Source organism: Carya illinoinensis, chromosome 11, assembly GCF_018687715.1.
Source record: "Carya illinoinensis cultivar Pawnee chromosome 11, C.illinoinensisPawnee_v1, whole genome shotgun sequence".
In the NCBI taxonomy this organism is placed as follows: Eukaryota; Viridiplantae; Streptophyta; class Magnoliopsida; order Fagales; family Juglandaceae; genus Carya; species Carya illinoinensis.
In genome coordinates this window covers 32,977,638-33,041,820 of record NC_056762.1, presented here as the reverse complement: position 1 = coordinate 33,041,820, position 64,183 = coordinate 32,977,638, and the positions used below count along the sequence as shown (strand labels likewise).

Genomic DNA, 64,183 nt, shown 5'->3' with positions numbered 1-64,183 from the left:
TCAATAAGGGGAAGAAGGCATCAATGTCTTTAGATTTCGGTATCTAGACTCCTATAGAGACAGCAGTATCGCAAAGGTCTTAAACAACAACTGGATACCGCGACACAGCCGAATCACTTCCAACTTCTTTTTAATTGGCTTTAATTAATAGTTGTTTCTCAGTGCTCATGAAGACCCAGGAAAAAAAAACGCCCAATGCCCATGAACTAACGGGATTACACTGTTGGATTTCAATTGATCAGTTAATTTGGTACAGAAGACAGACGGGGTTTTGAAGGCCGATCGATCGATCGAGGTTTTTTGAAGAATTATCTACCCAGCATAAGCAAGAAGCCATTGGGGATAGAGAATCTACTATATTCAATTGTCTTCTTTTTATGAACTTTGTGTAAAAATATTTATGATACATAAAATTATATAATATAGAAAAATATTATATATTGGATGGAGACGTGGATCATCATCATTGCCCAAGATTTCCTCATGTTTTTTCTTTTGTAGGGCCTGGTTTCCAAGTATGTACCCTAGCCATCGCATGCCATGGCGTTTACCGCTGAATTAGTTCCAAATTACCTGTCTTTCTATTCTCTTTGGTTACCATTAGTTACACGTCTCTCTCTCTCTCTCTCTCTCTCTCTCATGCTCTCCTTAGAGTTGTTGGTCTTTAAGCTTAACAACTTTTCCTGGCAGCCGATCAAGCAATTGTACATGTGTATTATACCTTGTTAGGTTATTGCTCTTGTGGCTGCTTCGTTGGGCACGCTCCGCAGGTTTTGCAGAAAAAATTGCCGAGTCTTAAAAAGGTAGCATAACTATCTTCAGTACTCTTTATTTTATCTTTCTGCGATATCTATGTTACTTCTTTTTTTGTTGTTTGGGAAGAGGCCGGGGGGTAGTATAATATCAATAGATGTTATTTCATGCCTGCTTGTTTTGATTGATCTTTTGCTATAATTTATTTATTTAAAGTTGACTCTCTCACCGACCTCTTGCATGCATGCCCCCTTTTTAAATCACTGTGCTCTTCCAGGAAAAGAATTCCTTACTGTAGGCCCTCTCTCATTAATCAATTACTTCTCCTTTTCGTTTGAGCTGTAATTTGATGTCAGGCTAGAACAACAGTACTAGCTAGCACTACTGTTAAGGAAATTCACTTGCATTAGTAGCACAGTACTGTCGACAATCTCACTGCATGATTAAGATCATAACTTCAAGAGGCACCCGGCCGGCTCGTATAAGCCTCCATATTTACGACTCTTATCAGTAATCTCTTTAATTTGCTTCGTTTGTCAAGATCATGATCATTATAGTTGTCTTTGTTGTAGTTAATATTCATATCTATGTCCTTGCTAGTTGGGTTATCCTTGTTCGTTCAAGTACTGGTCAATTAAACAGCTAGCTGAGCAGAAAATTAAAATTTCCTCTGATTTTTTCAAGTGCTATTATAATGCTTGTCAATACCTTAAGCCATCGAGATGAGAGTACTAAATGGTACTGATGCTTAAACCTCTAGCCACGTTAAACTAGTTACAGCTTCGTTCACATGCTCATTTCTGTTCCATACCAAGTTTACTTTTTACAGTGTATAAAGGTTTTGGTCATAAATATACGTACGTAAATATTAATTGATCATCGATCCCATGCATGCATCATGCTTCGAGCTGTAAGACCAAATTAGTCTGCACTGCTGTAGGAGCCTTTGCAGTAGAGTACTACTGATCAGATCATAGTATATCATGTACCAGTACGACTCGCGATTATTTTTAACTTTTAACCAGTAGTACTGAAGCAAGTGGTTCGTGTCTCTTTAAGAATCAACCTCCCCATTTGATCTTGTTCTGATAAAACTTCATTTTAGGGGTTTATCTCACACCTTTCTTACCACATTGCAAAACTCATATTTTGTCGATCGATCGAGGAGTACCTTACCTTACAAATTCGAACCATATGCTTTACTTTGATGTCACAAATTGTCTCACCAATGTGTAAAACTCAATTATTGTTTCATCTTAAGAAATTAAGTGATCACCTGCTAGAGTTTTGTTTATATATGTATATAGCTGCTTGTGATTTGAATTACATTCAGATGATAAATAAAACATATGCACTTTGTTATGTTGCAATATCATTTTTAGTCATATATATATAACTACCTAATTAACCGATTTCGTATTAAGTTATTGTCTCATGCTGTGACACTGCTTATGCCGATGCACAAAGAATTAATATTTAGAGCAGAATCCTATACAAGGACTCAATGAAAACTAGAAGTTATCAATCTTTTGTTCTGAAAAGTAGAGAAGTGTATTATGAGAAGGGAATTAATATAAATAGGATCGAGGACTAGACTGAACAAAGTAGCTATAATAATTGGCATTCAGTTTTCCAAATGAATCGTGCATCTTGAGATGTCTTCCCTCTGTTTGAGAGACGATCGAGTTTAGTACTAGTACTAGTAAAATTTACTCCTATATATATGTTGTATATATATCCCAGATACGTACTTGAAACTATAGGGGTACTAAAGATGCAATGGGTACAGAACTGACATGAGTATATATATGTGTGTGTGTGTGTGTGTGTGTGTGTGTGTGTGTGTTGCCATAAATATATTTTCTGCGCCCGGCGTAAACTTAGGACATTGATCTGGCTAGCTGACGTTGCACTGTAAAGTTTGGAAGCATTAATATATTTGATGCATACTTTACATTAAACCACAAGATTTGCTTATCTAGTGCTATATATATTCAGATAGCTTGAAACTTGTTTTGAAAATTTCATGGAAATATAGAATTAAATGGCTGGCCTTAAGGTATCCACCACCGCCATCTTTTTGTTCTTTGGCTGGGGGAAGCTAGCTAGGGAATGTTGGAGAGATCAAATGATCTGCTTATGATTTTCAGGCCACTAACTGATTAGATCTGCATGCTCAAGATTTAATCATATTGATAAATAAGACCCAACTTCATGAAGAAATTGATCACTCAGAGTACTCTACATGTTTTATTGAGTTGAACTAATTAATGATATATAGCTAGTTTACCAAATTGGAAACTTCCGTCCGCGTATACGCAACTTTTCTTTCCTAGCTAGGACAAAGATGGAATCCTATATTCATTGGAGTAAAATTCTGGCCCTGATGAATCTAGTCCTGAGGGCTTATTGATAGATCGAGATAGGTCCTATATATTCAAGAGAGATTGCGAAAATTGTACACTAACAAGCTAGCTAGGCTCCCTAAGTGCATATATAATTAATAGGATGCACCGAAATATCTTAATTTGTTCATTAAACAGAATTCATCATGTCCTGATTGATCTGATGATGATATGAGATTACAAATCCAACTACTATATATTAAGTTATAGAGGTTATAAATTGTTGTTTAGATTTGTAATATTGAACTTTCTATGTTCTAAGTACGTCATAGATCAGGTGATAATTTATGTTTTAAGCAGTTGTTCCAAGGTATGTGATCTGATTTAGTCGTGAGGCTATTCTGATCTGCACTAGGCTAGCTAGCTAGGTGCTCGTAAGTGCTGGCCTCAACCAAAATTACCTAATGAACATCTATCTCAGTACCGGTGTCTTAGGAAGAATATTCTAATAATCTCAGAAATATATATGCGATGACTTGAAACTTGATCTTCAGGATTTCTCTCCTAGCTAGCTAGCTAGATTGTCCTTCTATCTGATCCCCACCTCCTTTTTCTGTTTTCTTGTAATTTTTCCTATCCTTTTTCTCATTTTCCTTAAATTTTCAGGTGAAGAAAACATGTTTTCTGTCTTTAATTACATGTCCTGTTGACAGTCATGAAAGAAGAAAAACACCGAATGCATACACACATACATGTATACATATATATATATATATGAATATATTTATATCATGTACACACACATGCACACACTAACAGGCTACATGTTTTCACAAAGCTCTTCTTTTTAATTGTTCTCACCGTACGTGTTTAATTAGAAAAGATCAAATGCATGCAGATTTGTTTTGTTGTTGCGTGTTGTGTGTGTACCAGATCCTTCTTAAATCATGTTTCTTTCCTTTTTTTTCTTTTTAAAATTTGTTAGCTTGCCAGTTATATATAATTGTCCAATTGATGATACATAACCTCATGTCTCAACTATTATATGCTGTAAGTATACAGTACTGTGCTTGAGATAAACTTATATATAACAATAAGATCTTATAACTTTTCCAATATCACCATATATGATCAGTGAGAGAGAGACTCTGCAAATCTATCTACATATATGCCTAGTAAATTTTCAACTTACAAAACCTGGAAATGAATCTATTGTACGTCAATCCCTACCACAATTTCAGTAAAAGGTTAAATAATCGTTTGATCCCTGGACTTTCAAACCACAAAAATGTAGGATAAACCGTGTATATATATATATATATATTCCTAATTAGAATTTATTTATTTTAATGATAACCTGTCTCATTACGATCCCTTGCATGCATGCAGGAAGAGGTCCTCGATCTTCAGAAAAATGATGATCATCCTACATAAATGAATTAAAACCATGGACTTAACTTATAGATGTTGAATTTATATAAAATTAAACTCCATTTTCTTTTTCTTTTTTCCCCATTTTCTTCGTCTTCAACCAACTTTCCCATCTGGTATTATGAATTGGTCAATTGAAATTAACCCATCAGCATAAGTCCATCCCATGCGCGCATGGATATGGTTAATCCTTGATATCTTTGCTTTCAGTCTAATTAGGTAGCTACAAGTTCGTTAATTGGGATTATGGGATGGACTGGCTTTAGGGATTATGATTGATAGCTACAAATCGCATTTTCGAGCTTTGAGGACATGAATTGCGGAATGATCTATGCACGGTATATATATATATATATTTATATATATACATACAGAGAGAGAGAGAGAAGGGAGAGGGGCAAAAGTACATGATATATGTAGTTTAGTCACACAAGTTTTTGAAAACAAGGGAATTATTACGAATCCTTGGCCCTATATATATATGTTTTCCATATGTATATTATTTCGGTGGGGCACTTGTGGAATCGATCATAGTCATGGCTGTTTTTTCAAACGATACCAATGATCTCTAAAATTATATATCTTTGATTAGCAAGAAAACATATATACATTCTGAAGTAATAGACATATGACTGTATATGGGTGTTTTCCTATTCTAGCCATAGAAACGGATTTTAGGTCAACGGATCATCATCATCATTGAACATTAACCTTAATCATCTTCCAGGGCAATTAACTTATTCGCTCTAAATTATTAAAACTTTTGTTGGACAAAAGTGGCAGATTTTGTGGACTACTAGTTAAGATAGCTAGCTGTAGAAAAATGACCAAATTCCATGCATATATGGTCGGTCTTTACACTTTTGAAAGTGTCCTTTCAGTAGTGGAGTAAGCATAATATTGCGACTTTGTCATCCCGCAGCTAGTTAATGCCAATGAGTCACTATATATTCGGTATCTATACATGATACATGTATATGTATATGTAAATTACAGAAGAGGGACCCGCCCTGGCTAGGGTAAGTTCTATTAGATAGGAGTAGTACGTAGCATCTAGCTAGGATCTAGTTATAGCCAGGCAACCACAGATCTAGGCATCGATCATCAGAATCAAGATATATAGGCTAGGGCTGCGTATGGACTATGTCACAGACCAGACAAGAATAACGAGATTTTCCAGGGTAATCTCATATTTTTGAGTTGTAAAGGGGAACTGCTCTGATCCTCATCCAACTGCGTTTTTCCACTTTTGACTATTACATTATCTCTTTTACAAATTTAATCATTACGAGAGAAATGATCTTTACAAATTTTAAATTTGATAAATTATGCAAATCTTTTTCTTTTAAAAAGTATCAAAAAAATCACTTTTTTATAAAAAGCATTTGCTTAATTTATTTATTTAAATCTTGTACTAAAATTACTATTAATATAAGTATACTACTTCACTTTTTAATATATGCGCATGCACGCGACATATATATGTCGATTCAAAATACTCAATTAATTTGTTCGAAAATTAAGTTGGTTAATCACCTAAAATTATAAGTTGTGAATTAGTCAAAATTATATATATATATATATATATATATGCAATTCATGAGACACACACAAAAATGATATATTCTCGCCATTAATGTAATGTTTAATCTGTTTTATTTTTATGAGAAGGGTATAAATTATATGGAGCTATGATGATTAGGATAAGTTTGTAGGTTGTAAGGCATAGTGGTGCATCGAAGGTTTTTGCAATATTAATACGTGTGAATGTAAAATGACTAATTATATATACTTGGGTTCAAACCTATTATATATATATATATATATATATATAAGATTGCCTTAATTGGTTTCTCAACGTATGGTATCATAATCTCGATGAAAATATATCAATGATTTGGTTAAGATCACAAGTACGTAGTGGTTTTACATAATTATATCAGAACAAAAATTTTGTGTTCAAATTCTGATTTTATACTTCGTTTTATTTAATTAAATATTTCATGTATTATACTCATTTATTAATAGAGAGTTTAACCTAAACATAAATGAGAGTGTTAAGATATAATATTTAAAATCCCTTTTTATCAGCTTAGTACTGTTGATCATGACACATTGTTAGATGATGATCAACGTTGGCCGGGGTTCATAATTTCGGCATTGCTGCACATGGAACACGAGTCGGACCTTTTGATTCTAGAGGCAATAATATTAATGGTAGTTCGTGGTTAGTCTAGAGTTGTGCAATTTTTATTGTAAGAGAATGTACAATATGGTTGAGTAGTGTGGATCTCATGTCATATGTACATAATTATGCATAATGACTTATTGAATAATATTTAAGTTAAAAAAAAAAAAAGGCCCTTTTAGCTCATGTTTCTCTTGGATAGCGGTTTGAGTAAAGCTCCCCCAACTCAAAATTCATCAAGTTTACACAATATTATCATCTTGATGAGTAGAAATAAAATCATTATGATAGGGTACGACTGTACGTTAGATAAACAGGCACTTGAGAATTGAGATGCTGAAGAAACTTCATGATCATGATGAATAGGTAAAAATATTCATGACGATGAGTGATTTAGGATCGAAATTTAACTCATGATCATGACTACAAGAACGAGAAATAAACTATTTTGTAGATTAAAAACAAATACATGATCTAAAATTGTGAATTCGATCGAGTCGAGGGCCAGGAAATTAATGGAAATTAGAAGATATATATATTAATTAAGTTAATTAATTAATAATGAAAAATAATAGACATATATACCATGATCACTTCTAAAATCATTTATACAATTACATTTTAAATTATTATAAGGATGATCATTTTTAATTATAAAATAATTTATAAAAATAATTTTTATTTTAAAATATGGTGGCGTAAAAGGATTGGGGTAGTACCATTGGAGGACTGCTGCGTGCAATGTCTGATCTCGAAATCCACTTTTTTTGTAACACAGGAAATCGGAGATCATGAGTAGGGGCGCTACCGTGAATGATACATGTGGTACGCAAATATGAGAGTATCCATCCTTTTCAGGAGGAGTTCTCAATATTTCTATATTTCTGGTGCTGTAAATATGATCAGAAGAGATGGAAAAAGCATCATGAGATGGATGACACGAATCCCAAGAGCTTAGCGCAGTACGTAAAGAAGTCGGTGGCAAACTAAGCTAGCAAATGCAAGCAAACCGTGAAAAATAAAGTAATGGATCAGTAAACAGGATTCTGTACTCCCAAGGTCAAGAAGCCCTCGACTGATCATCGATCGAGACTCCAGTCCCCACCCTATAAAGAGAGACTCTGGCTTAAAGACTTGATAGGCGTAATCAATGACATCAATTAAAAAAGATAAAAAAAAAAAAGGTATAGCAATTTTAATATATATACTGTAAAGGAAAAGTGGGTTTCGCCGTTTAATTTTCTTCTTCTCTCTCTCTCTCTCTCTCTCTCTCTCTCTCGGGAGACTTTGGTTCCGCAGGACGCGTGCATTCTTCTCCCACTCGCTAGACTGCATGGACCACGTTGATATTTCTTTGGTTTTAATGCACCATTCCCGTGATACCCTCTCTCTCTCTCTCTCTCGCTGTGTCCATCTTCCTTTGTCTCTATTCTGGTTGTTTTTTTTTTCGTGGTTAAGAAATGTAAAGTAGAGAAAGAGAGAGAGAGAGAGAGAGAGAGAGAGAGTATGGGGCATGCTTTCTATACTGATGATATCTACCGCTAAATATTCCATGTTCTCAAAAAGTATAAATAGACAGACAAGATATCTATGTGGCTCCTTGTTAATGCGAGTTATTGGAGATGTAAAAGAAGGAGCGGTTTAGATGAACTGGGATTTCACTTTTGATTTCGTTACTTCAGATTCTGCCATGCAGAAAGAAAGCGAAAATAATAATAATAATAAACAAGAATAAATAATAATATATAGAGGAAGCACAGCAGCAGAATAAGAAGAATAATAAAAATAAACAAGAAGAAGAAAAAAGCTGGTGGGGCTGCTGCTCACTGTACAGCTACGGCTTTCATATTTTGTGACAGAGCATTAACAATGACAGTGCAAAGGGTGGCAGCCGATCCCATAAAACAACCGTAATTATGGTGAAATATAAGGGGCCGGACGATAGCTACGGGTCATGGAGTGAACACATTTTTCAACAGCCGTTTATATATATATATATATACACACACACAAATATATTATGTATATAGCAGATACCAACATGATATTGATATGGTACTCGATGGATCTCTTAAATTGATGATCGAGGAAGAAGCAAAAGGAAACAGGAAACAGGAAAATGGGGGACACTGTGTGAGAGTAAGTGGGGCTGATCACTGCAAAATTTTCTGACCCACCTGGATGGAATGAGATGGAAATGGGATCAAGGCATGGGATTGGACTGATCTAATATTTTGTCCTGAACCCAATGCTCTCCGTCATTTATTGCCGGGTACCCAGATTCATGGTAAGGTATCATCAAAAGTTAAAAAAACTGCACCATCCATATGCAAATGCCAGCCCTATATAATAGTTGCCCATTCCCCTATCTTTTCTCTTCCTTCATACCCTTTCCTTTTTCGTCTCCTCTTCCCTATTTTTGTCTTCCTACTTCCTGCTCCTCTCTCTGCTCCATTTCTTTTTCATTATATTACCTACATGCTTTCTTTCTCCTTTCAGAATGCTTTATTCATCATTTATTCTTACAGCACTATATTTTTTGGCTCATGCAATTATGGATGCTAGTGTGGACCATGTGAACCGTATGCAGAGAGAGAGAGAGAGAGAGAGAGAGCTTTGTTTTGGTTAAACTACAAAATGTAATTTACCATATTGGCTATCTCGATATGATATTATAAATTTTAAAACTCGTAACCTGTTGAGTAATGGTAGTGAAAACAAAAGATACCTAGCTGCCAAGTTAAGGGTCCCCCACTTTCCATGACTCGTCACTTTTTGTCCTAGTGGAAGAATGGGCACAGGGGGGTGCCCAGGTACTTCCAAATGGGTTTTCGGCATCTCAGCCCACACTGTTTCATGTGGTACCGCGCATTAAAACGAGAGAGAGAGAGAGAGAGAGAGAGAGGGGTAAAATATTCTGATGACCATGTTCCTAACCCGTCCAACCTCTTGTTCATGGAATTCTTCTCTTTTTTTTCTTTCTTCTTTTGTCGTTTTGAAGAAGAGATCAGGACGACTGGATGAAAAGGCCGGTTGGACTGTTTTGTTTTTCAAGCTATTCATTACTACCGCGGCTTTGTACTATTCATGATATTAAATATTGTACGTTCTATTTTATCCCTATGGCATTATTCTAACCATTGATCTCATCTGATTCAATAAATTAAGTCTATTTCGATCATGTAGTACTGTTGTTAACCTAACTAGCGCGCAGCAGCAGCACCGTCCAAGCACTTAAATCATGAAAATAAATACACACGTACGTACAACCTTTAATGATTTTGTGCCATCATTGGACTTTCTTTCAACAGTGAAGAGGGGAATTGAATTAAAATAAACAGATGATGATATATTATGCTTGCAGCAATGTACATACAGTTATAAAATTATAAATACCGTACAATTTTTTTAAAAAAGAATAAAATTTACGATTAAAAAGTTAATTTTTTTTTATGTAGATTTCATATTAATTCATTTTTTTCAAAACGATTACACGTCACTTATACAACTACAACTGTAAATATCATTTTTCTTGTTCTTATGGATGGGAAAGGAAACCGAGATCCACCCACGAGTTGAAAAAATAAAGAGCCAACCCAAAAAAAAATAGGGTTTAGCTCGCCTAACTAGCACGCCAGTTGCTCCAGTTACATCCAAACCGACTTCGTAAAAAGCATCCGGACTAGGGGAAAAAATATCAAAGAGATGACACCTACTTTCCGTTTTATTAGATGTCTTTGAAAAGACCCACTCCCAAAAGTTACACATCATGCTAGCTAACTCGTGTGGAGCTCTGTGCCCACATTTTCCACGGGGAGAATACACTTTTTCTGCCAAATTTGGTGCGACTGTCCCTTGGTTTGACTTAAATGGTAGAATATTTAGAGACTGGAAAACGATCTGTCTTGCCATTCTGGCCTTAAAATTTGATTAATGATTGAAAAAAACAAAACAAAGAACAAGCAAGGGAAATAAATGGAGAATCCAGTGCCTCAAGTTAAACAAGAGAACTCGTGCAGATGATCAAGTCCTGTCTGCCCTAAGAAAGAATGAGATTTAAGCCAAGGAAAAAGCCACCTGATCATCATGTCTTGTAGGAATAGGCTGTTTTAAGGGGCCTCTCCAGGATATACGTCTTCTTACTCACGTACGTACTAAGCTTGGGCCGACCGAAAAACTTGATTAGATCAATATTTATAATAATACCTAGAAATCGATTACCAAAAAGGAGTTCAACTTGCCCAAATCAGGCAGACGGGCCGGCGGCCGGCACATGACCTGGTTTGATAGAATTGTCATCCATTCATTGCAAAACCAGAATGAGTACTCTCGCATATATACAAGCACAATGGTATCAGAAAAATGTGCCTTTGCAAAGACTATTCATATGGCGGAGTTGATCTGCCTAAAGTTCAAATCACAATTTGAGGTGTCATTTTTGTCACAGAACCTGAGCCACAGTTCATGCCCCCCCATTTCTATTGATAGCTTCAGCCAACCCCAGAACCTGCCAGTCAAAGTATTCCTCACAAAACCATGTTAAACTAGTTGCATCATCATCGCTGAATATTAACTCCAAGCTCAAAGTTTTAACCATCTATAGCATTTATAATTTTCGAAGCAGAAGCTTTACTCTTGTTAATCCACGCTATCCAGTCCTCCATTAATAACAATGAATTAGGTCATTTAAGTTTCAAAGAACTTGAAATATTATATCAATGACAATTAATAATTTGAAGTTTTAAGAACCTGGAACACTTTAGGAAACTCTACGATTAGTAATAGAAGAAAACTACATTTAGAAAACTCTACAATCAAGTTATTACAAAATTGAAAATTAATCATTTTTTAGTGCACGACTAGTTGAACTAAAAACTAATGACACTGCATTCAAGTTCACCACCCATTTCATTTTCCTAATTACAGCCTCCAGTTTTATCATTGGTAAAATCACCGAGTGTTTGTCTGTTGCCTCTCTAAGATCATGACGAATATCAAACTTTTCAAGATTAAGCTTCACCCATATTTGAGTCAGACATATCCCGTACAATCTCTCCATGATACATGCATGCATGACTAATATATATTACACACCATTCCGTAATGTAACCTATGCTATCCTTAAACAAAACACTTGTACGTACCATTCTAATAAATAGGAGAGGAATTTGTAGCTTTGGCCTCGAACAAGAATACCCATGCTTGGCTCAAGTGGAACATCAGACATTCCATCATTCTCTTCTTTCGAATAGAATTCCTGGCACCTTTCTGTTTATGGTTTTTCTTCCTGGATGGCAAACTTTCCTAACCGCTGACGGAGCAGAAAAATGGTCACATTATAAATGGGGAAAACATTCATGACTAAGGTAGTTAACCTAGCTTTTTGATTGATTGGCGTCCATCCATCCCATCAAATTTCATGCTCAAGGCAAAAGTTTTATATTTTAGGCCATACAATGCTGCTTTTCAGTGATTCTATTCTCAATCCATGTATAGAGCATACCATCTACATCATTTAAATGGTAAGATTTGATTTGTAATATTCCAATTTTAAAATTTATCTTCCAAATTAAATTATGTCACGTAAACAGTATGTGGTGTAAAGACCTTAGAATAACAGTACTATTAGCTATAAGCCATAAATTCTTATACACTAAAGCTTGTGGATGATAGTCCTCACTCAGAGACTTCAAAATAACCTGCTTTTTGATATAAAGACTACAAAGCTTTGGTTTCACTGCAAGTTAAACATCAAGTCCACCCACCCAGAGAGAGAGTATGGAGTACCAATTTTATCTATGATCTTATGACAACCAATGATACCTGGACAATGTCATTGCTCTTCTCAACACCTACTTCACTGCATGAAGGTAAAGAATTCAGCCTTTTCTCAGTAAATGCAGTAGAACTGTTTTGCCCATAATGGTGATCCTGATTTTCAGGCTCTCGCAAAACAGCCATAGGCTTTGTCCATGCTACTCTAAATTCCATATTAGAGGACCGAAAAGCACAACATTCAGGTTCTCATAATCCAAAAAAATATGCATGTTTTTGTGCATACATAACTCTTTCCCCATCTTTGTGAAAAATGAAGGTTATTGCCATCAAAAAATAAAACATAGTAATTGTACAAGTAATTCTGAAGAATCATGATAACATATATAGTTCCAGCATGCTTAAACACACATTCAATAAGAATCAATTGACATGCCAGGAAAATTTATATAGAAAGTGGAATGACCCAAGCAAGGCCGAAGCCACATCTAGGCCCATAGTTCAAAAGGATTAGTCAATGTTACAATTGAAGCCCCTTGGAATCATCAATTATAAAGGGCGTAAATTTTCTCTCCCAAGTAATGTGAGAACACATTCAACGCTTTCCTATACCATCAAACAATCTGGGGTATTATAGAATGTGTAAATTCCAATCTCAAACGGAGGGAAGGGTTCATTCTAGTTGTCAAATTGAAGCACAACATTCTTCAGATTGGATGTACAACAATCAATCAAACAAACACGCGAATGCACTAGACCTTGCAGTGTTCTGTTGACTTATATGGACAGCATGGAGTGCCTGTTTGAGTTGATTCAGGCATTGGAGCCCTTTGTCCAACCCTATTTGTGGAAATCACATAAAGCTCATAGGTTATAAGCTGGATTATGTCATGCTCATGCTCATTCAATGAATGTAAACCATTTGAACAGCTTTGTAAAAGCAACTCTGATAGATCATACATACATTGATCACTGTCTGAGCAATGTGAGCATCTATTTTAGGAGGTGCGGACAAAGACTTGAGATACATTCTGATGTATTTCGATAAGACTGGTAAGAAGAACAACTGCAAAAGACGATGCACATAGGACATGTTCCTTTTAGAGGATAGGCACCCCCGTTGATCCCCTATGCACAATATCCTCAATACCCTTCAAAGGGCCTTCAGTGTTTGCCCCAATGACAAGCTTCCCATCAGAGGTGAAGTAATCTTCCACCAGAGATGGTTGAACAAAGTGAGCAGAACCGAGCAAAGAGCTTCTTGAGTTGTTGACCAGGGCATATTCCCTTTTTTATTCATAGATACCAATAGAAGATTGAGTACCAAATCCATAGCTCAACTCAGAGGATGAGATCCCACTTTGGTAGAGCCCTCATGTCTAAGATCTCTTGATGATAAATAAACAGGTGATGAATCACCCTTGTTGAAAGATGAGAAGTCACTTCAATCACATTCATGTTCACGATAGTCTATGCCATATTTAACATTACTAGGAAAAGAATGAGGCACCAGAGGATTCAGACTCTCGTTTCTAGCTCCTTTTCAAGACATTTTGAGCTCAGACTCAGAAATTCCTAATGGAAATCGACAAGAGGCCAAGTTGCCCTTCCAACAGGGTGAATGCACGTCAGAATCATTCTCATTGAGCTTTTTAGAACTTTCAACATAAACACCAGATTTTATCCCATGAGGTTGCAGCTCAGATTTTACAATTTTTAAGGAATCCAAAACACCATTAGAGATAGGCTTGTAACTTTTTCTTTCATTACCTTTTCTATCAAGCTTTTATCTAGATAGATCTCTTTGCCTTTAGCATTTAGCAGGGTATGAGCTTTTTCAGACTAAATGGATTACAACCAGACAGATTATCATTGTTGTTGAGGCATTAAAGCCTGATAAATTTGCCTTCAATGAAAAAATTGGATTAAGGGCTAAATTAGTTGTGCTAGTGCCTGGTGACCCAAATGATGCAGCTGGCAAGGAATTCTTTGTTGGTGAACGAGAAACACTATGTTCAGCTCAGGACAAAACAAGTTCTGAGAAAAATCTCTAGCACAAAGCAAAATTCATCTTGCAACTGTTCCCAGTCACTGCTGGCATGGATGTGACCACTGACGTACAAGCACAGAAATTATGTGCTTGTATATTAACACCTCGTTCGAGAGAAAAAGTGATTACTGTCTATTATAATCAGGCCTTCATCAGTGCACACTGTCTATGATAATATATAATAAATTTAAGAAAGTTAAAAGTCAAGATGAAGGTCGATTGTAATAGACATATTAATCCCAGAGTTGGTTATAGATGTCAAGTACCAGTATTCTTTCAATTCATCTGCTAGTACATGAATCTAATACCACATCATAATTCCTTGGTAACTAGAAGTCCCTCCAATATTACTACTTTGTATTGACAACCCCCCACCCCAATGTTCTCATATTTTATGACAAGTGAAATTTTGCTGCAGTATATCTGATGGATTACTTTGAGAGAACGATGCATGTGCCCCTGATTAGTCCTACATTCGTCGTGTTCTATGTGAAAATGGGATACATAAGAAATTATGGGGAGTTCCAATTATGACTAGCCCTTTTGGGTATGAGGTGCCTGTGACTCACTCTTCTCTAGTCGTAGGCTTGACAACAATGACTGTATTTCTCGTTTCAAATACAAGAGAGATAGAAGCAGAACTGGAAGTTCTCTCCTATAAGCTATTAGCAATCATGTGACACGTGTTGTTCAAGATTAGTGAACAAGAGATGCCTTAAAGTTCCGAAGAAGGGATACAGTGAGAAATATGCCGTTTAAGAATTAAAGTTGTACATTGGCACAAGTAAATACCCCAAAAATATAAAAGAAAAAAATTATTAATCATCTAAAAAAACAGTTTTTTGTACTAAGCTACATAACAGAAAACCTTAGATTCATTGTTTGCATCAATTACATACCAACCAAAAGAGAAAGATTTTCTTGTTTAAGAAACATAACTACAGACATTTACTTCTCAGGACACTACTAAGCTACAGTTACAGAAGCCTGTACATAAAGGTCGAGTCCAGAAACCAGAAAATTCTGAATCAGAACATAATCGACATACAATATTATCGAGTTCAGCTTAAAGATTGAAACCAAAGGTCCAAAGAAAATATGCAAGATTTCCATGGGATTGCCTAAGTAAGAGACAGATACCTTGAGTTTGCAAGCTTCCTAACGCCCCTGAACGAACCTTCCAGAAAAACTCCCTTGATGACCCCTCCTTGTGTCCTGTTCCGCATTACATGTGCCATCACCGCCATCAGCCTTTTGGCCGACATAGCCAAAAACTGACCAGTTCTGGTTGTAATCGAGGGACTTGTTTAATATCATAGCATCTAAGTCCGAGTCATAAGGCACAGTAGTCAGACTAATTCCTCGCAATAATTATAGTGATGGATAATAAGTAGATTGCCCATCAAAATCAGAAGGATTATCATATGGGAAATCCGTGATACCCCTATCAGACTGATGGTCACGATATTTATAAGCCTCCCAAGGCGCATCAAATACCAAATCTCCGTCCAAATTGAGATCAGGAAAGGAACCGGCCAAGGATAAAGAAGGGTTGGAACTCTGGGAATCGTCAAGTGAAGGTGTAAAAGGTTGCTGGCATGAGTTTGTCATCGAATTCAAAGCGGGTTGGGGATTGAAGCCTGAAGGGCCGAGCGAAAGGTGACAAACGGGACGGCAATGTCGAAGACTCTCTTTCTCCACGACCCACCTCCATTTTGTTCCAAAAGCCGAAAAGAAAGCCACCCAAATGATCGAAGCAAAATACGCCCGCAGCAGCAGAACAAAATGGACCTGGAAGAAAAAATTGTGAGAGAAAAGATCAAAAGTGGTTCTTTACAAACAAGTCATTAAGGTAAAAACTACAAAGGGCCTTTCTTGTTTCTTGTCTCATATGCTGCACAACAAGTTCTACTTCCTTGGACACAGAGACACTCGAAAGGTTATATATCAATCAAGCATCACTAAAGCATCATCGAAAATGGCGTAAGAGCCAAGAATTGGCGTTCAGACCACTTATGCATGAGTTCAAAGCGAAAAGAAATTGACAAAAAAAAAAACAGCTTATCTGAATATACCGACTACCGAGCAACGGGCTTTTCGTCTGAGTTTGATGCTTTTTTTTCCAAGGTTGTCGAAGTTTACAAGTTTAGACTGTGTACTGTAGAAACAAGGACGATTTCATAGAAAGTTCAACTCCGCACAGCTCAGACTCGCAGTTAATCCCCTCCTTTAAAGATTGTCGTACAATCTTCTATTATAAAATTCGTTATAAAAAAAAAAGTAAAATAAATTAAATGTATTTTATATCTTAATAAATAAATTATAAATAATCTTTTCAATATTTTTGCCCATTCATACGCAGCTTGGGTTCAAGTTGGTTTTTTTTTCTTTTTCTTTTTTCTTTTTTTTTTTTCAATGTATAATCGTATCATTTTCCTCTCATCCCATTCAATTCTACTTTATTTTTACTCATAAATTGACTTAGCAGTAACCGAACCGGAAACTGGTCTAAACTTTGAGGAAAAGTTGTGTAGTCACCGTATAATGTCCCGAGGATCCCACCGATTTGCTTTTATTTAAAAAAAAAATGATTAAATAAATATTTTTTAATAATTTTATCATTTTAATTATTTTTTAAATGTTTCTTTTTTTTTATATTATGAGATTTGGGAAAGGGGGTCGAACTCAGGACTTTGCTTATGGAGGCTAGATCTCATGCCATCTAAACTACGTACTCTTGATAATTATTTTTTAAATATTTAAAAGGTGTAAAATAATATTTGAAGAAAAAATAAAATAAATAGGGAAAATGCTAATTTGTCCTCCCGTACTATATATTAAAAAAGAAAAATGCTAGTTTGTCCCTGTTTTGCCTGCTGGATTTGATTATTAGTGTATTTTATTTATTTTTTTAATTTTTAAATATTTAAATAAGTTACTATTAGTGTATTTTTATTTTTCTATTTTTAAATATTTAAAAATAAGTTTTACTATTCATCATTCTCACACATCTTACATTTCATTTATTTTTATTTTTTAATATTTTTTTAAAAAATTAAATTTTTATTTTATTCTTTTTTAATTAATTAAATTTTTCTATTCATCATCCATATATTATTCATTTAATAAGAAAAAAATAAAAAATTATATATAATATGCGATGCGAAGATTATAAATAGAATTTTTTAAAAACATATTTAAAAGAAAAAATATATATAATTGTACTAGAGGCACGCCCAACATGTGCCCAGATGCTGGGCGAGAGAATACCAAGTACTTAAAAACTACAGTATGTAACTGTTTTTTAAAAACTAAGTGACACTCAAAAAGAATTTTTTATTTATTTTTAAATGGAGTATCATTATCTGCTCTTAATTTTTTTATTAAAAAAAATGCTTCTGTTTTTTAGTGAAAGAACTCTTAAAGGTTATTTTAATATTTTTGACAAAAAATTATTTTTAAAAAAGAGTATTCTTATATTAAGAAGAGCTAATGCCACTCACAAACATGAACAGAATCTACACAGAATTTACACAGATAAAGATTTTATAAATAGTAAAAATTATTTTGCATTCGTCCGTATAAGCCCCTATTTTAACAAACCGTTTTCTTAAGTTTATTTTATTTTTTTGAAAAGAATTCCCCAATTAAAATTATTAGTGTATTTTTTTTATTTTTTAAAAAATAAGTGATATGTACTATGTAGTGCAGCCATGCAGTGTCAGAACCAGTAATAGTATCGAGAGAGGCCAACTTTTCTACTATATATGTGACACATTTATTAAAAAAAAAATAATGTTAGATATAGTTTTAGAATATACAAGCTCTACGCATTTTATTTGAGAAAAAAATAGATTTTACCGTTAAAAAATAATTTTTTACGTAAGTACTAAATTTTTTTTTCAAAAGAAGTGTGTGAGACTTGCATATACTAGGCTTGCAAACATTAATTTTCTTGTGTAAATAAAAAAGAGATTGAAAAATCATAACTATATAACTACAAACTATTTTTTTATATTAGGATTGCAAACATAATTTCTCTTATGTAAATAAAAAAGAGATTAAAAAATCATAACTATATAACTACAAACTATTCTTCTTATAGATCATCAAACTTAAATAATCTTTCTTGTATTTTCACTTCAGATTCCCTATTAAGAAACTCAATATTGTATAACAAAAAACTTTAAGATCTATATTAATAAGTTTATTATTTATCTCAAACTTAGTTTTAATTTTAATTTTGGAGAAATCACATCCTTAAAATTTTAAAAAATTTTAAAGATCATATGGAGATTATAAAATTTGGGGGGGGCATTTTCTATATTTATAGAATAATGTATAAAATATAGGAGACTAATTTATATTTTCACAAAGTTTTAGGGGGGCATGGCCCCCTCGAAGGATAATGTGGTTCCGCCATTGCCGCCATGTTGAAACTTTTTGATTGGCAATGGTTCCTCAGATAATGCCTTGACTAGTGTTGGGACTACATGACAGATTTTTTTACCAAGGAGATTCGGTAAACGAAATGTTATTTATCGTCTTTACGCTACATAATAATACATGATTTTTTTTTATTGAACACAAGATTTCAAGTTTTGTTTAATTATATATTTACACATAGATTTTAATGATAACAAATGAATTCAAAAAATAAAAAAATCTCAAACTCAAGTTGTTTACACAATGGAGTCAAGCACATCAAGGAAACAAATATGAGCAAGAAGGGAATAAGTTCACATTAAAATTATAGAGTAATGTTGTAAATCTCTTAAAAATTCGAAATTAGGATTAAGGCTCAAAATTAATATTTTATCATAAAGCATTAAAATACATTTTCCATATGTGCATGAATATTTTTGAAAATTAAAATTGAAAAATTTGAAAGATGACTGATTGTCATCTTTCACATGTGCATACCTTGATTAAAGGGTTGAACTTTGAAAATATTAAAAATAATTGATTGTCATATTTCACATGTGCATGTTTTATTTGAATTTTTTCAAAAGTGATTGATACTTTTTTTGACTTATGCAAAAGGTAAATGTTTTTATTTGAAATATTTGAAAAGTAAAGTGTACTCCTTTTGTCATATGCAAAAAGTAAAAGATTAGGTTTGAATTTTTTTTTAAAAGTAAAGTGTGCTCTTTTTGTCATATGCTAAAAGTAAAAGATTAGGTTTGATTTGTTTGAAAAGAAAAATATGCTCTTTTTGTCATATGCCAAAAGTAAAATATTAGGTTTGAAGTTTTTGAAAAATGAATGATGTTATCTTTGACAATTGAAAAAGAAGAACCTTTTATTTAAATTTTTTGAAAAAGTGAATGATGTTGTCTTTGACATGTGGATCTTTTTAAATTTGAATATGAAGTCTCATATGCCTATAAATAGATCATTTGAGAGCTTCACATTCACAACACCAAGAGCATACAACATTCATTCAAAGCTTTCATTCTCTCTTCTCTAAGCATTGAGCCTTAATCTTTGTTCATTTTGAGAGATATAGTTTGCGTTGTATTGTTCTTATTTCACTCATTGAGGAGTGTTTTCTGATAACCTACCCACTATCAGCTCTTATATCAGTAAAAGGGTGTATATAACCCTTGTGCATGTAGAAAATGTTTTACACAGGGAATAGTTAAATCATCACGTGTAAGGTGATTGTAAGTGTAGAGGGTGTTCTACACGGATCCTTTGTAACGGTGTTGTTTAAATGTGTAATAGGTTTCTATCTCCACTTGAAGGAGGTTGAATAGTGAATTTGGGGATCCTCAAGGGGTAGCTTGAGGCGAGGACGTAGGCAGTGGGGACAAACCTCGTTAACATACTGAGTTTGCTTCTCTCTTACACTTACTCTTTATATTTATTACTGTTTTGTATTTTATTTATATTTTATATTGTATATTTGATTTATAATTGTTATTTTTTTTTAAATACAACTCAATTTACCCCCTTCTTGTGTTAGTCATCTGGGCAACATTTTTATTTAAATACATATATTTACATATCAATATGTATGCATTTAAATAGAATGATAAAAATGATAAATCACATATTAGTGTGTGGTGTAAAAAATAAGTACAAATTTTCTTTTCCATAAGTGTGCATCGGACAATTTAAGAGAAATTTTTATAAATATTCTAAGAATGAGGATGCAAAATTTAAGATTGGAGAAAGTTTCATATAATTCAATCTCATCTCATCTCATTCTCAAATATCGTTCCAATACAAATAATTTTCAATTTCAAATATTTAATTTTTTCATTTAATCATTATAACTTTTTCAAACTTCCAAATAAGACATAAAAAAGAATTCAACTTTTTCAAATACTAAAATAAATATAATATTAAAATTTATATTATAACAATATTTTAATTATTTTATTTTATTTTATTCAAAAATTTCTCTCTTATTTTCAAAACCTAATAAAATATCATAATTCAAACTATTTTACTACTTTTTACAAATTATATCATTATTATTCACAAATTTTTTTATCACGTCTCATCCCCAAATAACATGTTGAAGAACTATGTATGACATGGGGATATTATACGAAATAGAAATATTAATTACAGTCATAAGTACGCAAGTATCATGTAATTATTTTGAAAAAAGTGAATAAATACGATATCTATACGAAAAAAAAATTAATTTTTTTAATAGTAAATCTCATTCTTTTCAAAATAATTACATAACAATTATGTATTTCATAACTATATATAATATTATTCTATAAGAAAACTCGAGGCGGCTTTTTATGCATGTCGACATTTTTTGTCCAAAAAGTGGGCTAAAGGATTGGTTGGATTGGTTTGATACAAGAAGTTTACCCCCCGAGAAATTTTATCTTTTTGAAACCAATAAAATTATAAATCATCAATTTGTTACAAATTGAAAGACCAAACATTGCATTCTTTTTTTTTTTTTTTTTAAATCTTTGTTATGGAAATAAAAAAAACTATGAAAAAAATATAGAGTAATACTATTTTTCTCTTTTTTTTTAATAGAAAATTATCATTATTCATTCATCAGATAAATTTACATCTATGATCGAATACATTTAAGAATATTCTCATATCTAACATGACATCATAAACTAAAATAATATATATCAAGCTCCACTAATACAGTATTTCCTTTTGTGATTGGTCTGGACTTCACTATATATTGATGATATTCTTTACAGACAAACGTCTAATAAACAATACTCTCTACTTAAATAGAGATTCAATCTCATTCTTTATAGAAAGAGATGATTCAATCTCTACAAACAAACGTTTGAGAGACTAATTCTTTTTTTTCTTAATTTTAATAAACAATAAGGAAACTAAAAATAAAAGCAGTAAGATAAATACGAAAAAAGACGGATTACAGTTTCGACTAATTTCGATAAATTTCAAAATCTATGATGACTGATAAAGTAACATATTTATCCATTTTTAATCATAAAAGTCAAATATGAAAAGTCTAATGTGTCAAAAAAAGTTATCAGAAATAATTGCACATAAGGATCACATGCAGATGTGGATAATGTGTGAGAATCACGTACGGTAATTTTTACAAAATTATTACTTTCGAGTTGTAAATCTGTTTGTATTGCCGGTGTCTCCTAGAAGTTACTGTACCTAAAACTATAAATCTTATTTTTTTTGACTAGAAGAAGTAAAATTAAATTAAATAAAAGAAATATTATTAAATAAGATGTACGGATAAATAGAAAGAGAAGGAAGAGAAAGATCTCGAGCCTTTATTTTTTACGAGGGGAAAGGAGGCGCTAGGGTTTTCTCCAATCCCAATCAGTATTCTGTTTTCCTCCTCTTGATACACGTACGTACATAATTACACCAGATCAGTGGTTAAGACATGGGGCCTTCTAGTTGGACTGAGTGCAGGATAAGGAAAATAGAAGAAAACGACTTCATATATATATATGGGAAGCACTATATACCTAGGACAACGAACTCACATTTAAAGGCATCCTTGTGAAAATGACCGGCCGACGTATATTTAATCATAATATGAATAAGATTTTTTTAATTTTTTATTTGAGTAATATATATATATATATATAATTTAGAGAGAGAGATATGCGTGGTGTTGTCATGTTTATATCTTTCTTAATTATAAAAAATATTAAGATAATGAGGAAATTAAAAAAAAAAAAAAACCATTTACTCCTCAAGTACTCATGTGAGAGTGAACAAATATGGTAGAACATTACCCATATATTTTATGTTGGTGAAATTATACAATAATGTAATAAAAAATTACAATAAAGTTAAAATAGAAACGAAATCAATTTGGACTGTGGCACAAAAATCTCGCTTTCTTTAAAGAGATTCAAGCCCTCTGCGGTGTACAAAGTCTCAAATTCACCGATGCAGCAGAATTCTTCTTGACTTGACTCCTCTAGAATACAACAGCCCAACTGATCGTCGTATAGCCCGAACCAACTCTGCACAAGTGGTTGAGCTCAAAACTCCACTCAAAGAACACCTCTCTTTTATCTGAAAAATACTCTAAAAAAAAATATCTATGTACTTCCCCTACATGAAAGAAAGACACACCACACTAGGATGAACACATATCCCCAACGAACGCCCACGTTCATCAAAATTTAAATAAAAACTTAATTTATTGCATTTGGTAACGTGTAGTGTAGTAAAGAGCCATAAAAGAAAAGGTTAACTGACAGTTGTTTATTTTAGGAAGGTTCAGCTGGGCTATTGAATGAAAAGATAAAAAAACAATAATGTTTTTCAACGAAAGGACAATTGAAAGAAAGAAATAAAAAGCCAACATTAAAACTCTAAACTGAAAGAATAAATCAGCCACCACCAAAAGATATTTTAATGAGCTTTCACACATCAACGGCTAAAGACTAAAAGATGGCAAACAGCTATAAAATCACCTTCTATATACGTACATGCACCCGAAAGAAGAGAAATAAAGACTGAATTAAGGAATTTAAGTAACGGTAATAACCTCTTAAACAAAAACGTTACTAATAAATATTATTTACCAAAAAAACACCAACATTCCTCCACTATTTTTTTAAAATAATATAAATAAGAGAGATATTTTCAGATAAAGAATGATTATTATGTATCATAAAGCTGTGCTCTGCATTGAACCTTCACTTAGTGAAATAACAATCTTTACTCCATAGTCAGTAGTGATCTCAGACTTGAACTATGACTGCTTAAGAGAAATAAAGAATTATTACTCACACATAATAACCCAGGTGTTGACATGAGCTTTATTAGCTAGCACATTACGGCCTTGTGCTAATCCCGGTTTCATAAGTGTATTTGAGAATAAACCCGATTCTCATAGAGAGTGGCCCTACTCTCACACTCACATAGGTGAAATCTGTCAAGAGTACTCCTGTAATTCTTACACCTTACTCATAAGAGATACAAAATTTCATTAAGAGTTTATTTAAAAACTCATCCTCCACAACATTACAGGATAAATGCATTCACATCATAGGAATGGGAAATAAAATAAATAGTGCATTTTTTACGACCATCATATGATTCGTTTTTTCTATTGAACCCAGTTCTCAGGATCTCTGATCCCCAGGTTGGGTATTCTCATACATAGCTCTTGAATTATGGGTTTTAATCTCATTCCTCTCGATGTATTCTAGATCAATTTTTCTTGTCAAAGCTTTCTATAGTGGATCCACTTTAATAACACCATCAATAAAAAAATCTCACAGTACTGTGTTTTTCCTCTAAAGATCTGAATTTACCGTTATAATAACGGTTTTGTACTCTACCAACTGTAGTAGTACTATTGCAACAAATTGATATGGTTGAATCTGATTTTTCCCATAAAAGAATAAATCTCTCAACTAATATTCTTCTTTATTGAAGCCAAAACAGTTCAATCATAAACACCATATACGTTTTAAACAAATTCAATAAAGATAATAGATGTACCCACACAAATATTAAACCATTTGGATAAGTTGAATCTAAATGCACAAAAATGTATAACACCAAAAAATTAATAACAAACGGCTTTATTAAAAAAACTTAAAATAAACTGAAGAACGACGTATAAGCCAAAATCCTTTAAAAAAAATCTAAAAACTTGACAGTCCCCCACTAATTTTTGGATTTAAAAACAAATTTTCTTTTCATATAAAAATAATACATATAAAGAGAAACGTTCTATACTTTATTCTCAATACTCAATTTAAATATTCCATCACAAGCATAGCCTTTGCCCACAAAAACTCCATTTTTTGTAATCACATATTGATCAGATTTCATAGTTTGTTTGAAGCCCGCTTTGTTGAGTAAAAAACTCGACATCAAATTCTTCCTCATGGACGATGTATAGAGCACATCTTTGAGCATCAATATACGTCCCGAAGTGAATTTCAGCTCGACCTCACCACTCCCAATGACCTTAGTTTTACTTGAATCACCAAGCATGATAGTCTTTTCTTCTTCAAAGGGAGTAAAATTTTTGAACCAATCTTTATCATAGCAGACATGCCTATTGGCACCAGAATCTGCCCACCACCCTTCAACAAATTCAACCATGTTAATGTCTGTAATCATTGCTACAAACGGCTCCTTAGTTACGTTAACTTGAGGATTATTTTCTCGCTTCCAAAACTAGCAAATTCGAACAAAATGCTCACTTTTGCCACAGATAAAATAAGCTTGATTTTGTGAAGGCGGTCCTTGGTTCTTATCATATTGGCTTTGAAAGCTCTTTTTGTGAGGTCTACCAAATTTTTTGAAATCTTTTCTTTGCTGTTTCAAATAACTATTTCTCACATTTTGACTCTTGGGCAAGCTATCATTTTCAGAAATTAAATTTACCTTTGTCATGAAATCCTCGTTACCATTTTGAAACACCAATACATCTTGGTCTCTAACTTCCTCTTCTACGCGAATACGCATGATTAATGTCTCCAAGGAAGTTTCCTTTTGTTTATGGCGCATCAACTTTTGAAACTGTTGAACTCAAAATTTCAAGTTTCATGTGATTATAAATCTACACATGGATTTTGATGATAACAAATGAATTCAAAGAATAAAGAAGTCTCAAGCTCAAGTTGTCTACACAATGGAGTCAAGCACATCAAGGAAACAAGCATGAGCAAGAAGGGAACAAGTTCACATTAAAATTATAGAGTAATGTTGTAAATCTCTTCAAAATTCGAAATTAGGATTAATGCTCAAAATTAATATTTTATCATAAAGCATTAAAATACATTTTCCACATGTGCATGAATATTTTTGAAAATTAAATTTGAAAATTTTGAAAGATGATTGATTGTCATCTTTTGCATGTGCATGCCTTGATTAAAGGGTTGAACTTTGAAAATATTAAAGATGATTGATTGTCATCTTTCACATGTGCATGTTTTATTTGAATATTTTCAAAAGTGATTGATGCTTTTTTAGACTTATACAAAAAGTAAAAGATTAGGTTTGAATTTTTTGAAAATGAAAGTGTGCTCATTTTGTCATATGCCAAAAGTAAAAGATTAGGTTTGATTTTTTTGAAAAAGTGAATGATGTTGTCTTTGACAATTGAGAAAGAAGAACCTTTTATTTGAATTCTTTGAAAAAGTGAATGATGTTGTCTTTGACAATTGAAAAAGAAGAACCTTTTATTTGAATTTTTTGAAAAAAATGAATGATGTTGTCTTTGACATGTGAATCTTTTTAAATTTGAATATAAAGTCTCATATGCCTATAAATAGATCATTTGAGAGCTTCACATTCACAACACCAAGAGCATACAACATTCATTCAAAGCTTTCATTCTCTCTTCTCTAAACATTGAGCCTTAATCCTTGTTCATTTTGAGAGATATAGCTTGCGCTGTATTGTTCTTATTTCACTCGTTGAGGAGTGTTTTCTGATAACCTACCCACTATCAGCTTTTGTATCAGAAAAAGGGTGTGTATAACCCTTGTGTGTGTAGAAAGTATTCTACACAGGGAATAGTTGAATCACCACGTGTAAGGTGATTGCAAGTGTAGAGGGTGTTCTACACGGATCCTTTGTAGCGGTGTTGTTCAAAGGTGTAATAGGTTTCTATCTCCACCTGAAGGAGGTTGAATAGTGAATTTGGGAATCCTCAAGGGGTAGCTTGAGGCGAGGACGTAGGCAGTGGGGCCGAACCTCGTTAACATACTGAGTTTGCTTCTCTCTTACCCTTACTCTTTATATTTATTGTTATTTCATATTTTGTTTATATTTTATATTATATATTTGATTTATAATTGTTATTTTTTTTAATACAACTCAATTCACCCCCCCTCTTGTGTTAGTCATCTGGGCAACAATTGGTATCAGAACTAAGAGCTCTATTATAAGATTAACTATCTTTTGAGTTAAGATCTTATGGCTAACATTGCAGCTTCATTTGGTGAAGGTCAATCTAGTAGTCGGCCTCCACTCTTTTGTGGAGATAATTACTCATTCTGGAAAGTTAGAATGAGAATATTTCTTCAAGCTCAAGGTAGAGAAATATGGAAATGTATTGTAAATGGATCTTATATTCCAACAAAAGTGGTTGGTGGAGTAAAGGTCAAAAAGGAAGAAGAAGAGTTTGATCGTGAAGACGATAGACTTTATACTTTAAATTTAACTGCTATGAATTTATTATATAATGCTCTTAATGGAAATGAGTTTAATAGAATAATGAATTGCGCTACGGCAAAGGAAATTTGGGATAACTTGGAAGTAACTTATGAAGGAACTTCGCAAGTCAAGGAATCAAAAATTTATATTCTTACTCATGAATATGAAATGTTTAAGATGAATGATGATGAATCTATTTCTAGTATGCACACTCGTTTTACTAACATCATAAACAGCTTGACAGCTCTTGGCAAAGTTTATTCCAAGGTGGAGATAGTAAGAAAAATTCTCAACTCTTTACCAAAACGTTGGGAATCAAAAGTTACAGCGATTCTTGAAGCTAGAGACCTCAAGAAGCTCGAAGTCAATGAACTCATCGGGTCACTTATCACCCATGAGTACACATTGAAAAGAGGAGAAGAAGAAGGAAAGCCAAAGAAGAGCTTAGCACTTAAAGCTGTTCCTCATGAAAGTGAAAGTGATGAAGATGAGGAAAATGACGATAAAGATGAAGAAGTTGCGATGATAACAAGAAGAATTCAGAGGTTCTTGAAGAAAAATAGAACTCCTCCGAGGAAATCTTTCAAAAAGTTTTCCAAGAAAGATTCAGGTAAAAACGACACTTTAATTTGTTATAAATGCAATAAACCTGGTCATATCAAGCCAGATTGTCCTCTGCTAAAGAAAGATCGAAACAAGGGCAAGAAAGCAATGAAAGCTACATGGGATGATGATTCAAGTAGCTCAGATAGTGAAGCAAGCAATGACGAATCAGCAAATCTTTGTCTTATGGCTAAAGATGACATTGAGGTAACAAATCTTGATAATATTGAAAATCCTTCATATGAAGAATTGCAAAATGTTTTAGAAGAGATTTATGAGGAATTTGAAAAATTGGGTATCAAGTATACTGCTTTGAAAAAGAAAAATTCTTCTTTAACAAACGAAATTGAAATTTTAAGAAAAGAAAGTATCATTTTGAAAGATGAAAATCTTGAATTGAATAAGAAGAAAACCGATTTAGAAAATATTGTTGAAAACTTTACGAATGGAAAAAGAAATTTTGAAAAACTTCTTGGTAGTCAAAGATGTGTTTTTGACAAGGCAGGTTTGGGATATATGCCAAAACAAAAATACAAACCTTATAAAAATTTCTTTGATAATCATTCTACCTCAAAGACTAATATTCAAAATTCTTTTCATAAAATTAATTTTGTCAAAAAAGGATATTATTATAATCATTCAAGTTTTTCATATATGTCACATGCTATTTGTAATTTTTGTAATAGAAATGGTCATAATTATCATACTTGTCCTATTAGAAGAAATCATACAATGACTATTAGGGCCATATGGGTACCTAAAAATCTTGTTTCTACTAATACTAATAAATAAAGGACCCAAAGAACTTGGGTACCAAGAAAAATCATTTTAATTGTTTTTATAGGTATGCATGAAGTCATCCACAAGCAAAAATAAGTGGTTTTTAGATAGTGGATGTTCAAGACACATGACGGGAGACAAGACTAAGTTCTTTGATCTTAGATCTAAAGAAGAAGGACACGTGACATTTGGAGACAACTCGAAAGGGAAGATCGTGGGAATAGGTAAAATTGGTAATGAATCTTCTCTCATAATTGAAGATGTTCTACTTGTTGAAGGTTTAAAACATAATCTTTTGAGCATAAGTCAATTATGTGATAAAGGATTTACAGTTACTTTTAAAATGGATAAATGCATTATTTTGAATGATCATGATTGTAATATTTGTTTTATTGCTTTTAGAAACAATAATATTTATACAATTGATTTTGAAGAAATTACCTCACAAGATGCTATTTGCTTGTCAGCTCAAAATGAAACTAGTTGGTTATGGCATAGAAGATTAGGTCATGCCAACATGGAACTTATTTCCAAACTTTCAAAAAATGATCTTGTGAGAGGTTTACCAAAAACATATTTTCTTAAAGACAAAATTTGTGATGCATGTCAATTTGGTAAACAAACAAAAACTTCTTTTAAAACTAAGAAACATATTTCCACTACTAGACCATTGCAACTGATACACATGGATCTTTTTGGACCAAATAGAGTTGCAAGTCTAGGAGGAAAATATTATGCATTTGTTATTGTTGATGATTTCTCTAGATATACTTGGGTCATCTTTCTTGCTCATAAAGATGAGGCACATAATGCCTTTACCAAGTTATGCAAGAGAATTCAAAATGAAAAGGGCTATACTATTTCAAGTATCCGAAGTGATAGGGGAAAAGAATTTGTTAATAAAAATATTGAAACATTTTGTGATGAAAACGGTTTTATTCATAATTTTTCTGCTCCTCGAACTCCTCAACAAAATGGGGTAGTAGAGAGGAAAAATAGATCTCTTCAAGAGATGGCAAGAACAATGCTCAATGAGAACAACTTGCCTAGTTATTTTTGGGCCGAAGCGGTAAGTACTGCATGTTATGTTATAAATAGAGTTATGTTAAGGTCTAAATTAGATAAAACCCCCTATGAGCTTTGGAATGAGAAAAAGCCCAACATTGGTTACTTTCATGTATTTGGATGCAAATGTTTTATTTTGAATGACAGAGATAATTTAGGCAAGTTTGATGCAAAATCTGATGAAGGTATTTTTCTCGGGTATTCTACTAATAGTAAAGCTTATAGAGTATTCAACAAAAAGACTTTAACTGTACAAGAATCTATGCATGTAGTATTTGATGAATCTAATTCTCCACTCTCCAAGAAATCTATTGATGAAGAAACAGAAGGTATAAATAACACAGAAAGTCTCAATCTCAACAAAGAGAAAGCAATAGAGGAAGTTCAACATGGAGCCATCAGGAAAGATCATCAAAATTTAATACAAGATGCAACCAAACAGTGGAAATTTGTGAAAGATCATCCAGTGGAACAAATTTTGGGAGAACCTTCACAAGGTGTAAGTACTCGATCATCTCTTAGAAATATTTGTAATCATACTGCTTTTCTATCTCAAATTGAACCCAAAAATATTGATGACGCACTTCTTGATGAATCTTGGATTCTAGCTATGCAAGAAGAGTTGAATCAATTTGAAAGAAATGATGTTTGGACACTTGTTCCTAGACCCAAAAATTATACTATTATTGGAACAAAATGGGTTTTTAGAAACAAGAAAGATGAGTCTGGAGTCATTACTAGAAATAAGGCTCGACTTGTAGCCCAAGGTTTTAATCAAGAAGAAGGAATCGATTATGATGAGACATATGCACATGTCGCAAGATTAGAAGCTATTCGAATGCTACTTGCATATGCTTGTTATAAAGATTTCAAACTTTTTCAAATGGATGTTAAAAGTGCTTTCTTAAATGGTTTTATAAATGAAGAGGTATATGTTGAGCAACCTCCAGGTTTTGAAAATCATATTTTCCTAAATCATGTTTTCAAACTCACAAAAGCACTATATGGACTTAAACAAGCTCCTAGAGCTTGGTACGAGAGACTCAGTGGTTTCTTGATTAAAAAGGGTTTTTCAAGAGGAAAAATCGACACAACTCTTTTCATTAAATATGAAAATGATGATATTCTTTTGATTCAGATTTATGTTGATGATATAATATTCGGTGCTACTAATGAAAATATGTGTCAAGTTTTTGCTAAGACTATGCAGGAAGAATTTGAGATGAGCATGATGGGTGAACTTACATTCTTTCTCGGATTGCAAATTAAGCAAGCAAAAAGTGGGACATTCATCAATCAATCAAAATATATTAAGGAATTACTGAAGAAGTTTGGGATGGAAAATGCTAAGGAAATTGGAACACCAATGAGCCCATCAACTAAACTTGATAAAGATGAATCCGGTAAGCCAGTTGACTCGAAGATATATCGAGGTATGATTGGTAGCTTATTATATTTAACAGCCAGTAGACCAGATATTATGTTTAGTGTGTGCTTATGTGCACGTTTTCAATCATCTCCAAAAGAATCACATTTAATTGCAGTTAAGCGCATTCTTAGATATCTTAGTGGTACAATTAACCTAGGGTTATGGTACCCTAAGCACACATCTTTCGATCTAATCAGCTACACAGATGCAGATTATGCTGGCTGTAAAATAGATCGAAAAAGCACTAGTGGAGCATGCCATTTCTTAGGTCATGCATTAGTTTCCTGGTTTAGTAAAAAATAAAATTCTGTTGCACTATCTACTGCTGAGGCAGAATATGTTGCTGCGGGTAGTTGTTGTGCTCAAGTTCTCTACATGAAGCAACAACTTGAAGATTTTAAACTCATGTATAATCACATTCCAATCAAATGTGATAATACAAGTGCTATAAATCTTTCAAAGAACCCAATACAACATTTTAGAACTAAGCATATTGAAATAAGGTATCATTTTCTTCGAGATCATGTGCAAAAAGGTGATATAATGTTAGAGTTCACAAACACACACGATCAGTTAGCAGATATTTTCACAAAACCTTTACCAGAAGATAGATTATGTATGATCAGAAGAGAAATAGGTATGATGCATGCTATGAATATCTCTTAAAAGATAGACCAGAGTCAATAAAAATAGAGATAGATTTTTTTTAATACTTTTACATAAATTTGAGATTCTTAGCCTCATGTTTGAGACGCTCATTCTCTTCATACAATATCATGTCATTCTTATTCATGGGAACCGGCAAGCGGAATGAAGAATCTAATAAAGATTTCAACTGTTTATTCTTCTGCCGAATGATTCCTTCCCTTGTGTGAGACTCTTGAACAATTTGTTGAAGTACAACAATTTGTTCTTTGAGCTTTTCAACTTCGTGATTTTTGGCTTGTAGCCGCTGAGAAAAAGCCACAATAGAGGAAGAGTAGCGAGTCCCAAGACTCACCAAGTCATAAATAGCATCAGAATCTGACTTATTAGTCAGATTATTATTTTCTTGCTGCAACATGGCACCAATGGTAGCTGCAGAAAGAACAGGAGGTTGAGATGCAGAATGCCTCATGGATGGATCTAGAGAAATGTTAGAAGAATGAGCCATTGAGAAAAGAATAGAAGGCTTAAAACGAGAATGCTGAAGGAATGCAGATGAGTTATAGAGATGAGATGAAAACTTGATGCGGATTAGATGAATTTCAGGACTGATTTTATAGATATAGCATAAAGAATAAGACAAACTATTTTCTCTTCAAATCTTATTTAGTCAAAAGAAATACAAGATATGCTGGACACACATTGTCAAAAGTTTTCTTACTAAGCCAGCGAGATTAACAGTAGATTGTCCCTATTTTTCTAGTAAACGATGAACCTCTGCTGTTATCTGCCGATGTTGACCTTGTATCTGAACCCTTTCTCGTTCCAGCTCTTCTATTCGTGGTTGCAGATCATGAGCATACCAATCTGCAAATTTTTTCAACTCTTGGTTTTCTTGCTTTAGCCTTTTATTCTCACTATCCTTATTAGCAAGCTTCTGTCGTAACTCAGATATTTGCATGTTAAGATGATCAATCTCACTCACCCTCGCCATTAACCTTCGAGACATGATCGTAACAGAGGCAGCATATTGATTACTGAGCATTCTTGATTCTGCAATAATCTCAGAATCAGCCTTACTAGAAAAACGGTTCACTGCTCCTATCATGGTATTGACGGCCTCAGGAGAGAAGATTGATGATTGATGCGTCAAGGGTTCCTGATTCAAGTCTGGAACATTAGTGGAAGAGAATTGCTCAGCCATTCTATCGTTGTGGAAAAACAGAACTCAGGTCAAGAAGTGATTATTTTTTTGGCATCCGATAGATGAAAATGATCATTTTTTTATAGAAACTCGGAGCCTTCAATCCTGTTTGTCAACAACATCAGGCGATTGTTTAAATCTTCAGCCGTATTAAATTCATAGAGTTAGGCCTCGAGGCTTTGCAGCACTTGTCGGGTCACGGACGGCTCCATTTTTCAACTATCTACAGTGACTATTAAACGCATCGTTTTCTTCAGTCCATTTTCTTGTTGCGGATCCTTTTTAATGATGCCAAAAGGGGGAGAAGTGTTAGACTAGAACATTAACATTGTTTAAATTGCTAAACTTGTTATATATGCTTGGAATTATATTTATACTTTTGCTTGAAAAACTAACGCATATTTTCAGGGGGAGCTTAAGTATTAATATAGGTTTCAAGTTCTATCAAATATTTGTCATCATCAAAAAGGGGGAGATTGTTGAACTCAAAATTTCAAGTTTCATGTGATTATAAATCTACACATGGATTTTGATGATAACAAATGAATTCAAAGAATAAAGAAGTCTCAAGCTCAAGTTGTCTACACAATGGAGTCAAGCACATCAAGGAAACAAGCATGAGCAAGAAGGGAACAAGTTCACATTAAAATTATAGAGTAATGTTGTAAATCTCTTCAAAATTCGAAATTAGGATTAATGCTCAAAATTAATATTTTATCATAAAGCATTAAAATACATTTTCCACATGTGCATGAATATTTTTGAAAATTAAATTTGAAAATTTTGAAAGATGATTGATTGTCATCTTTTGCATGTGCATGCCTTGATTAAAGGGTTGAACTTTGAAAATATTAAAGATGATTGATTGTCATCTTTCACATGTGCATGTTTTATTTGAATATTTTCAAAAGTGATTGATGCTTTTTTAGACTTATACAAAAAGTAAAAGATTAGGTTTGAATTTTTTGAAAATGAAAGTGTGCTCATTTTGTCATATGCCAAAAGTAAAAGATTAGGTTTGATTTTTTTGAAAAAGTGAATGATGTTGTCTTTGACAATTGAGAAAGAAGAACCTTTTATTTGAATTCTTTGAAAAAGTGAATGATGTTGTCTTTGACAATTGAAAAAGAAGAACCTTTTATTTGAATTTTTTGAAAAAAATGAATGATGTTGTCTTTGACATGTGAATCTTTTTAAATTTGAATATAAAGTCTCATATGCCTATAAATAGATCATTTGAGAGCTTCACATTCACAACACCAAGAGCATACAACATTCATTCAAAGCTTTCATTCTCTCTTCTCTAAACATTGAGCCTTAATCCTTGTTCATTTTGAGAGATATAGCTTGCGCTGTATTGTTCTTATTTCACTCGTTGAGGAGTGTTTTCTGATAACCTACCCACTATCAGCTTTTGTATCAGAAAAAGGGTGTGTATAACCCTTGTGTGTGTAGAAAGTATTCTACACAGGGAATAGTTGAATCACCACGTGTAAGGTGATTGCAAGTGTAGAGGGTGTTCTACACGGATCCTTTGTAGCGGTGTTGTTCAAAGGTGTAATAGGTTTCTATCTCCACCTGAAGGAGGTTGAATAGTGAATTTGGGAATCCTCAAGGGGTAGCTTGAGGCGAGGACGTAGGCAGTGGGGCCGAACCTCGTTAACATACTGAGTTTGCTTCTCTCTTACCCTTACTCTTTATATTTATTGTTATTTCATATTTTGTTTATATTTTATATTATATATTTGATTTATAATTGTTATTTTTTTTAATACAACTCAATTCACCCCCCCTCTTGTGTTAGTCATCTGGGCAACAGAAACTCTCTCCACGAAGGTGGTAGCTTGTCGATGATGCCACAAACAATTAGATTGTCTCCAATCTTGATGCGTTCAGATCTAACTTCTGCTACAACCATTTGAAAATCCCGAGCTTGCTCTGGACTTTCCATCAATCATTTGATATTGAAAGAAGCGATTTGCCGCATATTTATTCGCTCCAGCTTCTTCCGTATCATATTTACTCTGTAAAGCTTTCCAAATTTTCTTTGTAGAAGTGTAAGTAGTATTGTAGTAATCATAAAATTGATCAGCAAGACAATTTAAAAGATAGCATCGACAGTTATACTCATCCTTGATATATTTTTCAATCTTTTATTCGTAAGCTTTCACTTGTACTTCAGCCATGTTCTCGGTGGTGATCTTTCTAGGATTCTTTGCAATGAGAACATAAGAGACATTCAGAAGGCTTAAATAGAAGAGCACTTTGCACTTCCATCTCTTGAAATTGGCTCTTTTGAAGCGGAAGGACTTGTTAAGATCTCCAATACTTTCCGTGGATCTTTCAATTATAGGCTCCATGTTTGAATCTCCTTAAAATTGTTGGTGAAATTATATATACAATAATGTAATAAAAATTACAATAAAGTTAAAATAAAAACGAAGCCAGTTCGGACTGAGGCACTGAAATCTCACTTTCTTTAAGGAGATTCAAGCCCTCTGCGGTATACAAAATCTCAAATTCACCGGTGCAGCAGAATTCTTCTTGACTTGACTCCTCCAGGATACAACAGCCCAACTGATCGTCGTATAACCCAAACCAACTTTGCACAAATGGTTGAGCTCAAAGGTTCACTCAAAGAACACCTCTCTTTTATCTGAAAAATACTTTAAAAAAAAAATACCTACGTACTTCCCCTACATGGAGGAAAGACACACCACACTAGGACGAACACATATCCCCGACGAACGCCCACGTTCATCAAAATTTAAATAAAAAGTTAATTTATTGCATTTGGTAACGTGTAGTGTAGTAAAGAGCCATAAAAGAAAAGGTTAACTGACGGTTGTTCATTTTAGAAAGGTTCAACTGGGCTATTGAATGAAAAAATAAAAAAACAATAATGTTTTTCAACGGAAGGACAATTGAAAAAAAGAAATAAAAAGCCAACATTAAAACTCTAAACTGAAAGAATAAATCAGCTACCACCAAAAGATATTTTAATGAGCTTTCACACATCAACGACTAAAGACTAAAAGATGGCAAACAACTATAAAATCACCTTCTATATACGTACATGCACCCGAAAGAAGAGAAATAAAGACTGAATTAAGGAATTTAAGTAACGGTAATAACTTCTTAAACAAAAACGTTACTAACAAATATTATTTACTAAAAAAAAACCAACACTTTATATATGCTCTCAATATTAATTGCTAGTGATCATAAGATAAATAAAAATATTGATTGCACGGCAGGAAAAAAATAATATATATATATATATATTTATAAAATTATAAAAAACACATCCAATGATGACTCTTAAGGTGGATCAAGTCATAAAAATCCTTTGCAATAATTTGAATTTTTGAGATGGATTCTTCAATGAGTCTAGATTTTAATATAATCTAAGTTCTTGAAACGAGATCTTAACGGATCTAGATTTTCCGTTCATAGACTTGAGTTTGACTTTCTTAAGTTTGTTTCTCTAATATTATTATTGGATCTCAAAACGAGTCGATTGGAGTTCATATCACCCAACGTGCATGCATGCTAAGAGCCCTTAAATGGATCCTTCCATTAATTGAATAGATTCCCCACAGCTTCTACAATCGGCACAACAGCAAATAAAGCTTTGCACACTTCACAGTACAACGAAAGAGATTGACGGATCATTTCCATCCAAATCACCCCCAAATCAAATCATTCGATGATCAGTTATATTACATGGATCGATGAAGATTCAGATCATGGTGATCATGCATGCACATTCTTTTATGTATATATACATGATGAGATTGCATGATGAGTTACATGAGGCAGCAAGAATTGACGTTGTCATCGTTGAACATGTTGCTGACCTTGTCGTCTCCTCGATGATTGATCGGAATGGTCCCATGCTTGTCCCCGAGATTGTAGCCATGTTTATAATAGTTGTAACTCTCTTTGAATTCGTGAGTTGTGTCTTTGAAATAGTTGTTGGCTGATGTAAAGTAGAGAGGGGGTTCTGGGTAGGGCCAGAACTCGGCCCTCTTTCCAGCCCTCCTCACTGCCTTTAGCACTTTGTTCCGATCTACGTACCCCACCACTGTTACCTTTTCCCTCTCCAACTCCACCTCCACCGAGTCAATCCCTGCCGATCGAGTCATGATCGTCATCATGTACATGTTATATATGTAGTCATTTTGTATGCATGTAATGGGCATTGAGTTTTTCCATTTGCAAGCAGCTGCAGACGATTTCATATATATATAATATATATATATATATATATATAGCTCACGTGACAAAATTTAGGTCTGGTTGTATAGAGAGATGCTTCAATTTCATCTAATCTCATATCATCTCATTTCAATATCTAAACACCACAAATATAAATACTTTTCAATTTTAAATCTTTAAATTTTTTATCTAATCATTACCTAATTACAATTTCCCTAAACTTCTAAACAAAATAATAAAATAATTCAACTTTTTCAAATTCTAAAATAAAAAATACTCAAAATTTATATTATAATAATATTTTAATTTTATAATATTTTTTTATAATTTTTTCTGTCTCATTTCCCAAAACTCTATAAAATATTTTAACTAAAACTATTTCTAACACATCTTATCTCAACTCAAATATCTCCCTACAATTCACTCAACTTAATTATTTTATCTCAACTTACTATCCAAACCAGACCTTAAACTTTTCTTAGGAATCAAATCTTGCCATGTCAGCATGTATATATACCAATTTGCAAAAATAATTTCTCATTGGTATCTTGTATGATCGACAAGAAAAAGACTGGGAACCGTTGGATATCTGCCGAGTATCTAATTAATTAAGTAGGGAGATAAAGCAAAATAGAAGAACAGATCGATCATGCATTCAAATTGTACCTCTAAGCTTGTGGATGGCGTTTTTGACCACTCTCTCGCACCCTGTGCAGCACATCCTTACTTTCAGCTCCACTGTCTGTAAAGCAAACACGGTTTTATCATTATCTAGGGAATAACACGGTTTATATATATATAGATGCTACAGATGCTGCTTTGATCCAATAAAAAAGTTATTCAGACGATCAGTTTCTTTCCTTTCTTCTTATTCCTTTGTTCCATTTGCTCCTTTAAAGACTTTAGACTTTATGCGGTTAATTATATATATCAAACTAAAGGAATTAAGAAAAGTTATGTACGGTTATTAGATTAATCTTATTGTCACGCATTCTTTATTTCCTCACTAGGCCATGGGAACATGTTGTCTTTTCAACTTTTTAAAGCAAAAGCTAGCGGCCGATCATCTCAAGACATTAAATATCCTGTGATTCAAGCAAATTAAGTACATGAATATATATTGAAGGCGAGACATGGAAGCTGACACATCATCTTAATTACCATAATTTATTCGAAGAATTAAGTGGCTTTTTCTTGAGTAAGTTCAAAAGATGGGTTTGTTCTCCATTAAAAATCTGGAATTAATTTGAATAATATATTGACACGTATATAAATTACGTATTAAGTCCGAAACGATTGAAAAATGACACTACAGATCATTCACAAGAATTTTCACTTTGCAGTAGGTTTTCGTGAATGCATATGATCATTAACTTCTCCTAATCTGATATAGGATTCATACTCTTTTTTTTTTCTTTTTCTTTTTCTTTTTCCCCTCTTTTATCTTCCTATAGCATGGAGAGAACAGGGAGAAATGAACGCATCGCACGCACTTCATCTGATGATGTGCATGATCATTGACGAAGAAATGAAAGTCCAAAACATTATTTGTTTTCCCAATATCGTATAGAAAGATCAACGCTATCAGAGATCAGAGTAAAACAATAAAAGACGGGAGAAAGAAGAGAAATATACATATATATATATGTATATGTATATATATATTATGAATATCAGTCTATTTTCTTTTACTTGTCTCGAGTACTTCCATGAGAGACAAACCAATTCATCATAGCATGCAAATGGTAGATCATGAAAATACTCAGAGAGATCAGAGAGAGAGAGGTTCTACTCTTTTTTCATTGAAATTAACATGATGAACATAAAAAGACATGCATAGGGGATTAAGCTCAAGGCCAAAAAAAACCTAGATACCTGGCTAGCTCGAAGAATCGATAGCAAAACAAAAGACAGATTAGGAAAGGGAATTAACCTGCAAGGCAAGGGGACGACCCCTAGTCATGTTGTAGTTCAAGTTGTTGATTATGTGGTTGTCTCGATAGCGAAAGTAAGAGTGTGCAAGGCCTGATATGAATGAAAATGCTCTCTCTAGTACGGTAACCATGGCATGCGTATATATATGGATATGGGTTCCTTAAATATCAAGAAATCAACCAAGAGAAAACTCAAACCAAAGCCAAACCCTAGAAAGAATATATTCCTCTGCGGCCCAGCTTAATTGGTAGGTACGTATCGCTTCCTTAATGCTCAATCTCTTCCAAAATATTCCAAAACTGTCTACTATTCCATGCCATGCCAGCAGTTTCTTAATGTTGGAATTGGGAAATAATATTACCAAATTATCTTCCAAAATATATTCCTCGCATGCATTAACTAATACTTCAAATGTAGGTCAAGCCAACATTCACGCATGCATGGTTTGCTTAAACTTGGAAGGGAATATCAGTGAACAGATCTTATGGGATATAGATTGGTACAATGAAGGAAAGGCGCTAGGTTTTGATGCAAAGCTGGGAAGATATATTCTAAAAATCTTCTTTTCCTGTACCATCTTTGAAATAATATCAGTCCTGCTCCACAACATGCGTTAATAGCTATCTAGAAAGCATAAGGAAGTTAGGTATTTAACATTTTTTTTTTAATTAATTAAGCCTTGGGAATTAAAAGAGAATCTTTCGATCATATTTTCTAGTTAAAGAAATAAACTGGGGAATTTTTTTAATATGCTAAAGTGATGAACTAGTACTGTGTCTAACGAGAACCATTGAATTCTTACCACTAAGGACATGATCATCATCATGAGTCTTGCAGCAATATATCACTTCACAGTGTTCACATTCCACCAGAAAAATATTCATAAAAATTTATCCAATATTCTATTTTAAGAAGTTAACTGAACCAATTTAATTAAGAGTTTTACTACATATAAGTAAAGTTACGTACTAATCTGCGTACTAATACTGATTCTTTCGTATTCAAAATTTAAATTAACACTGCTTTTAATAAAATTTACTTTTTGACCAATCACATTAAATTAGTGCACAGATTAGTATATAATTGTGCTTGTAACTAGATTTTTCCTTTAATTAATTGGTCATCCGTTTAGTGGTATTAATCTTTTGGTATATGGTTACTTGCTAAATGTATTTTGTGTTTCAAGGCAATTAATATATATTGTGCAGCCGATATTCGTTCAGCTAAAGCAAGATTATAAATTGGTATAATAATAAATATTAAGAAATACTTTAGCCTACATAAAAGATTATACAAAAGTACTAAATTCACAAACTTACATAATTTGATACAATACATCATATTGTAGAATTACTTTTATTGTAAAGTAAATCTAAAGGATCACGTAAAGTTATTTCAATTTATGAGTTTAATTTTATATAATCTTTTTGTGTCTATAACAGTTCTTATAAATATTTATGCGTTATCAGCTAACCGTACTGATAAATATATCCCAAATATTGGGGTTAATAATCCTTAGAAGTTAATTAGAATATTAGATATTTTCTCAGAACTTGCATGTAGATCCTAATTCAAGACATATACACATATATATGTAGTAGCATATATTATATACTGTTGATTTAGTATTAAAACCTGTAAAATGAGTCAAATTCAATGACCCACGACATGTATGAATTATGATATTAATGCAAATGCAAGATCTTTTCCAAGGAATATGTGATTACGTACATGATCATATATAATTTTGTATATATTTGGATTTTGGAGGGTTCGATACCGATCACTGATCAGATTCTTCCACCTTTCCAAACATTTTGATAAGGTTTCAGTAATAATATGCCATTTTTATTAAATTCAATGGAGATAAAAGCTTTTATTGTCAATGCCATGGGCGCCGTTTTGGAGACAAACCGTATCAAAGAATGTGTCTTTATATAAATTATTAGCGACACCAAACATCTTAACTTGCTGCTATGGAACATATATATATAATATTATTAAACTTGTATTATTAGGGATCTATTTTTATTTTTTATTTTTTATTTTTTGTAAAAAGTTCTCTAGACATGATGTGGCCGGTAACGCACTAAAATACTGATGGAAAGATTCTAATTATTTATAAGTTGCATGACATGATTCCACACAAGGTGCAATCATGATGTCAGTTCAGCAATATTATTTATATATTATATAGTGAAATACACGTCAAATATTCTCCCTTTTTAATGATGCCAAAATACTATAGATCGATTTGATTAAACAAAATTAAATTATCTCAAAATTAAATTATCTCATTATATCGCATCTCATTTCATATAATTATTATAATTTTTTTAAATTTACATATAAAATATAATAAACAACTAATAATTTTTTATTCAACTTTCAATAAAACATCTCATCTCATCTCATTTGAATTATGTAACCAAATGATACATTAGCCTAGTTTGGATGTTACGTTGAGTTGAATTGAGATGAAAGTTAAAAATTAAATAAAATGTTGTTAGAATATTATTTTAAGATTTGAAAAAGTTAAATTGTTTATTATATTTTATGTTAGAATTTGAAAAAAATATAATAATTAGATGAGATGAGTTGAGAGAAGTTGAGGAACTAAACTGGTCGTAAAGTAATTGCATATATCTTTGAAATTTCGAACGAAAATGAACTTAATTGATATACATATTATATTAATATATAATAATAAGATTTCTAATGACATGCACCTCATGCTGCATGCATTCATGTGGTCATTTCGATGTTATCTATGGGCAACCAAAGAGAGACATCTGTTGGGTCACCTTTGGGGTTTAAGTGAAACATCAATTCCTTCATTAGCAACAGAGCAATGGTGAATTATTGATCCATCCATCACGAACAAATTGCGGATATAAATTGATGCTGCCTAGCTAATTAATTCCTTCGCCTATCTGTCATGTGCCACACGTACGTGTTATTAGCATCTCTTGCTTTGACATCAATGACATGATGTTCTATAGATATGCCAATTATAATACAAGGAACTTTACTTTTGAAGCTGCCTGAATCATGCATGATCATGTCTATATCGACTTGAATTCAGAACTAGCTTCCTTCTTAAATTGGAGCATTAATAACTTCGAAAGCCATAATCTAAAAACTGATCAGGGCATGTTTAACATCAAGCGGACATCATGAGTAGTACTCGATCCTTTACAAAGGTCCAGAAAATTTTTTTGTCTGCACTTGTACATGCATGCATGAGAGCGTTTGGATCTTCCTATATATTACACAGCATCCAAAAATCCTTAGTAGGAGGGCATGCACGTCCATGAAATGTGACAGCAAGATTCATCCTAGCTGGCTCCCTTTTGTAAATTGTACAGAGCGGAGATCGATCGAACCAGCCAACTTATGACAAAACAAATTTTCTTTTGTAGGCCGGTTAGGGAGCATTTTTTTGTTGCAAACTCGCCTAAGAAACTTCTTGGTAGTCCTCGATCCACCATACGAGTTAGCACTTTTGGGCTTTTAACCTCATTTTTCAAGCACTTGGGGACTTCAAAGTACTGTTAAAACTGAGCACATTAGGCACAAAGATGCTTGCCCAATTAACTGATCATATTGGGCAAGCATGAAGTGGGGATAGAGAGAGAGAGAGAGGTGGCTACTCTGCCCAGACGGTAAAGATTGCCCATCTATCCGTTTCCTCTCCCCTTTACTTAACTTTTTTTAATTTTATTTATGCATGTGAGAAGTAAATATAAAACTTTTGTTACGTAAAAGTAAGTTTACATACCGATCCTAATATTACTGCTTTTATATTAAAAATTTAAATTAATATAATTTTATTAAAATTTAACTTTATTATGAATCACGTTAAATTAGTGCACGTATTAGTAAATAATTGTTTACAACCAAATTTTTCCAAACTGACTTCCATAAAGTTCGGATCCAATCTTCCCAACACATAAAGTACATGACTTATATAGAAATTAGAGTTTTAAAAACTCTTAACAATAAATGGTGGTCAGTTCATTAATCTGATCAGATGTTTGGCCAATAAATTAAGAGACACAGAGATTATCAGAAGTCATTATTCCAACTGACAAAGAAGGCCGGGTTCTTATAAATAAATTAGCTCATTAAAAAGGATTTTATTTTTGTTGAACTAGATACTTAATATAATGGTTGATATACGGACCCACGTAATTCTATCGAGGCCATCTTCATGAAAAGAGAATAATAAAATATAGCCACCACATATGTAATGAACATAATATTTAAGCACTGTTGTTCCGATTTATAAAACTTACATCACATGAAACGATTAGAAAGAAATTCAAGGATAAGAGATCGATCGAACGGTGACAAATCATTCAAACCAAAAAACCTAAAAGCTCATACTAATATTAATAGAGGAGAGATGCTGTGCATCATATTTTTGTTATCATCTTCCAATTATTCTCTAATCAAATATCAAACAATTAAAAAAATAATTTGACATCCATTACCAATTATTTGGTATAATCATTTGATACCATATAAGAGGATAATGAAGAGGATGGTAAATAATACCCATAAATTCATCCTGCAAAATACCCCAATTTAAACCCCATAAAACTTTTGTTCGTATCATCCTTGTTTTCCATATTTGCTTCATGAAACCAAGAGAATTGGGTGCTCAAGATCGAAATTCGAAAGCAATGCCGGCCAAAATTGCTAGTTAAAAAGCTGAAAAAAGCCATAAAATATATGTTTGAAAAAATAAAAGGATCGCCAAAGGCTGAATTCCTCCGGTTACCATTTTTCTATAAACTGGCTAAGCATTCAAGTTCTAAGACTTTGGACAAAAGATAGCGAATGTGGGGATAATGAAAGCCTAAGTTTAGCGGCCCAATTAAATGAAAATTGACAAGGACATGCCACCTTTTATCCTGGACGATGCAGAGGATAAAATAGTTGACAAGAAAGCACCCCAGAATAAAATAAAATAGCTATTCGATTTTCTCTCTCTCTCTCTCTCTCTCTGGGGGACTTAAGACTCAAGAATTAAAAACATAAAAATAGAAAATCCAAACTGATATTTGGGATTTATACTGAATTCGATTGCGGGGTGCAGAGTTTGTTTCTTCAATTATAAAGGTTGAAATTTCTTTGAATAAGAACAGTCCGTCTATGTAGTGGGTTTCTTTCTCTCTCCGCGCAAATGCATTCAATCCAAGAGTTTAAGCCGAAGCTGTAAGAATTAGTGGCCATCGATCAAGCAAATGGTTTGGAAAGAAAGGAGAAAAAAAAAAAAAAAAGGTACAAGAAATTCATACAATGGACCTTGATGCCCAAGAACAGAAATAACAATTAACAGAACTACAGAACAAAAAAAAGGTTCAAAATAATGTGTACAAAAATTCAGAAACCCCGCAACTCAAGATTCTACGCTACGAAGCTGCCAAGCGTGAAAACAATATGAAGAACTGGAAAAAGAAGAAGAAAAAGGAGGGGTGTTTTTTTTTTTTTTGTGGGGGGGGGTAGAGAGAATTAGGCGGGTACAGGATTTGAGGACGAGAAAGGAAGACTGTGGAGGATGAGAAAACGAACCCGCCTTGGGAACGGCACGGAATGGAAAAGATGCTCCAGCACCCTCGCCAACAGCACCGTGTATTCCTGCATCATCTCCGCCACTATCGCCACCAGTATCATCTCCCTTCTCTTATTTCTCTCTTTTTCTATCGCTGCCACCTCAAAGGTCAAATTTATCAGTCCTCAAACTTTGACAGAAGCCCTCTTTTCTCTGTGTATTATATGCAATATGACAAGTGTATGATTAAGTGGAAGACTGAGGAGGTATATATGCTTATTGTTCAGTGGGCGTTTCTTCTGTAAGACACTAGAAGAGACTCGTTCAAAACCTTTGTTTTGGGTACCTGTTTCCATATAAACCAAACCAGGGGCGCCCAACAAGGCCAAGCACTGTCCTCACAGTGTGCTGCTGGGCTTCCAACACGTGTACATCCCCACCATACCTGTGTGTCTATGACACGGTTATGAAAGTTGGATTTTATCTGAATTCCGCCATCCATCAAAAGAAAAAGGACCAAAAAATAAATAACTAGACCCTTCCTGTATTAATTTTTATAAACAAGGTAGAAAGAGAAACTGGGGTCCCTTCCTTCCCATGCCCTGTGGATATTGTTTCTCTCATCCTTATCCTTTCCCCTCCCTGCCATTTATTAATGTATAAAGCGCAATGAGTATTCATTAATTAATTTTTTTTTTCAACTTCTCTCCTGGTTTTGCCGCCTCAACATTAGAGGTGGAGGTGGTGTGGTTTTCGTAAGCCCAAGTTTCATTCAAAGGTGGATTCATCTTTCCAGACTATGGGGTCCACGTTACCGAATGGATATACAGTCTCTGTTTTTTACCCTCGCTTTCACAAACAGACGCATATTATTATTAATTTTTTTTTTTAATTTTATTACGTACAACTAAAATTATATATTAATCAATTATATATTAATCTACATATTAATACTAATTTCTTTATATTTAAAATTTTAATTAATATTATTTTTAATAAAATTTATTTTTTAATCAATTATAATAAATTAATACATTGATACACGCTTATATTTATAATTAAATTTTTCATTTTTTTTTTGGTAGTTTTATCAACAGCCCATTCCCGGGAGCCCAAAACATAGTAAACGAAAACTGATTACAATGGTTGACTTGTACTCTTACATTATGATGGTTGTTAGGCGTGGAACTTCTCATTAAGGGATATGATCGACGGCGTGGAACTTCTCATTAAGGGATATGATCGACGTCCATATCTATAAAACTACTGCTATTACAGGTGACACCTTCTCCGCCTTGGAAGTCTTCCCCAAGGATACCACCTTCTACGAATGCACCAATATAGGAATGCTCTATGATCTGATGCACTACAAATACGCTAAAATACAGAAAAGTGGGCCGAATTATAAAGAAGAAAACCGTTTAGCTAAAACTCGGAATCTGATATACATACATATGTATAAAATATCCAACAACGCAAACGCGGGGATACACAAAAAGAAACCTAAGAAAGCAAAACGAAGTTGTTCAGTAGGGTACACAACATTTGGCAATTCTAGACACATGTACAAATGCATACAGGAAATCAATTTCAAACCTAAACTTGTTTCCAAGCATGCAACACGCATGGGAACAGACTCCCTACAGCTACTGCTGCAAAACATCAGGATCTAAATCATATCCATACCCCAATAAAGGCTGCAGACAGGAGCACAACTAGAGAAACTCCAACTGTATAGATTAACAAGGAACGTGGGGCACGAGAAGAACATTTCACAAAATGGGTCACCCCTATCTGCCTGCTGCCCTGCAGAATACCTTGTGTCACTCCTAACCTAAGTTTTGCCGAGGATTCTCCATTAGTTCCCTTGTACTCCTCAGAAGTCAAAAGCTTGTATTCTTCCTCTGGCTCGACAAAGCTAGAACCTTGCTCTGAAGCTTCTTCACTCTCTTCCTCTGGCTCAGCAAATCTAGACGCATGCTCAGAGGCTTCTTCACTCTCTTCCTTTAGCTTACAAAAAGTAGGGCTGTGCTCTGAGGCTTCTTTGGCCTGCAACAAGCAATATGATGGACTCAATAATTGATGAATACATACAAGAATAACTTTCATATCAGCTTCATCTGATTAAACTTACCTCAGTAAGAGTTGATTGCACTTCATCTTCATCTTCACTGTGGATTGCACCACTATCTTTACTATGATGAGCGGTGCCTTGAACCTTCAAAAGCTCACTGTCTTCCTCTGGCTCAGAAAAGGTAGGCCTGCAGTCCAAAGATTGTTTGTCCTGCAACCAACAATATTTTTTTTAATATTACCGACTTGAAAATTGATGAATGCACATGAGCAATAGTTTTAAACTGGCTTCATCTAAAGAACCATACCTCGAGAACAGTTGATTGTACTTCATCTTCTCCTTCACTACAGCTTCCTCCTCTCACTTCACTATAGCAAGCTGACCCAGTAGAAGTATTCATCTGCATAAGGATTCTTCTTGGCGCTGTGCCTTGAGTTCCAAATTTGTCTGAATTTGGTTGATGTAGAGGCTGCCGGCTCCTAATCTTGATAACAGATCCACCAACAGGACCACTGCTGTAGTTAACCGGATTCTTCTCCTCTGCCATTTCTTCAGAATTGAGCCCATAGGTTAAGCCCAGAGCAGAATTGGCAGGTGAAGCATCAAATCCCACAGAATTATCCCAAAGGTCGGCCATATTTTCCCCCTTAAGTTCCCAGTCAACAAGTGGCGCAAAAGCATGGAAAGATCCAAATGAATTTTGCCTTTGTAATAACTGCCAATTATCATCATGCTTCTGGCGTACAACAACATATTAACTTTAGTGTTAAGAGTATATCCATTATCAACTACATCAAATTTCCATAAAGCAAAATATGTATACCATAGTGCCACAAATTCAAAGTCAACGTGCATCAGGCAAAGCTGGAAACAGCAGAGGATTACCAACGAGGTGGCTTACAGAACATGAAAAAAATTATCCATTTTACCTGAATTCGGGCCACATCACTGTATGCATCACTTTCCCTAACATAGGAGCTTCCAGGTGGTACAGCCTCTACCTTACATACTTGACTAGACAAATGGGTGCCACTTCCCACAACTGAGTTCTTCTGAGTGGCTGATTCATCCCACGAGTCCAAATCATGGTTATTGAACACCTCATCGAACAACTCTGTAAAAGATATGTCCTGTTCACTTGTGTCACCAAGAGAATGGAATGTGTTATTGTCGTTGCCAAAGTCACTGGCAAAAGGTGAACCCAGATTATAAGGGGCCAGCTGTGTGTGATTCTGTGGTTGCGACGGGGAGAAATCTATGTAATCGATCTGGCAAGAAGCAGGCTCATAGATCGTTGAATTATCTCCCAGAGGCTGATGAACCTGAATGGTAAGGAAGAAGACAAAAATTTAGCCAATTCACTTCTTGATTATTCAGACCAGAAAAGAAACTTATCCTTAAGAAAATTTTATGCATTGTAAAAGATATCACTTGTCTCACCTCTATACCAGTACCTTCTTGTACATGATCTTCTTCCACATCAGACGCCATATAACTAATGCTACTTGTGTCAACAGGCATATGAGCATTAGGGGTGACGTTATCCAACTCATCGGTCAACCATCTCTTTATACCTTCAGATTGGTTACCAACTTGCACATCTGACATTGGTGTTTCTTGAACCACATCCGATGATAAATCGTCAGGAGAGGACTTGGTAGTGGTAGGAGATGAGCCAGTATTATCCACTTCATCATACTTTACAATGTCCGCCTTCTCCTCTGGCTTTCTGAACAAGCGACACAGTACAAAAGGAGCCTGTACAAAGCCAGAGAAGGACATGTTAACATGTTCAAGATGCCAATAATGAACAAAACTATATAAGGTTCTTGTTGACAGTATCTCCCAACAATTATGAACAGAGGACGGATAAAAAAGCACTATTGTCAAGAATAAGGAAGCAAAGGAGATAGAGACCTGGCCGGGATGAGTACCATCAAGTTGTCTCTGGGTAGCACGATACTCGTGCATGATCCAGTTTGTGCGCTCCCCCTTCGGAGCACGGCCTCTGTAGAAAACCAAGGTCTTCTTCATGCCGATCAAGGTGGTATTAGACCCAGACTTACGGGACTTGATGGTGCGGTCCTTGCCGGTCGCTTTCCAGTATCCGGCGTCAGTGGCCCTGTTGGAACGATGCCCGTTTGGGTACTTCCGATCACGCGGACAGAAGAAGAACCACTCTGGATCGTCCGTCTTTATCACCGAAAGCTCTTTTTTTTCACAAATTAAGCAGTTAACTATAAGAAATATGCAACATTAAAATAAAAGGCGCAAGCTTCAGAAGAATGTCAAAGAGGAACAGTCTTTAGCTGTTAGCATATGAAATCGCCAGATGCAGTGGAATTATCAATTTTTGATTCAGTGGAGAGAATAAAGAAAAATTTTGACAGCCAATTAACCAATCAAGAAAAGGGAAAAAAAATAAAAACTACTACCACAATAAGAATCGAATTGAATTTCACGATAAATGTAAGCGAATATAGTGTTTAAAACGTAAAAGAAAAAGGAAAGAGAGAAAAATACCAGGCAAATCCCAGGGCTCATATCTGCAAACGTCGATTTCGGAGATGACCCGGACGTCGGAATGACGGCCGTTGATTTTCAACTTGAGGTAATGATTTATGAGCTCTTCATCCGTCGGCCTGAATCTGAACCCCAGAGGCAGCGATTCCATCGACATCGCTTCCATCTTCCTCTTCTTCTTCCAAGGCTCTGAACTTACCGGGATCTCGTAAACCCTGAATTAGCGAACAAAAACCCTAACCACTCAAAAATATAGCGAAAACCCAACACTTGTGACATTAATCACAAGTAACTCAGCTTTGGCTTTTTGTTTTGCCTCCGGACGCTTGGTACGAAACCAACTGTTCCTCTAATGTGTTGGGGTTAAGAAAACCCACCATTCAAGGGGTCGGTTCCTCGGCAAACGTTCCGGTCGCTTTCCCAGGGCCCGATACGACAGTGAAATGAAGCGGGTCCCTTTAGCTTTGTGGGGGCCAGCAGTGCGTCGTGCATTTGCGTTATTGGAGACTCCTTGCTGTATGTAAAACTTTTTGCAGTAGAAAATCTCTACATCAAGATTTCTCTTTACTTTTTCACGTAAAGAAAATAGAAAGTAGTAGAGTGGTCAGGGGTGGCTTGGAGGGAGTCTGGAGCTACGGCCTGCATACATTGATGATTGACCGACTGAAAATGATTCCATTTATATTATTTATTTTAAATCTTTTATGCATACTCTACATCTAAATATATATTATTATTTCTTTATATCATTTATCTGTTTTATTTTTATTATTTCTCCATTTTCTTTAAAAAAAAATTATTCTCTTTAATGACCAACAAGTTTTTATTTCACCCAAGATTTCAAATTTTATAACGTTTCAAATCTATTTTTGAGATTGCAATTTATTATTTATTTTAAATCCAATGAATTAAAAAATTGGAGGAAAAGCAAAAACAGAAATGAAGAAAAAAATAATAAAGAAAGACAAAATGAGGAATTGAAACTAATAAAGTAAATAATACAAGGGAGAAGAATAGCATACAGCCCATATGTATATGGTAAAACTATGGAAAAGTGGGAAATGAAAAGAAGGGTGTTTATTACAGTATCTACATAAAAATACTAAAATTATAATTACAGTAAATTTTACCCAACTGTTCATATGTAAATGTATTAGGTTGTTTCGATAAGGAAATGAGGTGCGATAAGATAATTTTAAATAAAAGTTAAATAAAATATTATTTTTTAATATTATTATTGTTTTAAAATAAAAAAATATAAATTATTTATTATATTTTATATAAAAATTAAAAAAAATTGTAATAATGAGATAAGATAGATTGAAAGTATTTCTTAATCCAAACTGCCTCTTAAATTTGTACAATCTTATGAAGAATATTGTATTACTAACTATCGTAAACTTATATGCATTTTACATAATCTATTGAAAATGCTATTTGTCCTAAAATTTGGATAAAAACTTTAAGACCTTATGCCACATTCACATCTTGCATGGCATCATTAAAGATTACAATATATATATATATATATATATATTATTATAATTATCTCTTTCCCAATCAAAAGAAAATGAAGAAGATTTCGATTCCAATATGGATGAATATTTTTCCTTTTTCCTAAAAAAGAAAAAGAAAAAGAAAAAAAATAGATAAGTGTCTTCCTTCCTTTTTCTTTTTTATACCTTTATAAATTCTCCCTTGATTTGGAATTTCAGTATCAAGTATTTCACACAAAACATCTTATTCATAGAAATCGAAGTTGATTAGGACAAAAGTGTACATAACAAAATTTTAAAAATAAAAAATTATATATACTATATTATCATTTCACTAAATAAGATGTAACATATTTATTATTATTAAATAATTATTTATTACATACTTCTTTATCATTAAATAATAATAAATATATCACATTATATATAATATAATACAAATAAATGGTGGTACTGTATATAATATTACTGTTAAAAGAAAAATGTTCTCAAAAGTTCAAAACCCACTTGTAGACTTTTTTATGTCAGGGATATTTTTTTCTTTTTTATATATAAGTCTGTTCAAATTAATTACCAAATATTTTATCAAAGTTTTCACGTGCTATTTATTTATTTATTATCTGAGAGAAATTGCTTTCCAAGAGGAAAGGAAAGGTCAGACGCAACGATGGAGATTGCAAAACGTTCACTCAAACATAGGACGCGAGTGAATGAACTATACAAGAGTGTGAAGAAGGCTTTTGATCAACTAAAGCAAAAAAAAAAATAAAAGATAAAAATAAAGAGCTGCGAGACCAATGAAAATGCTCCACCTTTAAAAAGTAGATTATTCTATGAGCACATGCTTCCATCTTTTCTCTCACAAAAGTGTCAGTGGGCGGGCGACCCATCTTAATCACCCTCTCTCCCTCCCCCATCTTTCCAATAGAATTGTCATCCTTGCAACCTAATAGCTGATGCCTCATATCAGCAGTAGGTTCACGGCCATAAAAATATCACACATTCTGGATAATGGCATCAAATGTATTCAGTCATATGATTCCATCTCGGGAACAAGGAACTCTTTGGAAACTGCAAGTAGGCCCCAATCTTTTTTAAAATAAAAAATAAAAAAGGGAAACTCTACTGCCAATCTCTTTATTTTGTTGGCTGCTTAACAAGACTTCACTCGTATCTCCTGCCCCCCAAAAGTCAAGAATATGGTTTTGATATCTGTATGTGGTTTAACTGGTCTGTGCATATATTCATCTCAAACATAAATGAAAAGTTCTGCGGGGAAAACAGTGTCCCCTCACTTCACCATGCTGAATCGAAGTGTGAGGTAACAAAGAAATGGTCCCTCTCAATCATAAACAAGGTGAACAATGGGATACTGTAGTACATAACAATTAAGAGTTCTCTTGCAAGTTGAAGAATTTATTGTACGCAAATTTACCTATATGGCAGGATGATAACCAAGACTCACATTTGTTTCCACTCTTTGCACAACTCTTCTCAAACTCCACTCATGAAAGAAATCCAGAGCAACTCGCAGTCCAGTCCCAAGTCCAAGAACAATAATGACACCTGTACATTTCTCTCCATTTTTTACCACCATCAAACAAGCCAGTCATTAGAAAAGGAAGAGTAACAACGTAGAGCTACATACCGATTATAACGTTGATGGGCAGTGCCGAGATACCCAGGGTAATGGATATCAGCACATCCAACAGGAGGCCACAAACGAGGATTGAAAATGCCACCCAAAGTGGACTAAAACAGTTCTGGTACAGAGTTCATTGGATGCAACAAAATCAAAGGAATGAATATTGTTTTGTTTATAGGTATCAAGGGAATGAATATTGTTTTCTCAAATAAGTACAACTCCAGCAGATTGAGCAGAGTGACCCCTTACCCTTTCACGATCTTGATGCCTAAAATTTGTGTCATTCCTCCAAACCCAGTAATTTGTCTGTTCCATGAAAAACGAGAACATAAAATTTCATACATGTCTATCAGACCCTTTCTGCTTTCAGACACTTGTAAAAATAATGTTTCGTCACCCTGATATATCTTCAGCAAAAGTGCCAATGTTCACCATTTTAAAAAGGCGAGTTTAAAACCCAACCATTAAACCAGTAAAATTAATAATTAAATTTAAAAAGAAAACAAATCCAGTGGCAAAACAACTCAAAAGAGATTAGAGGATATTTTGAATATATAATTTTATTACTATAATATTCAAATCATATGTTTTGATTTCTTCTGTTGGATCGTGTTCTCCAAAGTGTTGAAGAGTATCCTCCAGTTGTATGGCATCTTGCTGCCAAGGATCAAGTACAGCTTGGGCATAAGATGAAGGCTCCACTGCTTGAACAATGGAGGAAATAGCAGAAATGGGATACCAAGTAGAAAGGAACATGGTGTGGTCAGGGAAGACATTGGGACAGAGGGAACCCATACTAGACCAAGTGGTCATGGGTTGAGTAGAGTGTGGAGCAGGGAGTGTTTCACTTGACGGGAGGGGTGTTGGGGCAGGAAGTGAGGGGAGCTTGGGTGAAGGAAGTGATGCAGGGGAGGTTTGGAAATCACTAGAGATGGGATTCAAAAGTGGCTGGGAAGCCAAGACATGGTCAGGAGTTCAAAAGTTCAAGGCTATCAAAAACACGAATCTGAGACATGGTCAGGAGTGGGTTGGGGGTCGAAGATCGAGAAGGGGAATTGGGGGGGCCGGAAAGAGCCAAGAAAATGTATTGACACTTGTGTAGTAGCAAGAGCCAATATTTGAGGGGGTAAGAACTGGTGGTTTGTTCCAAGCTGGGAAAAGAAGTCTCATTAAAAACTACATCCATGACTATGTCTGCCCTTTGAAGTGAAGGATCAAAGCACAGGTACCCTTGTATCCAAATCCATAGCCTACAAAGATGCATGGCTTGGTATGAAATTGTAACTTCTTGTCAGAGTTATAGGGGCAAAGAAGAGTAAAACACATGCATCAGAAGACTCAAGGTGAAAGTGATCTGAACATTAATGGAACAATTCTTCAAAGGGACTCCTATGATTTAAAATGGGTGTAGGAAGACGATTAACAAGGTAGACCATGGTGGTGAACATGTCAACCCAAAATTTCTTTGGTAGCCAAGATTCAGCAAGAGTGAATCCCATTTCAAGAATCTGTTGGAGTTTGCTTTCAGAAAGCTACTCAGATGTGTGAGAACAAGATTTGCAATGGAGAATTCCATTTTGGTGAGAAATGGAATTAAATCTTTGCAAAGTAAATTCGCCTCCTCCATTAGATTGAAATTGTTAAATTTTGGTGGAAAGCAAATTTTTGACAATGCATTTGAATTAATGAAATGCTAAGATACGTCTAGCTTTTGTTGCAATGGATAAACCCATGTGAAGCAAGAAAAATCATTAATGAACACATAGTAGTGGCATCCACTTTTAGAAATAATTGGTGTGGTCCACACCTTCGAGTGAACTAATTCTATGGGATGTTGACTCGATCAAAGGGAGGAAGAAAAGGATCGTGTTTTTGCTTTTTAAGTTGACAAGATTCAATGGAAAAAAAAAAAAAAAAAAAAAAAAACTAACTAACAAGATTCGATGCCAGCATTTAAAAGCAGGTAATTGTGGAGATTTGACTATAAATAGGACAATTACATCTGAAGGATGTCCTATTCTAGAATGCCAACCAGAAAGGAAGTTTTATTCCTAGGAGGCGGTGCTTTTTCTTTAAAGAATTCCTTTGCAACTGGACTGGATAAAAAACATTTTCACTCTTGCCTTCCAAAAAAATGGCTCCATTCTGCATGTGCATGCCCAATTAAAATCTGTTGTTGTTAGTGTAGAAATAACAGTGATTATCTTGACAAAATTTTTGGATGGACGATAAACTTGTTGAAGCTAAAGGACATTGGAGAATATTGTTCAAATGAAACTTAGAACAATGGATTCATAACAGTTATTTTCTCATTAGGAAGGTAATTCAGAGGGCATAAGTCAAAACCGTCCAGCTTGATCATGACAAGCTGTGCAATATTTGGGAAAGGAAAAATTATGGAGTTTGTTGGAAGACGTGGTGGAAGTACTCAAGGTACTAATAGAGACATGGCTAGAGCTAGAAAAGTGTGTGCTTTGGCCAGCCATGGGTAAGGGTATTGTTAGAGTGGCCTATAGTTCTGAGTTGGGGAGGCTTGAACAGCAGCTTGACAGTAGGATGCTCTAACACAAAGTTCCACACCGTTGTGGTCTTTCTTGAGAAGTAGGATTGATTAACAAAAGATGTGCTAAAAAGTAAACATATTCTTTTGCTATATATGTCAAATTTTTCTTCCAGACTCTAAATATCAAATGATTATATGTTGCATTACTTGTAAGCATTCAAAATTATGATATCATTCAGAACATGCCAAGGACCCTTCATATGTTGTTAATAATAATTAGATGTGGAAATAGCATGGGTGATGCCAGGCCAGGTGGTTGATCATCTGGCATGCTGGAGAGGTATCACTGGGACACCACAGATTGTAGCTGTTTGGAAAATGGCCCCTATTTGTATTCTTTGGTGTATTTGGAGCGAACGTAATGAGAGACTTTTTGAGGATCATGAATATTCCTTGGAAGAGTTTAGGAGTTTCTTTTGGAAGACTTTGTTTTTGTGGGCTATTGCGTTGGATTTAAATGGGCTTAGTTTTCATGATTTCCTTGTAACGGTTACTAGTTCTTAAAAAGGTGTATGCTTTTGTATACCTCTAGTGTACTTGAGCTATGCCTACCTTTTATCAATGAAATATCATATTACTTATAAAAAAAAATAATAATAATTAGATGTTCTAGTCTGTACTTGAGAAGGTCAAATCTGAACATTTGGGTGCATACAGCACAGTACAATACGTGTCAAATACGATTAAAGAATTTAACAAAGAATGTTTTGATTCTTTATATAATTAGGAAAAACAAAATAGATATTGGGACGTGGCTAAGAAGTACTTCATTCAAAATGGATATGATATCACAAAGATGAGGTGAACTAAAAATCCCATCCAATGTGGTAACCTAATGCATGAGTTATATACTTGATAAAAATGGTATGGAATATGGAATACGTACACTAGGCTGGGAATCTGGAGGTGGCACGTTTGCAGCTACCTCCCTGCACAAAAAACCAAAAACACATTATAAGATCCTTCGAGACTGAGCTAACCCCAAATCAAGAACAAATATAGTGAAAAGACTTACTGGCATATCTCACATTTGTTTGATCCTCTTGTACAAAACCAAGTATCTATGCATGATCGGTGGGCTTTTGCAAGTCCACCTCGACAATGGCACCCAAGATCTATAAGAATTTCTTCCTTCTCCTGCTGACACACTCTGAAAAATAGAACAGCCTATATCAATACTTTTTATGTGAAATTGAACAGAAGATAAAGCAATTAATTTTAAGATATAATCCAATGATACTTACATCCATCTAAATCAATTTCCAACATGAAAATAAAGCAAAACTACATAACCCAAACGTTTTTCAACATGCAGCCAAAGTCAATGGTCCTGTTTTAGTTCCTTTTCAAAACCTCACGTAGTAATTTGAAAAGTCTATTTATAGCAGATTGAGCAGCTGCGGGCAACTAAATTTATGCACCAACTTGAACAAGACTTTTTTTATGACCTCATAAGATCACTACTAACTTGAACAAGATAAAAATGATAATATGTGCAAAAACAGAGGCAAAAAGGCCAAAACCTGAAAATCCCTGCAAACAATAAAACCAATAAAAGCAGCCACGATGGACATCACCGAGCATAACTAAATACGGAACAACAACAATTTTTCTCCATGCCTCTGCTTTTCTTCAAAGATGGGGAACTCCAAGCCATCAACATTGAGAAAACGTAAGTTCATGCAACTATACTCAAATTCTATAAAAAAAATATTGAACCTGTCTAAATATTCTCCCTTTAATTTTTTTTTTTTGATAAGTAAACTGTAGTATTAATAATAATAGGCATAGCCCAAGTACACAAGATGGTATACAAGAGATAAGACCTATTTAGGTCGCTATAGAAGTCGCAAGGAAATCATGTACATTTAGACCATTAAAGTCTACAGCTAAGGTCCACAGAAATAACGTACAGAAAAAAAAGCAACGAAGCTCCTCTGGTGTGCGCTCCTTATCTTCGAATGTTCTCTCATTGCGCTCTTGCCAAATGCACCACATAATTCAAATAGGAATCATCTTCCACACCACTTTGATTTGAGAATCTCCGCCCGGCATCACCCAACTGGCCAATAACTCAACCACTGACTCCGGCATTACCCAGCTTATCCCTACTCGACTGAAAACTTCATACCACAAAGCTCTAGCTGTCTCACAATGTAACAGGAGATGGTTCACTGACTCACCAGATTTCTTACACATACAACACCAATCAGTAATGATAATCCTACACTTACGCAAATTATCAGTAGTCAAAATCTTTCTTAACGCTGCTGTCCAGGTGAAGAAAAGAGCTTTGGGAGGCGCCTTATTCCTCCACAAGCTTTTCCATGGGAAAAGAGGATTTGGTATAGTTGTAAGGGCCTTATAAAAAGAGCGAACCGAGAAAGTACCCTTACCCACAGGTTTCCACCACAGCTTATCTTCATGCCTTCCGTTCATCTTCATAGAGTACACTAGATTGAAAAAATCCCCGAAGCTGTTTACTTCCCAATCCTGTGCTGTTCTACAGAAAATGATATTCCAATGGACTTGGTCCCCAGAACGAACCAGAAGATCCGCCACCGAAGCTTCTGGGTCAGAAGCCACTCAGAATACCGACGGAAAAGAATCCTTGAAAGCCTCCTCCCTGCACCATATATCTCTCCAAAATTTTATACGTGTGCCCTCCCCCACCAAAAGTTTCGTATGATTAGCAAAAAACCCCCACCCTCTTCTTATATGCTTCCAAATCCCCACCCCACAAGGCCTGATCCCCTCTCTAGTGCACCATCCCCCCCATAGGCTACCATGTTTGCTTTCAACAACTAATTTCCATAAAGCTTCCGGTTCCATATTGTATCGCCATAACCATTTCCCGAGCAATGCCTGATTGAAAGTTCTTAGGTTCTTTAGCCCCAACCCACCTGAGGAAATAGGTCTGCAAACCTTATCCCAACTGATTAAGTGAAACTTGAATTCATCTCCTATCCCACTCCACAGGAACTCACGGTACAACCTTTCTATCCGAGCTGCCATGGCAGCTGGAATAGGGAATAAAGCTAGGAAATATGTAGGAAAGTTAGAAAGAGTACTCTTAATCAGGGTCACACGGCCTCCTTTTGACAAATACAATCTCTTCCACCCAACCAATCTTCGTTCTATCTTCTCAATCACTGGGTCCCAGATAGCAACAGATCGTGAAACAGCCCCCAACGGTAGTCCTAGATAGGTCATAGGGAGAGAAGCGACCTTACATCCCAAAATACTAGCCAACTGTCGAGTGCTACTGACATTCCCAACAGGAACTAGCTCTGATTTATCAAAGTTCACTCTCAAACCTGACACTGCTTCGAAGCATAGCAGAAGTGCTTTCAGAGTCCTAAGTTGTTCTTGTTCAGCCTCACAGAAGACTAAAGTGTCATCTACAAAAAGTAAGTGGGATATCGAGATTAGACCCCTATTCAAATCACCCACTGAAAATCCAGCCAGCAGACCATTGATAACTAACGCCGTTAACATCCTACTCAGAGCCTCCATGATGATGACAAAGAGTAATGGGGATAGTGGATCCCCCTGTCTTAACCCCCTCGAGCTGTTAAAAAAACCTTCTGGACTACCATTGATCAACACTGAAAATCTTGCCGTTGAGATGCACCATTTAATCCACCTACACCATTTTTCCCCAAACCCACACCTCTTCAATAAATAAATTAAGAATTCCCAATTTACATGGTCATATGCCTTTTCCATGTCTAGCTTACAAATGATCCCTGCAATACCAGACTTTAATATACTATCCAGGCATTCATTAGCTATTAAAACCGAATCTAGAATTTGACGACCTCTAACAAAGGCATTTTGTGGTTTGGAAATTATCTTACCAATGGCTTCACCCAACCTGTTTGCTAGTACCTTTGAGATGATTTTATAAATCCCATTAATGAGACTAACGGGCCTAAAGTCCTTCACTTCCGAAGCCTCGGTCTTCTTTGGGATCAAGGCAATAAAAGTCGCATTCAAGCTTTTCTTAAATTTCCCACCCAAGAAAAATTCCTTAAAGACATTCATAATATCCTCTTTTACCACCTCCCAACAAGATTGGAAGAAACCCATCGAGAAGCCGTCTGGTCCTGGTGCTTTATCTTTTCCCATTCGACTGATCACTTTGTACACCTCCTCTTCCTCAAAAGCTCTTTCCAACCATGAAGCTGTCTGTGGCTCAATCGAATCAAATTCAAGTCCATCCAAATTTGGCCTCCATCTCTCTCTTTCTGTAAATAACTGTTCAAAAAAAAATTCAGCACATGTTCTCGGATCACAAGAACCTCTGTACATTCACTACCATTGATTTTCAGCATCTCGATGGTATTATTTCTCCTATTAGAGTTTGCCACTCTATGGAAGAATTTTGTATTTCGATCCCCTTCCTTCAGCCACAATGCTCTTGACTTCTGCCTCCAAGAGATCTCTTCAAGAGATAATACCCCTTCGAGCTCGGCAGTTAACACTGCCCTTCTAGAAATTTCCTCTGCGGTAAGCGATCTATCTTCATTGAGCCTTTCTAGAACCTGTAATTCCTCCATCTTGTTTTTCTTTTGATCCCCTACATCTCCAAAACTTTGGGTGTTCCAAAGCTTTAGATCCTCCTTAAGAGCCTTCAATTTGCCTGCGAGAATATGAGAGGGATTACCATTAAACTGATAAGAAGACCACCAATTCCTTACCCTGTCCACAAATCCTTCGCTTTTCAACCACATGTTTTCAAACTTGAAATAACGACGCCCGCTATGAATGCCTCCTCCATCCAGTAAAATTGGAAAATGATTTGAGCATAGGCGCGGTAATCACCTCTAACATACCTCCGGATAATGACATTCCCATTCCGACGATATTAAAAATCTGTCCAGCCGAGACCACGTCTAACTATTAGACCAAGTAAAAAGCCCACCCATGAGTGGAAGGTCCACCATATTCAAGTCAAAAATGCAGTCGGAAAACTCTGTCATCACTGGTCGTAGTCGACTGACCCCAGATCTTTCACTGGGAAATCTTATAACATTAAAATCCCCTCCTATGCAGATAGGAAGGTCCCACCAGCTGTGTACACCAGCCAATTCTTCCCATAGTAGATGCTGGTTGTTGTCTATATTCGGACCATAGATTCCTGCAAAAGCCCACAAAAAATTATCCTCTACCATCTTGAAAGAACAGGCCACCGTATAATCCCCTATGAACTCCTCCATCTTTACCACTACCCGTTTATCCCACATCACAATGATACCCCCCGAAGCCCCATTCGAAGCCAAATAGACCCAATCTACATAAGGACAATGCCATACACTTCTCACTATATTTCTAGTCACCAATTTCAATTTGGTTTCCTGTAAACAAATAATATCCGCCCGCCAATCTAGCAGCAAGTTTTTTATACGAGCTCGCTTATTACTCTCGTTCAACCCCCGAACATTCCAAGACACGATTTTTGGCTTCATAAAGAAATACAAGTACCCTTCCCTTTGAGCCTTTCACGGCTTGAACTTCCCTCATTCAAAGACCAATCCAGTCTCTTAAGCTCCCTATTGTTCTTAGAACCCTTATTCTTAGAATGCGAATGACTCACCTCAATAGTTGTGAGGAGCGCCATAAATTGTTCTTCATAACCCACACACTCCATACCCACTATATGTTGAATATCCTTCACCTTTTTAAACACCCAATCCGACATCTCACCTTCATTGGGTAACAAACAGTCTAGATCCGACATCTCACCTTCATTGGGTAACAAATAGTCTAGAGGAAACGGATTCCTCTCCCCATACACCTCAGACAGATTAGGATCCTCCCATTCCAGCACTGTCTCCACAATCTCCAACCCCTCCGAAGGTTGGTTTTCCTCTGGAGTGTCAGGAACCAATAACAAATCAGTGCTATCAAACCCCACTACCTCTACTTGTTTGGTCGATGGGTTCTGTGCGTTTACAACTGGTAAGGATGATCCCGATAGCTTGTATTCTTCATTGAGCATCCCGGGATCCTGAATCTTTTCCGTTCCAAACTCTGAAAAAGCTTCCAGATGTTCGCCATATGCACCAGGGACCTCAACTTGGGGTGATAACATCACCACATTTAATTTTGATTGATTCTGTGCGAGAAACTCCGGAAAAAAGACATCGGGGGCTGTATCTCGGCGTTTTCCTCCTCCCGCGACGGCAGAATCTGCTCCTCTGCAGTCGCCGGCGTTGTCTGTACCACCGGGAAAGGCTTCGCCGTCGTTATCTGTTCAACCTGGATCTGGGTCAACATCGGCTTCTTTGGTTCCGACGTAGACGGGTCGGGTCGCATACTCTGGATCTTCCAAGCCTTTGTGGCTTTCGGCCCATGGGAAGGCCCTGGGTCCTTATGTTTAATGGGTAAGGCTTTATAATGTGTAACTGGATGTCCCGGCCATGGGTAAGGTTATTTTCAGGTCCCGGCCCATGGAAAGGCCTTTCTTTGATTGCCACTTCAAACCCCCCATCCGGGCCCACTCCCGATCCATTATGTGCCCGCCCCCACTCTTTCCTTATTAGATGGTCTATCTTCATCTACAGTTCACCTATCTGCGACTTAGCTTCCCAAAGGAGTTTCAGCGTCTCCCCGTCAGTCACGCCTCCTACATGTCTACTGCCAACCTGCCCCTGTACAAGGCATGGCTCTCTGTCAAGGACCTGTCCCATAGCCGCATCATCAAGTACGAGCCTACCTTCACATTCAGACCGAGCCACCTGCAACTGCACCACCATCAGTGCCTCCCTGTAAGACTGAGGATTCGCCTTGGTCGACTTCTTCATCAGACTTACCCTCTATCTCTTTACATCTCAAAACTCCCACAACACCTCCCCCATTTTACTCCAACCATAACCCTCTTCCTCAGGTACAAAGATGAACTTCCTCCTCCCTCCAACACCATATTCCACCACTGCCAGATATCGTCCTCTCGCATTTGAACACCGTTGAGCAATAAAGCTACTGCTGCCTTCCCTTATTGTGGTGTAAAAATCGATTTTTTCCTCCTTCGAGCACCCATCCATGGCCTTAGCGAGCCATGTTACTGCTGCAGGTCCCAGGACTACACTAGCCACCATCTTCCACGTCCTTTCCGTGATAACCACCCTGCCCCCTCCTTAAGCAAAGTGAAACATTTAGAACCTATAACTAACTCCTTACACGAATGCATGACCATTACAGACAAACCAGAACAACTGTCGTGAGGACCGTTGCTAACCACCCAAACTAACGCAAAGAAACTATCAGCAAGCTAAGCATCCTCGAAAGAAAAAGTGTACGGAGAGAAAAGTGTACGGAGAGCAAAACTTGAACTGATGCAACTTTTCTCTCTCTCCCTTTAATTTAAAGCAAAACTTAGTTTCAATCATACCCAGCCCGTAATGGAAAGTGTGTCTTCTAATAAATTGAGTGTGGATCGCGTCCAATATCATCTGCTGAAGAGTTTCATTTCCATGGTGCATTCCAAACCAAAAACACGTACATTTATTTGTAGAGTAAACCTCATTTCGAGATTTTTTTTTTTTTTTTTTCACCATCAAGTTAATGTCACACCAACTTTTAAAAGGGAAAGTTGAGAATGACAGTTGAATTGATGGTTAGTAAGGCAATAAGCAAGAGCACGCTCAGCTTATTAGATTAAAGAAGAAAAAAGAAAAACAGGGAAAATGCAATCCATAAGAAACAAAACATGAAGCCATTTCTGGATAGTCGTGATGTATCTAGAAACTATATGATACCTGCATAGCTCAGCAAAACTTGCTGTCCTCGACAAATATGCCTTTTTGGGAGACAGAGCAGGGGGCAGTTGCTCATCGTCATTAGAGGAGTCCACAGCAGTTGACAACTTTGCAGTTGGTTCGGGAGTCTGATCACAACCATGGTTGGAGTTGGCGTTGGCTGACTGCTTCTCCAGGTCGGGAAGATCACCATCGCAGCTGGTGTCTTTCAGCATCTGATGCCAAAAACCCTCGCCCACCAACCGGTACCCTTTACTCTATCAATTCCGAGCACGAAAGGAAACGGAGTCACGCGATTCGAGCTTCCGAAAACCCTTCAAAATTAAGAAAGAAAATCCATTGAAAATATCTTGGCATAGAGCATTGACAAAAAACCTTATTAAAAAAAAAAAAAAACTTTTGTTGCAGCAAAAGACGATCGAACCTCGTAAAAGTGGGTATTGGGATTCAGCAATGGAAGCGTCGAGAGTCGACGAAGCACCTTAACACAGCCGAAAGAAATATCCAAGACGAAGAAGAAGATGAACAAGCGAGATGATTAATGATGTTAAACCCAAATTCTAAGCAACCCCAACAGTGAATCACAATTTCTGGTGGTGGGTACGTATTTAAGCGACTCCCCAGCGCCCGTTACTCACTGCCATGCTCACGCTTCACTCGCACCTCAACGGATGGGATTCACTGCAGTTAAGGCAAGGCGCAAAGTGGACGATGCTTAAAAAATTCTCTAACCTTTCTTTTGGTCCCCACGAAATGCAACTCGTTGCAACTAACCTGAAACCACCGCTTTCTTTGTCTCTATTATTATTACTAATTATTAATTATTTAATATTAAGAATAATGCTATATACAATCGTGAAATTACAAACATCATGTAATCGCTTTGAAAAAAAATAGAGTTTACGATTAAAAAGTTAGTTTTTTTTTATATGTGAGTTTCATATTAATTTATTTTTTTGAAAATAACTACACGCCGTTTGTATAATCACAACTATAAATATCATTTTTCAATTATTAATTATTAAGTTGACTACTTAAAACGTGCCGTAATGATAAAGAAGACATCGTGATACACTGATAATATGCTCAAGATATTAACTTAAAATAAATATCTTAGTACATAAATTAGTGTTGAAATTAAAATAAAATATCTCACACACACGCATGACATAAGATATATGATCAAAATATAGATTCAGGCCTCATTTGAATTGCAAAATGTCTCATTTTAGCCCATCCTATCTTAAAATCTAAATATCATAAATATAAATATTTTTTAATTTTAAATTTCAAATTTTTTTATCTAATCATTACTTAATAATTATAATTTTTCTAAACTTCTAAACAAAACACAAAAAATAATTCAACTTTTTAAAATCTTAAAACAAAAATAATTCACTATTAAAATTATATTATAATAATATTTTAGTTTTATAATATTTTTATTTAACTTTTCTCTCTCATTTTTTGAAATCCTATAAAATATCTTAACTCAAACAATTTACTAT

The 64,183-nt window shown here is 34.8% G+C and overlaps 6 protein-coding genes across 15 annotated transcripts in view; 1 reads left to right on the top strand and 5 right to left on the bottom strand.

Moving 5' to 3' along the window:
• LOC122282035 (B3 domain-containing protein Os03g0120900-like) overlaps positions 1-449 on the top strand; it is a 2,283-nt gene extending 1,834 nt beyond the window's left edge. For all 3 annotated transcript variants that reach the window (XM_043093948.1, XM_043093946.1, XM_043093947.1), the window contains one exon: positions 1-449. This exon is cut by the window's left edge. In XM_043093948.1, coding sequence (XP_042949882.1) covers positions 1-47 — 47 coding nt within the window. In that variant the 3' untranslated portion in view covers positions 48-449.
• Positions 450-10,618: 10,169 nt separating this feature from the next.
• Positions 10,619-16,881, bottom strand: LOC122281700. Of its 5 annotated transcripts, none has more exons than XR_006230301.1 (4): positions 16,618-16,777; positions 15,683-16,333; positions 11,862-12,028; positions 10,619-11,224 (listed from the first exon to the last, which is right to left on the bottom strand). XR_006230301.1 is itself a non-coding variant. In XM_043093437.1 (3 exons), the coding sequence occupies exons 1-3, from the start codon at positions 15,805-15,807 to the stop codon at positions 11,990-11,992; spliced, it is 321 nt and encodes a 106-aa protein (XP_042949371.1). In that variant the 5' UTR covers positions 15,808-16,775; the 3' UTR covers positions 10,619-11,989. The 5 variants fall into 5 exon arrangements, 1 of the variants encoding a protein (XP_042949371.1); XR_006230302.1 differs by having other exon boundaries at positions 16,625-16,770; XM_043093437.1 differs by adding an exon at positions 12,541-12,697 and having other exon boundaries at positions 10,619-12,028; positions 15,683-16,775.
• Positions 16,882-36,448: 19,567 nt separating this feature from the next.
• Positions 36,449-39,233, bottom strand: LOC122280788 (heavy metal-associated isoprenylated plant protein 30-like). The gene is made up of 3 exons (XM_043091810.1): positions 39,050-39,233; positions 37,783-37,858; positions 36,449-37,027 (listed from the first exon to the last, which is right to left on the bottom strand). Exons 1-3 carry the CDS (start codon positions 39,179-39,181, stop codon positions 36,705-36,707), a joined length of 531 nt encoding a protein of 176 aa, XP_042947744.1. The 5' UTR covers positions 39,182-39,233; the 3' UTR covers positions 36,449-36,704.
• Positions 39,234-44,350: 5,117 nt separating this feature from the next.
• Positions 44,351-45,013, bottom strand: LOC122280375. The gene has a single exon (XM_043091251.1). It carries the CDS (start codon positions 44,731-44,733, stop codon positions 44,572-44,574), a length of 162 nt encoding a protein of 53 aa, XP_042947185.1. The 5' UTR covers positions 44,734-45,013; the 3' UTR covers positions 44,351-44,571.
• Positions 45,014-46,031: 1,018 nt separating this feature from the next.
• Positions 46,032-49,743, bottom strand: LOC122281645 (protein NTM1-like 9). Of its 3 annotated transcripts, none has more exons than XM_043093343.1 (7): positions 49,209-49,743; positions 48,603-48,922; positions 48,126-48,443; positions 47,615-48,007; positions 46,993-47,418; positions 46,746-46,895; positions 46,032-46,660 (listed from the first exon to the last, which is right to left on the bottom strand). In XM_043093343.1, the coding sequence occupies exons 1-7, from the start codon at positions 49,372-49,374 to the stop codon at positions 46,286-46,288; spliced, it is 2,148 nt and encodes a 715-aa protein (XP_042949277.1). In that variant the 5' UTR covers positions 49,375-49,743; the 3' UTR covers positions 46,032-46,285. The 3 variants fall into 3 exon arrangements, with proteins under 3 accessions (XP_042949277.1, XP_042949276.1, XP_042949278.1); XM_043093342.1 differs by having other exon boundaries at positions 46,993-47,421; positions 49,209-49,732; XM_043093344.1 differs by having other exon boundaries at positions 46,993-47,421; positions 48,603-48,895; positions 49,209-49,720.
• Positions 49,744-51,923: 2,180 nt separating this feature from the next.
• Positions 51,924-63,431, bottom strand: LOC122282614 (E3 ubiquitin-protein ligase MARCHF2). 2 transcript variants are annotated; one of them, XM_043094553.1, is made up of 7 exons: positions 63,100-63,428; positions 62,676-62,989; positions 55,928-56,062; positions 55,799-55,841; positions 52,599-52,655; positions 52,353-52,467; positions 51,924-52,270 (listed from the first exon to the last, which is right to left on the bottom strand). In XM_043094553.1, the coding sequence occupies exons 2-7, from the start codon at positions 62,888-62,890 to the stop codon at positions 52,140-52,142; spliced, it is 696 nt and encodes a 231-aa protein (XP_042950487.1). In that variant the 5' UTR covers positions 62,891-62,989; positions 63,100-63,428; the 3' UTR covers positions 51,924-52,139. The 2 variants fall into 2 exon arrangements, with proteins under 2 accessions (XP_042950487.1, XP_042950488.1); XM_043094554.1 differs by lacking the exon at positions 52,353-52,467 and having other exon boundaries at positions 63,100-63,431.
• Positions 63,432-64,183: the final 752 nt, after the last annotated feature.

What these genes read in the sequence shown, in the direction of transcription:
- LOC122281700 (XM_043093437.1), bottom strand. Translation starts at nt 15,807, where the DNA reads ATGTCGGCCAAAAGGCTGATGGCGGTGATGGCACATGTAATGCGGAAC. An exon ending in AGGAAGCTTGCAAACTCAAG is followed by an intron (nt 12,698 to 15,682) that starts GTATCTGTCTCT and finishes TATGGAATTTAG; the next exon opens with AGTAGCATGGACAAAGCCTA. An exon ending in AGAGCAATGACATTGTCCAG is followed by an intron (nt 12,029 to 12,540) that starts GTATCATTGGTT and finishes CTGCTCCGTCAG; the next exon opens with CGGTTAGGAAAGTTTGCCAT.
- LOC122280788 (XM_043091810.1), bottom strand. Translation starts at nt 39,181, where the DNA reads ATGGTTACCGTACTAGAGAGAGCATTTTCATTCATATCAGGCCTTGCA. An exon ending in GTCGTCCCCTTGCCTTGCAG is followed by an intron (nt 37,859 to 39,049) that starts GTTAATTCCCTT and finishes TTTGCTTTACAG; the next exon opens with ACAGTGGAGCTGAAAGTAAG. An exon ending in CGCCATCCACAAGCTTAGAG is followed by an intron (nt 37,028 to 37,782) that starts GTACAATTTGAA and finishes CTCGATCGGCAG; the next exon opens with GGATTGACTCGGTGGAGGTG.
- LOC122280375 (XM_043091251.1), bottom strand. Translation starts at nt 44,733, where the DNA reads ATGATACTGGTGGCGATAGTGGCGGAGATGATGCAGGAATACACGGTG.
- LOC122281645 (XM_043093342.1), bottom strand. Translation starts at nt 49,374, where the DNA reads ATGGAAGCGATGTCGATGGAATCGCTGCCTCTGGGGTTCAGATTCAGG. An exon ending in ATGGTACTCATCCCGGCCAG is followed by an intron (nt 48,444 to 48,602) that starts GTCTCTATCTCC and finishes GGCTTTGTACAG; the next exon opens with GCTCCTTTTGTACTGTGTCG. An exon ending in TACAATCAACTGTTCTCGAG is followed by an intron (nt 46,896 to 46,992) that starts GTATGGTTCTTT and finishes TGTTGGTTGCAG; the next exon opens with GACAAACAATCTTTGGACTG.
- LOC122282614 (XM_043094553.1), bottom strand. Translation starts at nt 62,890, where the DNA reads ATGCTGAAAGACACCAGCTGCGATGGTGATCTTCCCGACCTGGAGAAG. An exon ending in GGCATCAAGATCGTGAAAGG is followed by an intron (nt 52,468 to 52,598) that starts GTAAGGGGTCAC and finishes ACTCTGTACCAG; the next exon opens with AACTGTTTTAGTCCACTTTG. An exon ending in GCCCATCAACGTTATAATCG is followed by an intron (nt 52,271 to 52,352) that starts GTATGTAGCTCT and finishes AGAAATGTACAG; the next exon opens with GTGTCATTATTGTTCTTGGA.